This window comes from Dicentrarchus labrax, unplaced genomic scaffold (genome assembly GCF_905237075.1).
Source record: "Dicentrarchus labrax unplaced genomic scaffold, dlabrax2021, whole genome shotgun sequence".
Taxonomy (NCBI): domain Eukaryota; kingdom Metazoa; phylum Chordata; class Actinopteri; family Moronidae; genus Dicentrarchus; species Dicentrarchus labrax.
In genome coordinates, this window is record NW_026136704.1 from 15,568,631 (window position 1) to 15,640,719 (window position 72,089).

At 39.2% G+C, this 72,089-nt stretch overlaps 3 protein-coding genes and 2 long non-coding RNA genes across 6 annotated transcripts in view; 2 read left to right on the forward strand and 3 right to left on the reverse strand.

The window, feature by feature from the left end:
- Positions 1–440: 440 nt before the first annotated feature.
- Positions 441–10,913, forward strand: zbtb38 (zinc finger and BTB domain containing 38). 2 transcript variants are annotated; one of them, XM_051399527.1, is made up of 2 exons: positions 441–574; positions 6,570–10,913. In XM_051399527.1, the coding sequence occupies exon 2, from the start codon at positions 6,570–6,572 to the stop codon at positions 10,215–10,217; it is 3,648 nt and encodes a 1,215-aa protein (XP_051255487.1). In that variant the 5' UTR covers positions 441–574; the 3' UTR covers positions 10,218–10,913. The 2 variants fall into 2 exon arrangements, with proteins under 2 accessions (XP_051255487.1, XP_051255486.1); XM_051399526.1 differs by lacking the exon at positions 441–574 and adding an exon at positions 3,513–3,739.
- On the reverse strand, positions 568–17,286 carry LOC127363076 (uncharacterized). The gene is made up of 3 exons (XR_007884661.1): positions 17,038–17,286; positions 12,082–12,166; positions 568–3,520 (listed from the first exon to the last, which is right to left on the reverse strand). It is a non-coding gene; the product is annotated as an uncharacterized LOC127363076 (long non-coding RNA).
- Positions 14,827–15,860, reverse strand: LOC127363075 (uncharacterized). The gene is made up of 2 exons (XR_007884660.1): positions 15,342–15,860; positions 14,827–15,221 (listed from the first exon to the last, which is right to left on the reverse strand). It is a non-coding gene; the product is annotated as an uncharacterized LOC127363075 (long non-coding RNA).
- rasa2 (RAS p21 protein activator 2) lies at positions 16,246–44,707 on the forward strand. Its single transcript, XM_051399528.1, has 23 exons — positions 16,246–16,387; positions 19,419–19,542; positions 24,503–24,606; positions 24,697–24,791; positions 27,010–27,086; positions 29,696–29,779; positions 30,172–30,244; positions 30,442–30,518; positions 31,064–31,165; positions 33,388–33,541; positions 33,818–33,966; positions 34,950–35,064; positions 35,582–35,656; positions 35,784–35,907; positions 36,269–36,375; positions 36,490–36,573; positions 36,816–36,967; positions 37,617–37,723; positions 38,368–38,450; positions 38,976–39,184; positions 40,100–40,203; positions 41,085–41,265; positions 41,394–44,707. The coding sequence occupies exons 1-23, from the start codon at positions 16,330–16,332 to the stop codon at positions 41,422–41,424; spliced, it is 2,469 nt and encodes an 822-aa protein (XP_051255488.1). The 5' UTR covers positions 16,246–16,329; the 3' UTR covers positions 41,425–44,707.
- An 8,841-nt stretch (positions 44,708–53,548) lies between these two features.
- The window catches only part of LOC127362419 (transmembrane protein 255B), a 23,591-nt gene continuing 5,050 nt past the window's right edge, over positions 53,549–72,089 (reverse strand). The window contains exons 3-9 of the mRNA XM_051398091.1: positions 71,399–71,461; positions 67,450–67,539; positions 63,387–63,467; positions 63,107–63,192; positions 62,834–62,993; positions 56,723–56,827; positions 53,549–54,319 (exon numbers count right to left, since the gene is read on the reverse strand). Coding sequence (XP_051254051.1) covers positions 54,260–54,319; positions 56,723–56,827; positions 62,834–62,993; positions 63,107–63,192; positions 63,387–63,467; positions 67,450–67,539; positions 71,399–71,461 — 645 coding nt within the window. The 3' untranslated portion in view covers positions 53,549–54,259. The remainder of the gene's footprint in view (positions 54,320–56,722; positions 56,828–62,833; positions 62,994–63,106; positions 63,193–63,386; positions 63,468–67,449; positions 67,540–71,398; positions 71,462–72,089) is intronic.

The window sequence follows — 72,089 nt, forward strand, 5'->3', positions numbered from 1 at the left end:
ATCTGACATGACTGCATACAGCCCTGACTGGTAGGTACTATGGCCTATTATTAGCCTCTGAACACTGGATACCGCCTTCTCAGCTGAGTCTGGTCTAGGAGGAAAAATATTCATTACGTAACAATAAAGGAGCTGTCTCCCGACCCACTTCCTGAATACCACAGCGGCAACTAGGCCTCAAACTGAGGCAGAGCGGAAGCTTCATCCATTTGTTTGCTGTCGCAGTGTTTAACAGCGGCAGTTGTTTTCCTGCTTATCCCTTGCCTCCACACATTCACCACACGCCACCCCTCCTTCTCAGCTCCTCTTTGTGGGTCAGTGATGCAGCGGGCGTGACGCAGCAGTGGCAACAGCCTCCAGAAGGCAACTATACAGAGAAGGGACAAGGAACCTCTGCCAGAACCAAAGTCCAAAGGCAACATCCAGACAGCAGTGACGAGGGAAGGTGGTAGAGGCCTAATCTAGGCCAAGTGGAGAGCCGGGGCCGGGTAGTCACTCTCCTTTCCTCATCCTAAACAAACACCAGAGAGACATCCACAGCGACAGAGAAGACCTTCTGCACAGAAACATTTTGGTAGGCAACTCAAAGTATGAGTGCTTGTTAAGTCAGCAGCATAAGTGCACCAACGGATGAGTGTCTTTATATGCTAAGAGTGTGAATGTTTTGAGAATGAATATGAGGCCTACTCAGCCGTGCACTGCGGTCTGTGCCTCCCTGTGTCTCACAGGCCGCAGCTGAGCTTACCGAGCATCAGAGGCACAGAGGCCTGTAAACTTTGTCCTGTGGTTTTGAACACATCCTAAATGTGATATTGAGTGTGGGTGGCAAGGTGCTATATGAAGTGCTTTAATTAAGGGCAGTGAATTCATCTATTGGCGGGTAAGATCTTCTTAAAGGGCCTGTGTGTAGGAGTCAGTGGCATCTAGTGGTGAAGTTACAGATTGTCGCCATTTGAATACAGCTCAGCCGTCCAAGCATGTAGGAGAAACTATGGTGGCCACGAAACTCAAGAAAAACACGAAAGGTGCTATCTAGAGCCAGTGTTTGGTTTGTGTGTTTTGGGCTACTGTAGAAAAATAGTGGTTCAACATGGCAGACTCCATGGAAGAGGAAGATGGATGTATAAAGAGAACTGGATACAGCATTAGAGGCTGCAGCATTAAAGCTGCTTCCCGTTGTAAAGAAATTACTTGGATGAATACACACTGCACATGCCACAGTGGCCCATAGAGGATGCACACTAGAGACTTCCACTGTCCGAGCTGGCTTGCTTGCGGTTTGGCCTTCTGTTAGCTAGAATGGGGATGAATAATTTAAATGTTATCAGACTGAATGGATCAAATTCTGTTAGTGAAACGAGTAATTTTGTTGTAATGTTTGAGAAAATGTATCCACCGTTTTACAGCAGCTTCTTTCATAATGTAACCTTATGGGGAAAAATTTTTTTGGGCCAGTGCACATCACGCGACGGACGCCATTGCTGTAATTACACGGTTCGGCCACTATGTCAAATTGGCTTCAAAGCCCAGTGCTCTTTATAGGGGCTTGAAGGGGACCCTCTCCCTCAGTAGATAAAAATGACTCATTTGAAAACACAATGATTCTTATTTTCAAGTGATTATACACTAATAAAAAAAACAAACACCTTTAAAATCAGGATTTATAAAAAGAAGAGTTTCCCAATTCTTAACATAAATAAAATGATTTACAACACTGTAAACTGCGAAGCAAGTTTGCCAGATTATGGAACATATAAAGAATCGCCTAGGCAAATTAAAAATGTTACAATGGTTAAAAGGCTCTGCTATGGTACAATGTTTTTGAGTTAAAAATTATTGCTTTTCCACAGATGCGTTTCAACCATTCATTCAAGATATAGAAGATGTACAGTACGTAATGTCAACAAATGAGTTAGGACTAAAAAAAGATTGAGTTAGATAAAGTTACAAAATAAAATATGTATATTGTCTTTAAATGCTACTCATGGACCGACTCATCCGGATCTTAAGACGTTGGTTGAAAGAAACCCCCAAATATACTGCAGTCAACAAAAGAACTCCTCTTTTTATGTTTAAATATTATGTTCACAAGAAGTTAGGGTCTTATTTTATTGGACTTCCTCTAATGTGTGTCTTTGCTGTGTATTTGAAGAATAGAGTAGTTTTGACTGACAAGAGTCTCTGTAAATCCCAGTCAGCTGTGGTGGTTGCTATATGCTCATCACACTTTAACTTCAGCCAGGCTCCCCCCCTAGTCTTCCAAATTTAGATTTTCTGGCTCCAATTACAGAGGGTATGCAGTGAAGCCACTTTTGTCTTATCGCTTGTATTGTCATCTCTTGTCTGGTTTTTGGTTTGCACACCAACATGGCCCAGTGTGGCGCAAGTTTTCAGGTTTAACTACCTGATACACTGGCTGCTCCCTCGGCTGATGTAGGGGTCTTCAAGAAAGCAGGTCTTGCTGTCAGCATCAAAAATAGATGTGGTTAATTATGTATTCATGAAACCAACATAATGTGATATATCGAACACAGAAAATGAAACAGATGTCAGCCAGTATGAGGAGAAGACCCACACAGTCATATGACTATACTGAGTTGTGTAAATAAAAGAGCTGCTTCCGTCCTCAGAGGCTAGCGAGAGTCTCACAGTGCCATGTTGGGTTCAGCTTCCTCCCCTCCCCCTCGTCTGCAGTGCTGACGCATCTGCTGCTTTTGCATCAATCAGCAGCCTCTATATAGGTATACCGAGAGTCCCCGCTGATAGCAGGACTCTCTTTCCCCCCCATAGCCTTGCATTCAGTTGCACGCTCACTGCAATTGTGAGAAAAAGCATCGATGAACATGTGTCCTGCGACTGCTGTGATGCAAAATAAGACAGCAGTAACTGCCATCTTCTCTCTGGTTCTGCATTACCTAACCACAGGGACTGCGTAAGCACCGACGAAGGGCTTTGGTGTTAATATTGCTGCACAGACAGAGACTGTGTGCGCAAGCATGAAAACAGATGGTGTAGCGTTATGCATTCAAAGTGCATGTTGTTTCTATGACAGTTAATTCTGTTCCATTCATAAGACATTTTCCCTTATGGTCAACACTGGTGCAGGATCAGGATGGAGCTGGTGTGGTGCTGAGGAGATTTAATACGCCATTTGTTGCACCCCTCACTCTACGCTGCTACCAGCAATGCAGCTGAGCGTTTTCTCTGGCTGTAGCATCGAGTACAGAGCTGGTGTGTGATGTAGCACCCAGCATCTCTCCGCTCTCTCTACAGCTCTCTGCCATGCTTAATAAAAGTTGTCGTTTCCTGCTCAGTGGCTCCAGAACGAACGCTTCAGTTGCCCAGTTAGCACAAAGGCAGATCCGTACTCCGGTTTAGCTACAAGCTGTATAACTGTGAGGAACTGTGATTATATAGCTGTACTAGGACAGAAGAGGGACAGCCAGAGGAGGGCAGGGCAGATCTAGCCCAGGACCTGGGCTGCATGGATAGAGGCGAAGGATGCTGAAGCTGGAGTCATCTGCACACAGAGAGGGAGGGAGAGGAAGAAAGACGTCAGAAAAGCTCTGCTTCTGACAACACCACTGTTCAGCGACCATCATAGAAAAAAAACTACTTTCGCCTTGCTCTCACGAAACTGTTTTTCATGTATAGTTGGGTATATTGAGGGCTGTAGAAAAGGGATACTGCATGACACTGTTTCCTGTTCGCCCTGCATCATTTTCTCTGAATTACTAAGGTACGTTTTTGCATGGTTTCCCTCAAATTTATAACCTGTTTATTGCGGAAGTGCACTTTGCAGAGGTGCGTGAAGTGGCTTTTGCTTTGACATTTCGCTCTTTGTTTGACAAGACTGTCTATATGCTACAGTGTAAATTCTTGGTTTGTGGTTTGGTATGTGGGGATTTTTACTTTACAGGTTGAGATGTAAAAAATAATTTCACATGAGCTTTGAAGGTAAACTAAAGGTTGGGTGTGGCAAAATCATAAGCACTGATGACAAATTCAAAATTTCCGCTCAGCATGTGGTGGCAATAAACCACAACAATTGGTATAATTTGTGAAAAATGAGTGTGGTGAAGTGAAATAGCAACAGAAAACATTCAACTGTTTCAGAACAAACTGAGAAATTAGTATAAAAGCAGTGCCACATCACTTGCCGTTATCAGATGAGAAAGTCCTTTGGGTAGCATTTCTGCTGCAGACAAAGACACACAGACCAGTACACATAGACAAAGTATATTCAAGCAGAGACAAAGGAAAACCTCAATTGCTCTGTAGACTGCTGTGTGTTGCAGGTTCTCAGAGAGGGCAGGATGTTTGTGGGAGATAGGGGACCGAATACCCGGACAGCTAATACAGTCACTTGCCATCCAGCTGAATCCCAATAAGTGCTGCGCCATAGCATGTTGCCATGACAACGGAGGCCTGTCTAAGATAGAAGGCAGGTGGCTGGTTGTGTTTTCAGGAGTCTGAGAGGCTTTAAAGAACGGCGGCCATATTGTATTTGTTGCACGAAACAGAAAATTGAATATGAGTTTATCAAACCTCTTTGGAGTAAACAAAGTGTCCTGTAAATGTATTACCTTTAAGGTGAAAAAATGTCAATACATTTCCAATTGGTGCGTAATGCAGAGGACAAAAATAAGCAAAACATAAAACAAAATTAGATATCCAATGGTTAATTTAATATAATTTAATATAATTTGTTACACTATTGTAACTATTGTTACAATCTAATTTGCACAGACTAAATCTCACAGGGATCACGAGAAATTAAAACTCTTCTCCTCTTGTTTTTACACTAAGTAAGTACAGAGAACAAAGAACAAGTTTACAACTGAGAGACACTAAATATAGCCGCGTTGCCTCAAGGGTAGCAGATAGCTAAAGAGAACCCCCTCATGCTATACTGCACAGTCACTGTATGACTAAATACGTAAATGAGGATAAAAATAACAATAATGTTAAGTTCTGACTTCTCTCTGAGCTTAAGTTGGATATTTAAATAATGTTGATGCAGGTGTGATGATTCATCACTGACAGGAACAAGCTGAGTGTGTCTTAGCAGGTACAGTCAGCACGCTATGTGAGAAATGCTTAATGAGTCGGTATAGACTCAAACCACACTGACTCTGATATCAGTAGGCCACAATTAGGACATCATGCCGAGTGATACATCCTTCTTTCAAAGTGAGAATGAAGGAACTTTAACTTCCTCTAAGAGTTGCAGATTGAAGATAATTAATAGTTTATAGCCTGTGTGTAACAACTGGAAGACTAAGATGTGTATATAAGATCAATTGTTATAGAATATTACTAGCAAGTCAGCTACTTAGAGAGATTGTTACCGATTGTTACGTTTCTACTTTTCATAGCAGGGATTGTTGTATTTCTGTAAATCAATGACCTTTCCTGGTAGCCATTAAGCTCATGATGCATTAATTAACTGTACCCTGTTGTTAGAGTTGACAAAATGTATGTGAGACAAGTGAAAAGGTGCCTCTTTAATGCCGACTGACAGAAAACTGACGAAGGGACCATATGAGTCATCAGTGCGTAACTGTCTGCGTGTCATTTTCACATTAACCTATGCCTTAGGAATAATATGTCAGGACAACTGAACCAGACCTAGTGCAGAACTGTATCATTCTGAATGGATTACCACTAAAATTGAATTATAATGCAAGTAATAATAACAAAGAATAATCCATGACAGCATATTTTACCAGTTGCATACTGTGGTTTTCTCATGACTGTTTTGGGATTAGTTGATACCCTACTTAGGTTGTTCATGACAAGAATATTCCATGTATAAAAAAACAAGTTAATCTGCAGAGAAAACCAGCAATGGAACAGAAAGGAAATTATTGGACAGACAAAGAGTTGTTGCATATAGGAAGTAATTAAGAACGTCATACATTAGGTGACTATATCCAATACTTTTTGAATCAGAGACAACATTTTTTACACATATTAAGTATGGTCTAATTACTAAAGAATAATTCTCACAGTATTTCTAAATTGCATGATACTCTCACCTGGGTGTTTTCTGATGCAATCCTTGACAGTAGTATCAATAGGCCTTTCATTCATTTCATTTTCTGATAGCTAGCATTTGAAACATTACCTTTTTCCCATTATTCAACCATTGCCCCACATTCTAGCAGCCTTTACAAGAGATTAAAGACCTCCTCTACACAAGAGGGAAAAAAAGATAAATGGGGGAAGGGAGAGACTTAAGCTAGTAGTGTCTATACTCAGTATGTGACCCATTCATTAAGGTTTAAACTTTATGCATAACTCTATATTTTTAATCATGGATGATGGATGATGGATGAAACAGGATGGAGATTATGATAATTACACTCACCAGAACTGTTGTCTAGATTGTTGGCACTAGGGCTCATCTGTCAGGACATTACTGCCATCTAGTGTTAAAACACTAGAAGAGCACAAACATTTTCAAAAACAAAATGTACACACATATTCTGGATCTTTTTAACAAAATCAAAACCATCAGATCCACCATTCTGTAATAATCTGATGTCATTATTTCTTTCTTTTAGATGACTGTGGTGTCCCCATGCACTCAGAACCTGATGGATAGTGCTCACCCTCACACTGTGCTTAACAAACTCAATGAGCAGCGTGCACAAGGCCTCTTCTGTGATGTTACCATTGTGGTGGAGGATGTTAAGTTTCGGGCCCACAAGAACATCCTGGCAGCCTGCAGCGGGTACTTCAAGAACGCTCTGACAACTCCTGAGACAGTGAGCTCTAGCCAAGTGCTGGAGCTGATGGACCTGAAGTCTGAGGTGTTTGCCAGTATTCTCAACTACATCTACTGCTCAAAAGTGACATTACCCGGTACAGAGGACACAGGGGGGCTAGTGGCTGCTGGAAAAAGGCTTGGAATTCCTTTTTTAGAGAAGCTTGCAGAACAAGAGAGGCAGGACGAATGTGTTAAATCCACAGATTCCAGCACAGTTCCATTGTCTAAAAAAACAAAGAAGGAAGCTCCCAGGCCTGAGGAGATTGACAGTGCCAAAGGCCCACGCATCACCAATGCCTTTTCGATCACTGAAGTGTGTCATGGGAACAATCTTTTCACCCCTCTGGTTCAAACTGATGGGGAGAGGCAGTCGCCAGATGTGGGACAGCTCCCATCAAGTTGCCCCACAAACTCCTGCCTCAATGGGAACAATGAGACAACCCAAGCCCTCTCAGAGCACTCGTATGCAGTAAGCAAATCTACTGAAGGCAAAGATAACAGTCAATGGGACAACAAGAAGGTCTGTAAGCCAGCAATATCACAGCCAAAGCAACTCATATACAGGAATGCAGGGCCACTTAAAAAGCGCCACAGGCTCCGAGGCCCTTTGGGTAGAAGTATACTTCCAACACCAGCTGAACCACAAACAGATAAACCAAATGCAATAACCCCCACATTAGCTGATGCTGTTTCTGCAGCACCTGTTGCAGTCATGACACCACCGCCGCTTTTTTCAGAGGCAGAAACAGAAAAAAGTACAGACCCAGTGCTGCCCATAGCTGCTGACAGCGTTCAAATGGAATTAGGTCCACCAACACTTTCCCCTCACACAGAGGACAGCATTTCAATCTACGGGTGCGAGCACTGTCCAGAGATATTCACAAATAAAGCTCTTCTCACCATTCACTCAGAAGTACATAAAAAGCGTTTTGTCAGTCATTTGTTTTGCAAGTTTTGTCACAGAAAGTTTATCCACCTCAAACGGCTGCGCAACCATGAGCAGGTCTGTCCCAAAGCTGTAAGAGCCCCCCCTGAACTAGATACTACTGACATATCAACTAAAGGGGTGGACCTCCATTCAGATGGCTTGCCGATCATGGAGAACACCATGACACAGCTTCCCCCTGCTGACCTCTCCACCCCTTGCACCCCAGAGCCCCTTCAAGTGGATGAATCAGAGCCTCCACAGGAAGAGAGGGTAGTGCGGCCGGGGGGCAGTCAGAGGAGATACAACTGCAGTGTGTGTAAACGGGTTTATGTCACCCTATCCAGTCTGAAGCGGCATGAAAATGTACATTCCTGGCAGAGAGCTTATCCCTGTCATTATTGTAATAAAGTGTTTGCCTTGGCAGAGTACCGTACTAAGCATGAAATCTGGCACACAGGTGAACGCCGCTATCAGTGCATTTTCTGCCTGGAGACATTCATGACATATTATATCTTAAAGAACCATCAGAAGTCTTTTCACGGCATTGATCCCAATCTAGTTGTTAAGAAAAAATCTGCCAATGGTGGACTGAAAGCCAGTGTTTATCCAATCAAACTCTACAGGCTTCTGCCAATGAAGTTTAGAAAGAGACAATACAAGACGTACAGTGAGACATATTCAGAGAGTGTTGAAAGAGGTGAGCAAGCTCCACTAGACAGCAACTCTCTTATCCCTCCATTGGACGAAAATGGTCTGATCAGCCACCCTGATTCATTCCCCCGGACATTCATGGCAACGACAAAGATGGTGGCCCCTGTCATGCCTCGCATCAATTTTGACAAGCCATGTGACCAAGATATTGACCAAAGTATGAACAGTGAATTGGAAATTCAGAGAGGCGCAGGACAAGAGGGTGAGAATAGAGATTCACCTTTCATTAACTACAACAGTACCTTCTCTTTGCAACCTGATAATCCTCTAGTACTAAGTAACTCAGAGCACATCAGTCATGTGCCATTCTTAAACTCTTTGAACACTGTTAAAAAGTTAGGTGAGCTATCAGCTTCTGCAAAAAGAGTTGAGGATATGACCAAGGAGTTACTTCAGTCGAGCAACGAGAATCTGGTTCGCGATAAAATGGTGGGGGCCAAGACAGAAACATATATTGCCAAACCTGCATGCCCAGGTCCATCCGCGGATGGTGCTGCCATGCCGCTCTGTCAGATAACAGTGAAAATAGGCAATGAAGCCATCATCCGCCGCCAAATCAAAGGATCAAAGCTCTTCCCCAGAAAGAAAAGGAGAATCAGAGAACTGAGTGAGACGGAGAGCCCGAGTCAGTGCCCTCCAAGGGAAAACTCAGAGAGCCCCAGACTCCGCCTCAGACCAGAAGTCACTGCTGCCACAGAGCCAGAGACGTATGATGATCCCAATGACTGTGACACAGCTGACATGCTTTGGCGACCCTACTATTCTTACAAAGCTAAAAAGAAAAGGAAGAAGCTGCGATTCAAGCACAGAAAAGCTCTGCTTCACCATTATCCTGAAACATCCGCAGAGAGAACTGCAGCCAGTGAATCCCACCTTGATAAAAGCAGTTGGCTGATAGAAGAGAGCATCTCAGGTGGTAGTGGAGAGCTGAAACGTAGTCTTAGCAGGAACTCCAGCCCGAGGGCAACCTACAACTGTGACATCTGTGACAGCTCTTTTATCACTGAGACAGGTCTGAAAGCTCATGTTATTGGTTCCCACCCATGTTTCTGCCGGACCTGTGGTAAACAAGGTCCCCCCGGTGAGGTACCTGCCGGTGGTGACTACATCTGCAACAGCTGTATGGAAAATGGCACCTGCTTTGATAATACACCCCGGAGCCCCAACCTGGAGAAGAAGTATCGCTGCTCCTTCTGTCCCCAGCGTTTTCTCTACCTTGCCACCAAGAGAAGCCACGAGAAAAAACACCAGGAGACAAATGAGGAGGGGTATAATTATGACAACTTCACACCATGTTCTAAATACTCAGCACGCCTGATTGAAGACCATAAACAAGACACCATCAAAACAGAAGACAATGACAATCAAGGGGGGCCTGGCATAAAAAATGAAAGGCTGGAAGGAGGACCTTTTTCCATTGATAAAATGAAGCCTAAAATTGAGGACACAAGTGACTTCATGTCTTTGACAACCTACCAGGACATGTCGTTTTCCAGCATTAAAACTCCATTATCACCCTGCATTGACCCGTTGCTTTCTCTCACACCGACGAAGGTGAAACATAAAATGGCGAAAAAAAGGAACAATGCACAGCATACTATGCATCTCATTCCAAAAAAACAAGCTCGTGACAGAGACAGCGACAAAAACAAGGATATTTTGATGGGGCAAAAAACAACCAGTCATAATGACCGTGAGAAGTCCTTTAAACTGTTTAGGAGAAATGACTCTGAAACTAAAGGAACCCACATTTCTATACACAAGCCAGATAAATGGGTGTGCAAAGAGGAGCCATTTTTTTAAAGATCTCTGAGAACTGGCCAACAAGAGAAAGTGAATGAAGCCACTGCTCTGGCAAGGAATCGTAAGAGTTGTAATGTTGTTTTTACAGCTGAACTCAATAAAATGTTTTTGAATGGACAACACTGAACATCTAAGGATCTAATGTCAGTGTAGGTTGTTTCTTCCCTCCTAAACTCAACAACTGAGTGATTTTTCACCTTTGTAGAGGATATTTTTTGGATAATATGAGACCTTCTGACACAGACTGTACTTTGCTCATCGTCTATGCATATATGGCAGACTCAGTGACATGACTGTAACCTCAGCCTAATTCATGAATGTTGGTAACGTTTCTTCAAACGATGTGCAATTTCAGAACAGGGGTTAGGATGTGTCGGACAACTGAAAAGCTGCCTAGTGTGGTTGCATCTTCACATTTTAAAATATGTCTGGGGAAAACTATACGAATTTTACAACTGTCACATTTCTGAATTTCCTGTTCAATTAACTGACCATGGTGAGTTGCACTTTATTGTTAGACTATGCTAATCCGTTGGTTTCATACTTTGATATTTAAATTTTAATTCTAAGCACCAATGATATAATTCTAATTTATAATTAACATGTGGCACCATTGAGATTAAAGTTACTACTTTTGTGTGTTTATGTATAAAACATGTAAAACTATTTAAATAAATGTGACATTCTACACAGCTACATCCTGTTCTCCTTTAGCCTCGTTAGAGATACGGTAAATGCAATGATCAGTGACCACACTGACCTACATATCAGACTGACTGAGCACACTTACTGATTTTCTGATACTGATGATAAGGCAACAGTTACAGAAACCCTGAATGACATGCAATTAAAACGTGGAGATTTTTTAAAGAGATTTAAACACTAATATTGGTACAAATCCTGTTCCACAGCAACAGTTTCCTAAATATAAAGCCACATGGTGGTTATCTGCTCCTTCTGGGACCTGCAGCCCATCTGAGAAGTTTATTCCCTCGTTCTTCCACACAAACTGCATCTGTCTTTAGAGTTGGGCCTCAAGACACAATTTCCAGATGTGTTTAAATTCCTCGCTCCTTTCTAAGACTGTTCTTGTGATGTAGCAGATGTATCATACATTTTAGGTATATGGTGATGCTCAATACAGTGATTATGCCATAGAGGCAACGTTTTCCCCCATATCCCAATGCAATCTGTCATTTAATAGAGGATCATTACCTTTTAAAAACATTGATAGCAACAATTCATTTAAACTATTCCAGATGTGAGCAGCATTAGATTTTCATTTTTCATTATAATCTGTAAGCATAGCTGATGGCAGTAAGTAAGTAGTAAAGACTAGTTGCACTAATGTAAAGTAAAATCTGCATATGGTAGTAGTATTATAGAGGAACATATGCTTGCAAATCACTTCAATGCTCACTATATCGTACAATAGCCACTATTGTATTTTAATGAAATATGAGATATAAATACAACATAGACTTGATATGATGATCATTAGTTCTATATATTCTTCTGTGTTATAAAACATTTCATAATATCTTTATGAAGTTTTGGTTTAATTCAATAAATTTGACTTATATGGCCAAAGGCATTATATATGTCATGTTAATAGTCTTAATGTCGCACATTTTTGACAGTAAACAGCAGATAATTGTGTGACATACTCTGCAGTTTAAAAGTGGCCATATACATCTGAGTTTATGTTAAGTCCATGACAAATCAATAACAAGGTAAAGCATCTAGATTACATATTACCAGTATATAAGTGTTGTGAACTAGTGTGTGCAACGTGTTAACTTGAGACTAAGATAATACATAGACATTGGTTTTAAAAGTTGGTTATAAAAGTTATAATCCATACCTGACAGCCCTTTCAGCCTCCCTGCTACTAACAGCGATGACGATCAGACGTGGGATTTTCACCCAACCAAAGGCATCAACATCACCTTGAAAGAGAGGAAGAGAGCACAGGATGTCAGTCCTACCACACAAGGAGGTATTGGAATGGAAATTTTAAGACTAAGATGAATACATTATCTTTATATTGGGAAAAAAAATATTTAGATTTACAGTATATTTCAATGAAATGAACAACCACAATGATCAGAAACGCCCATAGTGAGTATCACATTAGCTAATGTCCAATGAATTATCCTGCTAAAAGCTGTAACCCAAGTAAGACAATTATCTATAATTATCTGTGTAAATGACAAAAAAACATAACAGAATGTTCTTTACACAAACATGTATGAAAAGGCCTGTCAATTATGTAACATGACACCACAGCTATTATTAAAGTGCTGATTTTTACTATGTAGTTTGTGAGGTGGTTCAATTTCTTACTCTGGTTGAAATCACAACCATTAGTCTGCACAAATAATAGACCGACTGGCTACCATGTATGAATCAGTATATGTTAACAGACACTTTAACAGGGTCGCTCAACATTTAAATATGACTTGCGTACATTTTTTCCTGATTAATTAAAGGGGACATATTAGGCAAAATGCACTTCTTTAGTGTTTGTACACACATATTTGGGTATTTGGGTGGCCTACCAACCCAGAAAGTGCGAAGAAAATCAACTCAGTCCTTTTTTTGTGTGCTGCCTGTGTCAGAAGACCTGAGCTCCAATGTGCCGTTCAGATTTTGCTCCCCTTCCTACGTAAGAAGCTGATTTATTTGCATAGCACCACCTCCCCGCTGACTAACCACCTCCCAGGGAGAAGAGCTGTCTTTGCCACAGTCCGCCATGTTTGCCCTGCAAACTGCAGGAATATATTCATTTAGTAAGGCTGTGTAACTTTGATCAGCACCGAGAAGCTGTACGTGACTAATATAAACCGTTAGCGTTAATTTCTACTGACTGCCACCGTCAGCTCACGTAGCATTAGCTTTGTCTTCATACTGAAGCCCCTCCAGTGTGTGTTTGTTGCTGCTGTATGTAAGTTCACTTGATAAATGAGCACTGGAGTTAACAATAGAGCTACGGTGAGAGAAACAGACAGACTGCAGGAATTAATTTGTTTGGTAAGATTGTGTAACTTCGATTAGCACAAAGCAGCTGTAACTCACTAGGCTGTGTGTGTGATCCATTGACAGTATGTATAATGGACACAGCTTGAAAAGTGACGCCAACGCGGAAGTATCTTAAAACCTGCATTCTACATAAATTCCAGCAGGGGGCGCTCCACTGGCTGCAATAACAGATAACCATTCACTCTAATGGAGAATGAGCCGACTTGACACTTCATTTATGAGCTCAGTACAGTTTCCTGATGAGTTTATGGTCTCAGTCGATAGTTTCACATTTTCTTCAATACATTATGATGTTCAATTAGTAAATTATGGTCCAATTTAGAGAAAAATAGACAATAAAGTCACATATGCTTTTAGACAGGGCTACCTTTTGACTGACAAGTCACTAACAGTGAGTCTGTCCAGCGCACAAAACTCGGATCAAACTATGAAACTAGGCAACTATGAAGCAAGATTCTGTTACTGCGAGGCCTATTTCTTGCTTTAAAATCATTTCAGAAACATATTTTAGTGTACTGTTATGAGAGAAGTAGTCAAACTGCAGGAATTAATTAGTTTAGAAAGATTGTGTAACTTTGATTATGACACAGCAGCTGTGGTTGCTCGCTAGGCTGGTTGTGGAGTCAAACCGCGACTAATTAAACTTTTCTGATCATTATTACTATTACTATTATTATTACTGACAATATAAGTGCAATTCCAGTGTAACATCTTCTACTCATATCATCTCCTATTGTGTTATAAACAACACAGAGGCTCACTGCTGAATATCTGTTTTTGCACCAGTGGGAACTTGGTTTTTCACAACATAAGTTACAGTTATAGTAAAGATCCTGTGTAATCCGTTTCTTCATTAATAATTGATGAAATGTGTAGCTGCTGCCATTAACTACACATTTGAGATAAAGTTGGTTACCTTACACTGTTTCAACAACACATCACAACAGTTAGCTGCAACCAGAGACACTGCTTTATTATTTTATAACTTAGGACTACTTTGAGCCACAATAAGCTGTTGCATCCTTGAGTAGTTAGTTGTACTTGTACTGTATTATATTATACTGTATATTATATGCTGTCTTACAAGTAACACTGAATCTGCCATGTTTTACAGGTGACCTGAGTGACCTGATGAAGCTCAGGTGTTCCTGGACCCATCAGAGGACAGAGACAGCTGCAGCATCAGGACAGTCTGGGTATCCAAAGGAAGACACATCAAGATGAACACTGACTGCAGAGCTCCACTACCAGCTCACACTTCAGTATTCTAGAAACCAAAAACCTTGATGGAGGACATGATTTGCAGTTAAAGTTATGGATTTGCTACTTGCACCATAATTTATACTTCTATGTAACTGGAATTTGAATGAAACATGAATAAAGTAGTTTTTGGTCATAAATTCAGTAATAACTATGGATTTAGATAAATAACATGTTTTTTACTGAGGTTTTTTGAAAAACCTATTTGATTTCCTGCATGTAAACGGGTTGAAAACCTGGTCCATGTAACATCTATCAATATGAAAATGTGAAATAGACAATAAATGAACATAAGCAACACAACACATTTCTGTTTCACAGTCCGACTTTATTATAATGTTGACAGATAAATGACATAATATATAATATAAATGATACAATAACATAAATGATAAAATATTCAGTATATATGCAGTATTTTAAAAGGGGTTAAAACATAATTGCAGCTTTTACAAATATTTGATAAACATTACACTATTACTCTGATTACTTTGGTACATTTACTGGGTGTTTCTTCACTAGAAACAATTCCTTGACTAATGTATTGTCTGTTTCATATGGTAACAGCCCCACATCTGGGTAATTACTCTTTACATAATATACTATGCTACATTAACAACAATAACACGTTACCTCTTTAGCTCCTCACAACAAATATGTTTAACTTCACTGGGCTGTGTAGACTGTAGGTCACTGCTGTACCTGTAAAGACAAGCATAAAACACAGTGTTGGTTCTCATAGTTAAGGTATAAACACTAACATTATGTGATAGAGATTAATATATATAAATATATAACAATAATTCATATAGCAGTATTTACCTGAGGAAAACGTCACAGAAAGCTGTAATCCTGATTGTTGATGTTGTTCCTTTCTCTGTGATTTCAGGTCAGACTCCGGCTCTAACATGTCCACTGGTGAAGTTGTTGGTTTCGAAGCAGTAATTGAATTAATATTGAGGTAGAAATGCAGATAAACTCAGCAGCAGTGAGGAGCTGTCTGCCAAAACACCAGCGACGCTGAGGCGGAAGTGGGAGGGCCGGAGCGTCATCAGCGTCATAATGCTGACCAATCAGAGCAGACTGGGCTTTTCAGGGGAGGGGGGTCTTAAAGAGACAGGAGCTCAACCGGAGCGTTTCAGACACCAAAATAATGAGTTTTTTGAACATTAAAAACACAAAACACATTCTAGTAGACCGACAGAATAAAACGATGAACCTAAAAATAAGCATAACATGTCTCCTTTAATGTTTTCAAGCCTTGCGACACTTCTCTTTACAGGATGTTTCAAAGCGACAGTGTTGTTAAGCAGTCCTCCACTCACACTGCACAGGTCCTACATTACAGCCCGTGTTCAGAGCAACACATAACTCATTCACACCGCAGGGACGGATCTCAATCTGCCTCACACACGCGTGTCATGTAACGTGCTGCTTCCCGGAAAGGGTTAACTTTAAGGCACAGGTGAGGCTGAGCTAGCGACGGTAGCCTCCACAAGTGAAAGTATCAGTCCTCCGCTAACGCTGCCGTTGCGTAATAAGCAAACAGCACACCGAGAGGGAGGGAGACCTTAAATCCTCTTAAAAACCTCCTACCAGATCCAGATTGAAGTGTGAGCCCGAAGCAAAAGGCGCTTGACTTTTGAGGAAGCTTGATGTGTCTCCAAACGTTTTAGGGCACCAGTGTGTACGGGACCTGACGTGACGCGGCAGTGGGCCTGGCTTTTCCTCCACTGTGCCTGCATTCATAAACGGATATGATAACCGAGCATTGAACGCACCGGAGCCGCGACAACAGTCAGCTCTGACCATGGCGGAAGAGGACGACGCGAGGGTTCGGATTTTACAGAGTCTGCGGGGGAAAATATGTAAGTTTATCACTGGCGAGCCGGTGTTTTCTGTCTCTCACAGAGGAGTTTGGGGGTGGAGGGGGAGAGAGAGAGAGAGAGAGAGAGAGAGAGAGTGTGTGTGAGAAAGAGAGAGAGAGAAAGAGAGAGAGAGAGAGAGAGGTCGGTAGAAAGAAGCGAGGAGAGGCGAGAGGGGAAGCCGGAGGGGCGCGGCGTGCTATCAACAGAGAGGAGGCAGCAGCCAGTTCATCTGGTCGGGCTGCTGCCTAACGTCAAGTTAGCACAGCATGCTAACAGCGGCTACTACCTTGTTGTGGTTGATTTCACGCCTCGAGCTGCCGCCGGCCGTGCTGCTCCAGTGGATTGTGTTTAATGTGTGTTATAAATTAAGTCTGTATCAAAATGCGGGCGTTTAGTGTGGACTGGCTGCCCTGTAAGCTGAGTTAAGTTAAGGTTGGTGGTAAAGTAGGGAAGGGGGGGCTAGCTACTACCAACCAGTCTCCAGTCCATCGCCAACTAACCCCCCATTCACTTATAATGTTACTCACTGCAGGACAGACAGGTGATTTAGCTCATGTTAAGATTATAATAACATCCTTTTCAGCGACAATAAGCTTAAACGCAACGCATAACAAATGGCGTCTCAAAACAGCAAAGTAATGGTCACTCACCCTCATGAGTTTAATGTTAGCTTCTCAAGTCCAAGCATTGCACAACAGTGCTGTGTTGATTGATAGGTGACCAACCTGACGAGCTGAGTCCAAGTCTGAACACAGTTTCTCTCAGCAGGTCTTTTTTTTTTTTTTTTGCAAACTGGAGGAAACCTGTACATGCAATGATCATGTCTCATCAAGTGCATGTGCATTACATTGTTCATTAAAGTCGATCAATGGGAATGAGTTAGATTATTTGGTAATGCAGGCAAGATGACTATTCTGCAAGCAGATTGTTCCAGTGGAGTGATTTATAATATTACAATAATCATACATTTAGTAAGAGTCCAAATCAGAAACACTGGCTTTAAAGTCAAATACCTGACAAGCCAGTTTCCTCATCCTCATTCTCATGCTGGGCTGGTTCAGTGGAGTACCTACCCACTGTGGAGCTGTTTCAATGTGTAAATGTAGTTTTAGCCAAATTACTCAAATTCAAGATGTGTCTGGCTGCCTCCTGCCGTCCTGCCGAGATTCAAACTACACTAGCAGTTCTCGTTATGCCCTTTTTACTAATAGATAACAAGGTGTCACATATGAGGCAGGAGATTTGTATATTCTCAGTTTTAACACACATCCATTAGTCTGCACTCACTGCTCTCTGTGTTGGCGTTTGAGGTAATTGATTATGGTTAGGATTAAATTTGCCCCAGTGGCTTTGCTTCATCTCTGTGGGGAAAGTAAAATTCACTGCGGTCAATCTTTAAATGAGTTGGCACGAGATGAGTTTTTCTTTTAATGATGAAATTGATTTTTGTTATGTTTGTATGTTTGACGCAACATTAGTTTTAACATACGCTTTTGAGACATTTTTATTGTTTCAAAAGTAGGTGTAGACCATGTCATGACCAACTGTAAACGTTGTTTAACTATGTGTTTACTGAAAGGGGAGTATAGGCTAACTAGTATATAATGCTTGTATGCATAGGCACACAATAGGAAGACAACAGTTTCACTACTATGAATTAATGAGAAAACGGTAAGCAGAACAAAATAGAGGAACTGTAATGGCATGTAACTCACTTTGCAGTCTTACGAAACTCCATTCTTCCTCGTTCACACTTTGTCCTTTTTCCTTTAGCCTACATCAATGGAGGTGACGTTCTGTGAAGATGTGTTCTTATAGCAGTTTTCACATGGCCAGTGTACTTTGATATCTCCCCTTGTCTGCCTCGTTGTCCGAATAAAACCAGTGAATAGGTCAGCTGTTCAAATGACAAAGCAGTCTTCAGCTGTAAGACAGGTACAGTTTACTCTCTGACCTTCAGGTTATGGTTTTCACAAGGAGTCGTGCTTCTGTTTTAGTGGCAATGTGACTGAAGAGATGGCAGTGGGGTCGGTTGGCCAAAGTGTACTGTATGTATTTGTGTCTGTGTGCATATGTGCTTGTGTGCTCTACTCCCACCAGGTCATCCCTGTTCAAGCTTAGTGGCAACTTTGCTGTTTTCGCTGGCCGTTCCTAAGATTAGCACATACACCATTATTAATAGCTTGTTAAAAAGCTGATCCCACTGGTGGCTTTTCTTAATTAGGTGTTCACCTAAGCTTAGGTTACCTATCCAAAGCTAGAGGACCAATTTAGACTTCTGTCTTTGCCCTTCTAATCCACCGGTGTAAATCTGACTCATTGTGAAGTTATTGATAGTGCTGTGTTTGAGTAACGGCTGTTTTGCTCTCCTGAAGATCCTGGTTTTAACTTATCTGGCTTTGATTTGGTAATTGGCTATGTATGTGTTACACAAAACCCCATGCCATGTAATCTGGGTCTGCCTGCCATGTAATGCAAGCGTCTGTGTTACAAAGGTGTTTTGTTATTTGTGAATCAGCGCTGTACCGTCAGCATTGGTTATGCTGAGGAAGTCAATGTTTCATGTTTTTAACCACATAGGAGCCTCAAGTCTGCTTCAGCTACATCCGCTCTGCAGCTTACCCTTCACTGCCAGAGCCCCAATATGAACATGAGGATGTTGATTTGTAAAAGCAAGATTTAAAAGTGTAGTGTGTATGTTTGCACAAACATATTCTTAGATTGATTTTAGTGAAATTAACCCTTTCTTTTATTTAAGGACTCCCCCCGATTGAGATTAAAAGAAGGAACTTACTCATTGAAATGCATTCTATATAATATATTTATTATTTTTTATTGTAGTTGTCAGGCTTTAGGACTGCCACTTTAGTTCACTTCTCAGTGAGATTAATATTTATAACTGTAGACTAGAAGTAGATAGTTTTTGTAATTAACTTATAATAATTACTTAATTTTTCCTTTTACTTGAGAATAACCATTGTTGTTTGACGCCAGACGAGATAGTAATCATGTTCTTCTCTCTGTGCCGCAGGTGAAGCTAAGAACCTAGGACCAGTCTCAGGTCCAAATCGGCAAAGGGATCTCTGCACCTTTTGCACCATAAGTCTGGATCAGGAGGAGGTGTTCCGCACCAAAGTGTTTGACAAAAGCGTCAGGTAAGCCGGTTAATGGATATTGTACATTTCCATGTTGATTACATTCCTTATTCCCTTATTTTAGTTTATAGCTGTTAGTGTACTTTGCTGTGTTCATTATGTTAACATCACAGTAAACTCTGGCTTACACTTTAATTACATTTCATACCAAGTTACACAAAATGCAACTGGACTACTTACTTGACTCTGCAGTCTCAGGAAAGGTTTATATTTTTATTTGAATGTACCATATCAAGCATATTCTTGGCTCTTTGCTCTGATGTAGAGAACGGGCTAGCTGTCTTCTTATTCGCAGTGTTTAATTATATTGCACATATCATTTCTCTCATGGAATTGGTGGGGTGGTAGTATTTGGCAAACTATGCATTGTCACAAACTAAGAGCAGTTTAAAAAGGCTTGTATAAAATAGTAGAGGTCATAGAAAGTGTGAAACTACCGGCAGTAATATAGTGTTGATGCACCTGCAGTAATCCAGATAAACAGGTCCATGTCACCAGTTGTGTCATTGAATGTTATGAGTCGTATCAAAATATTCAATGGTTAGTTTCCCGGAAAGTGTGATACTTAAAGCGGCCCAAAGGAAGAAACCATTAAGCTGAGGAGAAATGATTGCAGTTGTGTACACACATTTCAGCATCTTGGGTTTTTTTTTTTATCATATGCACACATTGCACACCTCATCTGTAGCGAGTAGTGTTGGCTATACAAGAAATCCAAACATATCTGTTTATGAGCAGGTGAAGGTTTCGGGTTCAGTGTCTTATTTGTGTCATTTCCTCCTCAGAGTTAATTTTTGAACTAGTAGTGAACCTTTTGTAAGTTATTGGATGTGTAGCTTAGAATCAGGTCAATCAAGAAAAAATGTTAAACCTTCACAGCTTTACAAATACAAGGATTTGCTCCCATTCTCTAAATATAGTGTATAATGTATTGAATGCCAAGTTTCTGACGGCTCATCTTTTGGAACTTAGAGGACATTTATCATTTTCTTGACACATTACTTTGCTCGATTTACTGAATAACTGATAGATCGTTTAGATAGTTTTATTCTGTTTATTTAGAATGATGTAAATAAGTTAAGGAGGGCTAGAAAAGAGTCACTGCGACTGTCCATTTAATGTAACTTGTATCTGCTAATGCAATAGCTGTTCAACTACCATGGTTGCTTAAATTAATACAAAGATAATATATAAGTTTCAGAAACAACATTAAGAACAGGAAAAATGTTATGAAGTTATGCTTACATGGCTTGATTATCCCCACTTTAATAATTTTCTTATTATGAATGCTTTTGAGCATAGTGTAAGACACAGCTTACTCAATTTAAAATACAGAATGATATGGCCTAGAGCGTTTAGAGACATTACTGTGGGCTGCTGTTATTCTTCATATAATTCACAGTTTGTTTTTTTAGAATCAAAGTCAAAACAAAGCAGAAACACAAATTAAATAATCTGTTGAGGAAATCTCTCATGTGGAAACAGTTATACTGAACTCTGGACCATTTATGTTGGTTACAAGCCGGTCATGTGGGAAATGTCCAGTTTGAAATTCAGTCATTTGATAACATCTTACGACCTGTGAACGTGTGACTCAGAGCTGTATTTGTGCAGGGGACCATTTTAGCTGGGAAACGTTAAGTGATTCAGAATGAAATTTGCTATTTTACCAATAGCCACATGTTCACAAGCAATAAAGAGAAAAGTGTGGGAGATGGGCACACCAGGAAACCTTTCAGGTTTCTGTCTACATCATTGCACATCTCACTGTAAACACGGGCCTGCCTTCTCTAGGTATTTCACAACAGCTCTTTTTATTTTTTTCTCTCCTGATTTCGGTGCTGTTCAAAAAGATTTTGCAGTCTCTGAGGAAGTGTGTCCTCCCACGCTCTCCCCTGTCTTTCTCTCTGTGTTAGTCTCAACTACCTTAGCCTCTGTTTAGCACATCTTAATAATCTCTCAAATGTGGCCCACTGTTTTTTTTTTTTTTTTTTTATTTAATGGTGCTTGACCTCATGCCTGTTGTATGGGCTCCTGTTTCTAATGGTTTAAAGGCTGTATGGAAGCTCTAATTGCAGCAAATCCCTTGATTAAAGCAGGCATGGTCACACAGTTGTAGTCAAGTGGCTCTACCTTGCATTCTCACATTATATAGAAGCTAGGATGACAACAGAAGGGAAGGTAATGTAGTGGGTGTGTGTTTGAGTGTGCACAGCATAAGGAGGTTACGAGTGCATAATTCCATGTGATGTTGAGGAGGATGTGTGGGTGTACACTGGATGTGTTGGCCAAACCCAGTGCGGAAGTGTCAGGCAAGATATTTCACCATCCAAGATGCATAAATTGTAGAGGAAGGCATCCGTGTAAGGATTGAAGAGCTTTAGGACCAGGTCCTCTCGATGCTCGTAGTGAATATTTATACAGATATCACTGTTTACAAGGCTAACTTCCAGGTCCTGATTCCATTTTTAAAAACTGATAAATCATTATGTCACATGACCCATAAACTCCAGTAATGTTTGACAGGCAAACACAGGTTAGGTTATTTTATACACCAAGCAAGTGTCTTCCAGGTTGTTTAAATGCCAGCTGCCAATTAATTAATTTGATGCTACATTCTTCTTTTCCCCAAATGAACAGACCTCCAACCTTTTGTAAACTTTAGATGACTTGTAAGAAGAATTCAAAAGACAGGTTGCAGGTTTACTTGAACATATGAACAGGTAATCCAGCACAGCTGTCTAAGTACTGTTCAGTCTGTTTGGGACAGGTGGTCCATGTGCAGGCAGCACGTACATTGAGGTAGTGCTTAACCTACAATCAGCTATGTCAGATCAAGCTGTCTAGCTTGCGGTCTTGGTCATGAGGTAGTTATGCTGGCAGGATGCTTGGGCCCTCTGTGTTTGTGCCAGCTCCTACAGGGCAGTCAGTCCTCTCATGAACAGAAGAGATCTAACCACTTAGCTGCTAGCCTACATTATACAGCATTGTAGCACATCATGCTTAATGATTGGAGATTTCATGTTCTTCCCCAGTGTCTAAATGGGTTTTTTTCCAGGTGCTCAGATTTAATCCGAAATACGAGTTGAAAGATATACTGGTTTGGTGGATCAAACTTTTAAATTTGCCCATAGGTGTGAATGTGAGTCTGAATGTGTTTTTTGTCTACACCTGTCCAGGGTGTACCTGGCATCTCACTAGGCCTGGATGATATTGCTGAACAAAATATTCTATATTAAATAGAACTAAATATTAAAAAAATAAAAAAAATAAATATATAAAAATATATAAATATATATATATATATATATATATATATATATAATATATATATATATATATATATAATATTGATGCGTATCCTGATTTGGCTAATGTTTCTAATTAGCCTTTAATCAAATTGATATTTAATGCAATGTTATACTATGAATTGCATCAGATGGAACTCACTCACACACACACACACACACACACACACACACACACACACGTAAAACAAAAGTCTCAATAATGAATTATTGTCCTTAAAATCATTAATTTGTAAAAAGATGATGTATTACCACATGATTCCACTGAGTCCATATATGACACTGCACAGTGTTCGTAGGTATAGCAGATAGATGGATGTTTATTATTCTATGTGTGTTTACTGGTTTCTAATGTAAATGTTAAGGTTGCCAGTAGAATAAAGGATTTTCTCAGTAGATGGTTTTTCCTTGGTTTCTTATAGCTGTATTATCTGCCTGTTGTACAAATAGCACTTTATCAACACTTTAGTGTCCAGATATTATTATTTTTTTTTTTGTCTTATTTTGTATTTTCACATTAAATTTGGTTCAGGAACATAACACAAAATGGACATCACAGATAATTGTTACAGGGCATGTACACTGTTTTGACTGCATATTGAAAAAGGTTTTGGAGCAAATGGATGGCAAAAGTGACACACAACATAGCAAGAACATTCCCCACAACCCTGATGAGTCATAAGGGCACCCTGTGTTGTCCACCTTCTGCTCAGTCAGTTCATTTCCCAGAAAATTCACAAATCCTGTGTGGATCATAGTTCTGCTCAAATATGATAGCGTTATTACATTTATTTATTAATCTTTTATATTTTATCATGATCTGTATCGTTGTTAGAATTGATGATGTAGCAGTACATACACACGAGGAATTTTATTTGGTGATCACATGATTTTGCTGTACAGAATTAGATCAGGTGGACGGCAAGGATGTAGTTTAGGAAACTGTAAATATATAAAGTAGACAAAGTGACTAACTGTTTGCAACTTGCAACAACACTCTATACCAGTGGTTTTCAAACTGGGGTGTAGGGGGACACAGAGGCCCTTGAGTGGGTTGTAAGTGGGTCCAAAGGAGGAATAGTATATTTTAGTTTTTCAGCACAGTTTTTGGAAGTTGGAAAAACAAGGAAAGAAATGGGGTTGGCAGTTTTGAGTGATTATAAGTTATAGTGATCCTAGTTTGATCGTTGAATGGCTTTGAACACTTTTATATTTATATTTGCCAGTAGTCAAGAGCCAACTTGTAAAGCTAAAGTTAAAACTGTGTGTTTAGGATTTTTACTGTTGCAATTTTTTCCCACTTTGTTATAAGTGAATAAGATTTTCAGACTCAATAAAAGACTAAAAAGTGTTGATTTTATTTTTATTTTTTACTGTAGTATTTATGACACATAGACATTTGAAGTGGTAGACTACACTCCCCCAAAAATTTGTCTTTTAAATCGTATAACACTACAGTCAAGAATCAAGCGTCAGCCTTCACTAATCATTAAGTAAGCCTACGCGTATGTGTCCCGGTACGAATAAGGCAATCGGGCCATAGCCACTAATCTGGTCACACATTACACCACTTACTGCACTCTTTCTCACTCACATCTTTTTCCCCAGAGGATGCAGCCTTTGCTAATTTAAACCTCTGCCTTTATTTACAGCCCTTTCTACGGAGAGGACTTCTACTTTGAGATCCCACGTCCGTTTCAGTGTTTATCCTTCTATGTTTATGCCAAGATCGTTTTCCAAAGGGAGCTATCTGTTGGTAAGTTGCATTAAATAAGGCATTTACGCAAGTATATTTTCTCATCTGAATGGATGAGTTGAAGTTAAAGGTGTGTGTGTGTCTCCACAGGCAAGGTGTCAATCCGGAAGGATGACCTGTGTAAATACAGTGGGAAGGAGCACTGGTTTAGCCTTCACCCAGTAGATCCTAACTCAGAAGTCCAGGTAATTTAAAAGTTCAATGTTTTAAATGACGATTCACAAATACGCGATACATTTAATGCCCTTTGTTTTTTTTCAAATGATCTCTCTTCCTGATTTTACATGCTTGGAACTTGCCACTGACGTTTTTGATAATGACACTGCACCACTCCTTTCGGGCTCGGGGGATGCATGCTTTCACAACTCACAGCACCCCAACATAACTAGCAGGAAATTCACTTGCACGTAGTCTCACATTTGCATACAGATAAGGTCATTTCCATGTCAAAGTGAGGTTTATTAGTCTCTGTCCAAGCTGGTGTCTTTTTACAGTTTGAAAACTTGTGACACGCTCAACGCTGTTCACCGATTGGCTGCTACTGTAAACCCCCATCGAGTATCGCAGCAGTCTGACCGCAGGAAATGAAATCTAATACAGAAGACCTGTGGTCGGCATGTTTTTTGGCTTTTGGCAACCTTCTGCACATTATGAACACTTCAGTGTGTATTTTGAGTGGGAATTGTTTGATCACTGTTATGAACGTCGTTATTTAAATTTTCACTTAAACAAACAAATCTGGGCTTTAACATATTGTTTCAAAAGACTGGATGAAATTCATGAAGCATTTGTCACCAACTCGTTTCTATCTTTCTTATCATTGAATGTAACTGGTCTGACTGCATACAAGATGGTTACTCAGAATTTGCATGCTGCCTGAATCCATGTAGTCATTGTTTTATACAACCAGTATGTCAACCTGACCAAAGCCCAAGCCCATATTCTGAGGAAGTCGATACTCTGTGGGGTTTGCAAGGTTGACAACTACTACCACTGAATTTTCTATAAATTATTAAAATGACAGATTTTATTTTAAAATTTTAAAAAAAATTGGTTGTAGCTGATTAATGTAGTTAGCTTGGCGCTGTAGCATTCACTAATGATACTATAGCTATAGTCTTGAATTACGAGGTGGTTTTGGTCCACTGTCGGTCTTATGTGAATCTGTCTTTTGTTTTATTTTCTGCCTTTCAGCATTTAATTGATAATTGTTCAGAGGTGCAGTTCTGTCTTCTATCCCAAATAGGGCATGTATGTGGGTTGTTCTATTTCAGCTGTACATATCATTGATCAGATCAGTTTTTATGGTCTGGTTGCATTGGGTGAAACTACAGCACACCACCACTTCTGTTCTGCTGTAGCTAACGTGTTGACTCTAGCTGCCATTAGCCCACGCCAGGCTATTCTGGGTATGTGCTGCTACACTGATTCACTCACAAGTAGACACTTTCAACTGCAAAGTTACATCAGTGAGTGATGGAGGTGTTATTGCAATGCCTCTCTGGCGTGTTTTGTAGTTAAACAGGAGGTTGTGTATGTACCCTGTGTGCGGCGTTAGCTCATATTCCAGTGAACCTGCTTAGCTAATAAAGACAACTGCAATGGCAGGACAAACGATTCACACTTGTTTTTGTTTTTAGAGGGCATATTCATTACCTGTAGGGAGGATGGGTACATGTAATGTAGGTGGTAATTTGCTGATGATATTGGCTCATTTGGATCCTTGCAGTAGTGGATTATATTGGCTTAAAGGCCTATCTTGCATCAGAAAGAACTACTTGCTATCTCAGCCAAGTGCTGAATTGCAGAGACAGAGTGCAAGTGTGTGGGTGTTTTGTTTAGCTTTCTCTCCCTTGCTCTCTCTCTATCTCCCTTTCTCTCTCTCTCTCTCTCTCTCTCTCTCTCTGACACTTCCGAAGGCGAGACCGGCAGCCTTCACCACATCCGACCCCGTAAAGATCCTTTTGAGTGATGACAAAATTCACAGCTGCTGTGGCTCTTGTCACACACGGTTCCTCCATTAACCTAAAATGAGATGAAGCATGATGTGAAGCTTAGCCACAGGTCTAGGACTGGGTCTAGAGAATAAAAAGATAGCAGTATGAGAAATGACTGTAAGAGAAACAAGCAAACGTTTCAAACAAAATGCAATGAAAATAGTTTATATAGTTTTATATGGGTATAAAGAATATCTGGGTTAATGATTTGTTAAAGGAACCACATTTGACGTGTTCATTTTCTCACAAGCGCACACTGCATCCCACATTTAATCTTATTTTACAACCCAGGCATTAACTTAGGACTTGAAACTTTTTACTTGTTCCCTGGTGTAAGAATGAGATCTCATGACTTGAGTAATTTGTAACTTCTCACCGGTCACTCTCCTCTCCTCATGTTCAACAGGGTAAGGTTCACTTGGAGATGCGATTGAATGAAGTGATCACAGAGAACGGCTCAGTTGGTCAACACTTAGTAGTCCGGTGAGTACCAAGATTCCCTTTTATTCCGGTCAAATGAGCTCTTAATCCAGTGGGTTGTCAGGGAATTTGAAATCAAGGTAGAAATTTAAAAGCTGAGAATTGCACCAAATAATTGCTTCGACTTTAAGAAAAAAGTTTGCAAGTGTTTTACATTGGTATGCATTTATTCACATGTATCTTACATATACATACATAAAAAAACACACACAGAAAGCATCGGCTACACATTGTGTAAACCTCCTACAAAGATAGACTGAGCCTGCAATAACATAATGAAAATGGGAAATTAAAGAGGCAAAATGTTCTATATTGTTTGAACCCTTGTCTTGTGTGTCAACTATATAAAACATATAATATAATATAATATACTGGATAATCAGGAATAACAGAAATAAATACAGAATTGTGCAGGAAACTGACATTTATTAATCCAGTTTTTAAGTTTCTGATACTCTTTTCTTTGGGTTTGTGTGGTTTCAGTCTTTGTCTACAATATTCCCCAAACAAACAAAGTGTGTATTGTAGCTTTGTTTCTCAGCCAATAACAACAGCTCTGCCAGTCAAAGTATTTTCAGTTGTGTACATTTCCTAAGTGATTGTAGGCATGAGTTTAAAACAACTAAGAAATGCACTATTTGTGTTTTGCCTACTACTGTATCCAAACTGGACATCTCTAATAGTTCAGACAGAGGTATATGAGAAAGAAACCAGAAAGAAATAAGTTAAAGAAGGGCAAATCTACACACTGTTAGTGTCCCAAATGTCTAGGATCCCATCTCAATATGTGTCCATTGAGGAGATGGGGCACATAGAGAGGCGCATTTGTTGATGGGTTTAAAAGAAAATCATGTTAATGTTCTCTCACTTTGCTTACTAACTTGGAGTTTGTTCAATAAAAGGAGGTGCTCATTGAAGCATTAAGAGCACATAAAGTGCACACACAAGTATATGCATGAGTGTGTCAGACCTCATGCTGTTTACGCGTGTTGTTTTGCATCCCCCATTCATACTTGGAGAGCAGGGTAATGAGGAGGAAGTGATGGCATCTGAGCAGGAAGCCTGCACTTCTCACACTGCAACCGCTGTGGTTTTCTGCTGCCGTCATTCACTGTGTAACTCAGATTGTTGGCTTAAACTGTCAACCTGCTCCCTGTCAGCCCTCATTGTATATACATGGATGATGAACACTTCAGGCTCCCCAACATCAGCATGACCGGACAAGATAGCAAAGTTGAAATCAGAGGTGTAGAGCTTATCATTTGCACTCTTCTAGTCATCCTGTTAACGTGTGATTAGTCACCAGAGATTGTCAAAGTAAAGCAAGATGGGGTTGAGTTATGAAAGAGATACAAAGGAGACTAGGGAATATTGTCATGACACCCTGGAAGATGATACATAAACATCCTGACATTTGCTCTGCTTGGCTTGTCCCTCTGGCTTCACTTAGTGATGGGCTGAATTCATTCTTATTCTCTGGTGACCCCTGCTTAGCAGCCACATCCTGTTTAGGGTGCCTACAGTGTCTGTTTGTTGTCACTTGAAACACCTGTGAAAAAAGCAGTGGTCCCTGTGTGACACGAGCCAAACATGAGGGCAAAGCACCAGTTTATCTGAGCATGGAGCTGTTTTATATTTTTGACAGTCTAATGATGACTCCATGTCTGCTTTAAGAATTGAGGACTTGGCAGCAATGTTGTTTTTAAATGGTGATCTGGATAATTGATGCCAGATTAAGCAAGCATGAGAACTGATGAAATAAAATTAAACGTGGAAAAAAAATTTGAATTGCATCCAGTCCAACAATATGTTAGCCGTCTGTGTCCGGTGTCATTTCCAGGCATCATCATCAAACAAATACAGCACTATGTATGAATCAATGCTGTATCAATAATTAGAAATGGCCATTATAATGTGTGTATGCGTGTATAATGTTAGCTTTATACAGTAATTATTTTCAGCAGCGTTGGTGGTGTGGAAAGTATTGTTTTGTATTATGATATTATGATGGGCTATTATGAGACTTTTTGAGCTAATTTGTTTTAATTTTATTATTTGGTTGGAGTTGATGCCCACCACATTTGTCACACTGATTGATTACTTGTTCTGTAGGGTGACATGTATTCTTTTACCTCAGGGCATGTCAACACAAAAGTTTGTAAGATTGTGTCTGGTTTTAAAAGTTATAAATGTAGTTGGCATTGGGAAACATTCATTGTTTCAGAAATATTTTTTCAAAATAACTCCATAATTGTCCTTTTTTAAGTAAACCCCTGTTGTCTTTATTCAGTGTCGTAAAAATGCAGACCACAGAGGGTTAATAGCAAAAACATTTCCACTCAGGCATCTGTTGAACCAACAAAAAATTATTTACCATCAATGCTCTCAAGACAGAGTTGAAAGCTAATCCCTCCCAAGGTCTAAGTCACTTTTAAAGTCTGTCCATTCATAATTGCTTGAAATATTACAAGTCTTGCTTATCTTGACAGGACTATTTAAAAGGGTGGACTGCTGCTTATCTGCAACGATGTAAAGAAAAAAATATTTGTGACTAGTACGTACAACTGATAATGATAAATGAACCCTCCCTATGTCTCTGTGACCTCCTCTAGGATAATAGAGTGCCAAGGACTACCTTTGATCAGTGGGCAGAACTGTGACCCCTATGCCACCGTGTCACTTGTTGGACCTGCCAGGTAACCCTTTCAATGCCACACATGTCCCACACAACAACATACACATATATCTTTGAATGTTTTAAGTATAGAAGTGTTGTTTGCTGCTTTTAACTTTTAAATCGAGATTCTAGCAGTTTCCTTAAATAAACATTACAGTTTAAGTTCAAAGACAAAACACCGGAGGAAATGGAAGTAAAAACTAAACTGTAAAATGAGACCCATCAGTTTTACTTGTAGAAAAAAATTACCGGTCATTGGTAAACGTCACAAATATTATGTCATCCTGTATGACCTGTGAATGTGTCCTGTACTGATTTCTTGCCCCTGATCTCAGCTAGTGTCAAACTAATATCTGCCAATACTAGTTTTTAAAATGTGTGTATCAGAGTTTCTGTAATGTATCTCCTCAGGTCTGACCAAAAGAAAACAAAAGTAAAGAAGAAAACCAGCAACCCTCATTTTGAAGAGACCTTCTTCTTTGAGGTAAATTCTGCAACACACACTTGACGACTACTACTACTACTACTACTGCTACTACTGCTACTACTACTACAACACGCTGTCTAGTCACATCATAGGTTTCAATTGGTCTATTGGTCGCAGCACTGTTAAATTACTTGATAAAACCAGCTACTTGTATAAGTTGACTTGTAAATAAGCCTCGACATGTCCATCCTCAGGTCACACGGTCCAGCAGCTACTCTAAAAAGTCTAATTTCCAAGTGGAGGAGGAGGACATTGAAAAACTTGAGATCAAGTAAGTTGTTTTTTTCTCTCTGTCATCTGTTTGTTTCACTTTCTGCCCCCCTTCCCTTTCTCTCTCCCTCTCTCCCCCTCAGTTCCCCTCAATAGTCTTGTCAGAAGAAAAATGATTTCTTAACAACTTCAGGACAAAAAAAGTGAATTTAGATCTGGTGTGTTCTGACTGCTGATAGAAAGCCTTGGTTTCTGGTTAAGGATATGTGGGGCTTCCGTCACAGTGGACTCATAGCTCACTGGGTAAGACTAGACAGATTCAAAGGTAAACACTCATGCATGGTTTTGAGGTTTTGGATTTGAGGTGGTGTTATTGCACGGGTATTGTATTGGCTTCATGCACCAAGCAGGTAAGCACCACCCAGTAGTGACATTTATTTTGTCCCTTTTTTTTTTTTTTTTGCCAAATTAGAATTGGGTGGTTTATGTGTTTGTGCTGAACACACACAGCAACAACAAATGTGTCTTACTTGATGGACATGCAGTTTAATAATGTACATTAATGGATGAAATACTTGTTTCTGTTTCCATCCTCTACCTTTGCAGAGTTGATTTGTGGAACAATGAGAATCTGGCTCAGGATGTGTTTCTGGGGGAGACGCGGGTCCCTGTCAAGATCCTGCGAAATGACCACATCCACAAAGCCTGGTGAGGACAGAACTAAATGTTTACTCTTCACTAGAAATGTGGACAGGACATTTCTTTATGATGCATTGTAGTTTTTTCCTTTTTCTTTTTTGTTTGCTGTGTCACACCACCTCTCTCTGAGTCATAACTCAGTCAAGTTGAAACACAGACATTGTACACACGCTGCTACAATCTGCTAAACTCACTCTTTACTGTGGCGGTGGATCTCCGGTGTCCACCGAAGATAAACATCCACAAATCCATTTAAAAATAAAAAAAGGTGTTTCTTACAGCTCCAGATCTTGGGTCTTATCCATTAGATTCAATGAGCTTTTCATGTACTGCCACGGCTGAAAATGAATAGGCCCATTTTAGATTTCCAGGGAAGATAATAGAAGACTAGAAGACCTGTGCAGCATACATACATCCGCCCTGGCTCGTGTTTATGAACCACAGATCAGATTTTCTGTGGGGGTATTTTAAAACAAATACTTATAAGTTCAAACATGGATAGCCTGTCTCTCTGGTAGAGCTTATTTGACTGTGGAAACATAACATATCCCTGACAAAGACTGAGGTGTTTGTTTCTAAATAAATGTATTGGATTGTTTGCATTAAACAAAACCAAGCCAGACACTGCTATCCTGACATCACGGCCCAGTCACCTTCCTCTTAACCAGATCAGATCTTTTACGCTTTAGAGGTGGAGCTTATCGCTTTGGAAGTCTTTCTGTTTTAGGAACGCCTTCCTGTTTATCCATTAGGACAACTTGAACTGTCATTACAAGGTGATTTGAAATATCTTCCTAGATTTCTCAGTGTTCAGTGGTTTTTCCATTGTGTGGGTGTTTCCTAGCTTTGCGTCAGTGTAGGTGATGTGGGATTATGCCAGATAGCAATCTGTTGGTACATGAGGGCTGTGAGTTGAGAGCGTGGGTGGCTTTTTGCATGGTGGCAGTACCTCATGTCCTATGTTTATGCTGGAAACGGTCCATTTTGCACACATAAAAACTGCTCGGTGTCATGAAATCAGCACAGGTGATCTGTTGATCAGCGAGCGTCTCTGCCTGTGTACCATGATTACAGATCAACAAGCGTATGGACAATCCTACAGTATGTAGCTGCAGCTTTTGAAACACTGCAGTTCAATTCTGCATTTAATCATTTTGTGTTTTGCTCCACCTGTTGGCTTTTACAGAGATGTACATGCTGCAGAAATATGAGCAATATTCTCTTAAACTACGTAACAATTCATTTGATTTTAAGTGGAAGTCATCCAGCCCACCAGAATTGTTAAAACCACAGGGAAAATCAGAAGCTAATGGCAAAGACAGCTGTTTGATTTATAGTATACAGGTTAGCATTAGCTTTATTGAGTAGTACTTTAAACTCCCTTTATGAGGAGTTTGCGCAGCTTTCATGTTGGTAATGCTTAAGAGCAACAGTAGCTACAGTAAAAAATTCTCTGGGTGTATTAATGTATCCCTAACAGCCTGTAGAATTATACATTGGACACTATTGTATTTTAACACATAACTGATCACTTAGTTGATGTACTATTTGGTTGTGTGTTCTGTTTTATCAGTTCACAAGTAGTTTTCATGCTTGTTAAACCGCAAACGATTTCTTTCTAAAGGCAGCATTGTTAGTTAGAAAACAGTGAACTTCCGTCCCCTGTCTTCACAGAAACGCTGACATTTACATATTACTATTTACAGTGTCGTATATCTCTCATTCACTGACTCATAAGGTGCTTATGTATCTTTTGTGGTGTTGTTTAACAGCTTCAAAGCACTGTACCAAGAAACTATTGTCCCGTCAGCATGTTCAGCTGTTGTTTTTAGGTTCAGAAAGGTCGTTTTATGTTCGACCCATCCTATATTTAGGCAAGATGTTGTATGATGTAAAAACACACTAAAGGTCATTATTAAATCAAAATTTTGACCAAAGAACTTTTTTTTTCCCAGTCCAATAAATTGTCTTTTTTGGCTGTAATTGACACAGTTGGTCTCTGACGTGTTGAACAGGTGGTTTTAGGTCAGCAGGCTCAACCATCCCATCAGCCTCTATTTTCTTAAGGCGAAGTAATGAACTTAGTGAAATTATTTAGTTGATTATTTGGCCTGTGTGTAATTTTAAGTAGGTTGATTTAAGAGAGAGGTTAATCATAACATTGAAAAGTGTTTGTTTTTCCACACATAGCAGCTCACAAATATGGTGTCTTTCTTCCTGTGGACTCACAGGTATCTCCTCCAGCCTAAAGGGAACGGCAGCAAGTCCAAGTCTGATGATTTGGGATCTTTGCGTTTAAAGCTGACCTACATAGAAGACACGGTGCTGCCATCTGCCTGCTACACACCACTCTGCAACCTGCTGCTCAAATCCCCTGATGTGAAGGTAAGACAGTAGCTCAAGTTACAGTAAATCCTAAGATGGAGGGAAAACATGTAAAAGAATGTACATTGACACAGTTACAGAATCAATGTACACTGACGCCTTTCTGGGGCTCATTTAGGAGCCAAATGCCCTTAATATAGCATTTATGGTGGTGTAGCTTTCCTTTGTGTTATCCGTTCACATTTTTTAAAATTGTATTGAAATATGATCATGGAATTAGTCAGTCTAATATATTTTCCTTCTCCATTTCTTCCAATGCCTCTCTGCCTCCTTCAGCCCATCTCGGCGTCCGCAGCACACATCTTGGGGGATATCTGCAGAGAGCGATATGAGGCTGTTCTGCCCATGGTTCGACTGCTGCTCCACCACAATCGCTTTGTGCCTTTTGTCTCTGCTGTGGCAGCGCTAGAGCTGGACAACACTCAGTGAGTACTCGCATGTATACCTACAGTATGTAGATGCGTGGACACGTGCATACAGATAAATGTCATGGCCCACACTGTTACTTCTCCTTGGCTTTAAAGTTAAGTTCCTTTTTTTGACAACCTTGGTGTTATTTTTGCCATCGTTCTTTGTGGCTATGATAATGTAACCAGTTGAAACAGGAAGCAGCTCTGAAATAGAATAGACATCTAAAGGAGCATGTGGGTCATTTTCAAGTTTCCTTTATTTTCACTTTGATCATTTTAAAGCTCTCTAACAATATCACTGCATCCATTTAACTAAAAAAAAAAGGGGTCGCCAGAATCATCAAGCCTTTTTGGTTTTAAGCAATTTATTCATGTCTGTGAAGAAAACTATATGACACTTTTTAAAGTTTGGATTATTATTCTAGATACTAATTTCTCATAAGATAAGGGCACACCTATACTCACAGAGCCTTCACTCTCTATTATCCTTTAATAAAACAACCAAAGAGATAAGTGTGTATGACACAGAGACAGAGAATTGTATAAAAAGTTCCTTAAAATATCAGGAGAACTCATCTCTGATGCAATATTTACAGTTTTACACAATCCTTGGGTGATTAAAATTTGCATTCATATAGTTTATCATTTCAATTATGTCATATAGTCAGGGGTCATAGTTACTCAATGATAGAAAAGGTTGGGAAGCACTGCTCTAAAACTAGGACGGTGCATAAAATGTCATACCCAGATGCTGAAATTGAAGAAGGAACGATGACCATAACTACAAAAATACAACCCAACTCATAAAAAAAGTTGTTTTTTTCCCCTTTTTAAAAACTTTACAGGACTGTCAAACCTCTTAGATGCTAAAACACAATGAGTGCTTTAATGAAGATTATCTCAGTTGGTCCAAAATAATTACAGAAACAACTGTGAACTGTGATCTTTTGTCCAGAAAAGTGGTTTTAATGTCTGTTGGAATATTTCTGTCCATTCAGGGAGGCTAACACTATATTCCGTGGCAACTCACTGGCAACACGCTGCATTGATGACATGATGAAGATTGTGGGAAAGAATTACCTGGCGGTTACCCTGAAGCCTGTAATAGATGAGGTATGACCAACAAGGAGACACACACACACACACACACACACACACACACACACACACACACACACACACACACACACACACAGTATAGATGCCAGAATGGGCATGAGTCACTGAGGTCAGTATGGGAATGGAAAACTTTGAAACAGCTGCCTTTCCACTACAAACAAGCAGATGTACAGATGCAATTGGTAGGTTTGAAGTTCTTACAGGATGAGTTGGTTGAAAACCTCTTTCAGTAATAAATTCTCTAAATGGATTGCATTAATGAGCTGTTTAAATTAAAGTTGTACATTTCTGACTTTTCAGTGGGTTTTTCTACTGGTCTACTCGCATCTGCATAATGTGCCATTTTGTATTCTTCATCATCTTCATATTTTGTCTTTTATCTGTGACTCCGTATTGCTGTTTATTAAATTACTTATTGAATATTAATTCATTGACATGTCTGTGGGGGGGAAAGCAAAGATAATACATTAAGCCTGACCCTAATTGTTTTTGTCCTTTTAATCTTCCATAGATTTGTGAATCCAACAAAACATGTGAGATAGACCCCATAAAACTAAAGGAAGGTGACAACGTGGAGGTCAACAAGGTAAATGCACTTGTCTCTCCTCATTTCAAACCTCCACTGTATCATTTCATCGGCCTTTACCTTCAAGATACTTGGTGTCCTCTCTATGTCAAATAAATGTAAACTAATGTTTTTGTTACCTTTGCAGGAAAACCTTCAGGGTTATGTCCAGAAAGTCTTTTCCTCCATCACCCAGTCCAGTTCCAGCTGTCCCCCACTTATGTGTGATGTCTTCAGGTCACTGAGACACTTGGCCTGCAAACGTTTCCCAGGTAAATGCCAGAGGCTGTATTAAAGGCTATGGTCTCATTTTTGCAGCCACTTAGTCAGAGAAAGGCTTTTACTACAGCTCTATATCCGTAGCTTGGTTTATATTAGTTGGTTTAATCTGTTAAAGATTAGTTTAATCTTTAACACATTAAATATAAGAGCTTTTACAGTGTGTTAATGGGTTTATATTCATGTCGACCACCAGGTGGAGCCAAATCTTGAGTTTCATCTTACAGTAGTTATATTCTGCCCACACCCTGTCTGTACATACATACTGTATGCTTTGTAAGACTTGCTAATCGGTTAAATGAGTTTGTTTTTGGAAGCCAGACTCAGTTGTTAGCATCTTCTTTCTCTCCACAGCTGACCCACATGTTCAATACTCAGCCGTTAGCAGCTTTGTGTTCCTGCGGTTCTTTGCAGTTGCTGTTCTTTCTCCGCACTCATTCCAGCTCCGTTCCCACCATCCTGTAAGTGCACGGGTCTGGCACCGTAACTCACCATTCAACAAATATTCTGGAGAGCAAATTGACATGTGGCCTGTACAGTACATTGTCGTCATTGTACGTTTTCTTTAATTCTAGGATCCTGAGATTTCTCGCACACTCACACTCATCTCAAAAACAATCCAGACCCTGGGCAGCTGGGGTAGTTTGTCAAAAAAACTGGTAAGATTAACAGCAAACATGAGAAATAGCTAGTTAAAGCAAAGTAAGAGGAGTCATTACTTATTGATAAAAGCATTTGTGAGACTGATGGAACTGTAGTCTGGGCTGAATCGAGAATACGTTTAGAGGAATACTGTAAAGTGTTACGTATAGTATAGCGTATGTATTGTGTAATTGTCATTAAACATGATCAAATGCAGCGTTTTAAACCATTTTGTTTATATCTTTTCTCTCTTTTGTAGTCTAGTTTTAAAGAAACCTACATGTATGACTTCTTCAAATCATTCCAAGAAGAAAAGTGTATCGAAAAAGTTAAAAAGTTTCTCGATGAGATCTCCTCTAATGTCAGCAAGGAGTCCAGTGGGCTGGAGGACGCAGTGGTTCTCAAGGAGGGGTGAGTGTTCATCATGAGCCTGGATAGGATCATTATACTGATGGCTGTTGCTTCTTTTACCACGCTACCCTACAAACCTTGAGCAGTCTGTCCAGAAAAAATGTCATATATTTAATGTAGAGTAGACCTACTTATTTATTCAAAGAATTAATAGTCGCTGACATTAGTAACCAAGGCTAAAGAAAGCTTCAGATACTTACCTGCTGGGAGGAAGTTAAAGTAATCAGAGAAGTATAGTCTCCCTAGAAATCACTTCTTTAGAGATCTACAAGTTAGTATTTTTTTATTAGCAATAAATCCCCCCCAGCTCCCTAACCGGCCCGAGACTACGCCTTTGGATAGTTTTCTAACACCTAAGCTAAAGTGGAAAAGCATGTTTTATCTTTTTATGGTGAGATAATGTACACGTGGTTCCTCTCTAGACTCTGTAAGGGAGGAAAACACAGAAGAGCTCTGGACAAAATATTTGATATTATGATTAGATTTATATTTCGATGTAACTGGAGCCTTGTTTCAGTATAAAAACCCTTTTTGAAAACAGAAAAAGGCTGAATAAAACATAATTAAATTGTACTGGTCTGGTTATTTGCTTACTTCCTGTGAAACATGGTTTATATTTTGAACCTCCATCTTGTGTGTGTCCTTACAGGGAGGTACAGAAACGTGGCCAAGGGAGAAAACGCCTTGGCAAGAAAAACTTTAAAAAGCGATGGCTCAGAGTGACCAACAGGGAGCTCTCCTACCACAAACATAAAGGTGAGACCAGTTTCTCTCATCTCATACTCCAGCCATCACAGTTTCACCCCAAACATGCAGCATTAAACCAACAGGAGATGGCACAGGCTATGCTACATTTTTAACCACCAGATGTCACCAAAGACTTTTCCAATCCTACATATAGTGGAGGTGCCAGTTTATTGGTTGGATTTATTTGCTAAAAGTTAAGATGTTAACAATGTTGTGTTGTAAATTAATATTAAAAACAGAAATTATTATTATTATTATTATTAATGGAAAGCCAGCATATGTATAAAATACTGTGTATTGGACTTCTTCTCTACTTGCACATGTGACTGGACAGATGTACGGACTATTTCATCCAAAGAAATACAGTACGGTGGTCACAAGTTAATAGATATATTCATTAATAGGATATTAAATTGCTTTTATATTGTGTGACCTATGAGACACATTTGATAGTTTGGAGCACACTGATAGTCTAAGTGGATGTCTTTTAGAAATTGCCATAAAAATACAATGCCTTAATTCACTTACAGCCTCTTATATTGTCTAATTTTACAGGGGGCACATTGTTCAAAACAAACAGCTTATATATTACATAAGTTGTCACTGTGTATTTTTCTTAACATATTTTTGAAAGAATGCCTTCTGCTTTCCAGGAAAAGAGGCCCTCTGTATCATCAATGTCAAAAATATCCAGGCGGTGGAGAAACTGGATGAAAGTGCCTTTAACCGCAAAAATGTAAGCCAGTTCCCCTCAGACACCCAATCATCACTTCTAAAGTATGGCCCCTGTGTAATACAAACGTTGTCCTAGAGCCAGTTGAAACAAACAAATGATGATTTATTGTGTTTGGTAGTCTCATGAGGATATGCTGACTGTCCAGTTAAAATCCAGTGTAAATGCTTTGGATGTCAGTTTGGAAGTTGTTTGCCACTCCTCTGTGCTCCTCATGTGCCTGGAAAATCTTGAACACTTGCAGCCTGAAGCATTTCGGACATGAACGAGTATCGGAAATGACACATTTGAACAAAATATCCTGGAAATTATCAGCTTTTAATGTGAATCATAGTAAATCTCAGTTTGTTACAGTTGAAATGTTACAGGAATCACATATGTAAGGGCTGCTCTCATTGTAAGCATAGATACACCTGTTTTGTTAAAAACTGTAGGATGTTGAAAGTGCCCTGGAAACGACCTGGAAATTGATAAGCAGTAACACTGCTGTGCCTTGGCTCTTAAACAGCTCCGCTTCTCTTGTGTCAGATGTTTCAGGTGGTCCACTCTGAGAAGCCTCTGTATGTGCAAGCAGGAAACTGTGTAGAAGCCAGTGAGTGGTTGGAGGTCCTGGGCCAGGTCAGTCGCTGCAATGAGGGACGCCTGGCCACCTTCCATCCGTCAAATTACACCAGTGGAGCCTGGCAGTGCTGCAGAAGCCAGAGTAACAACGCTCCGGGCTGTAAGCCCTGCACAAGGTGAGTCTTTGCCCACATCACCACCACCAGGACCAGGAATTTATCATCTATGAAGTAGTTTTGCATTGTTGCTGCTGTTTTGTGGGTCATGTGTTGCAGATCACAATAAGCACTTAATAAAATTGCTCACTGCTGCTTTGAAACACTGCCAGTAGTGGTAACTTTGACCAACCATGTAGACCAGAGCTGAGAGTCATGAAAACGGGCACAGTGTCTAGAATGAGTAGATTTTGAGAATCTCTCTAAAATGGCATTACGTTTGAAACATTTGACAAATAGCCCATAACTATTGTAGCAACTTGTCCAGGAAGCTTTGTAGGAACTAAACCACACTTTATTTGATAATTGTTTGAGTGGAAGTATGTACTAAAGCAGAAAATGTTCAGCAGACCCTCATTACTGTAGAGGCAGGCTTCGGCCTTTCTGTGTTTTTGTTTTTTCGACCTACTTTTCCACCTCAGCGTGGCTTCTTCCCAAAATCCCTTCTAATATAACACAGTTTTACAGCAGCAAATAACATAAACTTCCTTTCAAAAAATGTCTCAGCAAAACCACTGATGCCATTTTCAACTAAAATAAATCATCAGTTTAAAAAGAAACCTAAAGAATTTGTGGATGGCTTTGCTTTTTTACTGTAGCTGTTTTCACTTTAATGCAGAATCTGAAAAGATCCCTTTTAATCTGTCCAGTCACTGTTCACCCTGCAGGTTAAAGGTTTGATGTTTACTTTAACTGTCTCTGTGTTTCCTACTTGTGTTTGTTGTTGTTGTTATTTATTTAATACATAGAGCTTACAGAAAATACATGCAGAGCTCAGTTGGATTGCTGTTTTATCTTTAACAAACTAAAATATTACATCCTCCTTCTCTCTCTGCCTTTGACACCTCGTTATACTTATGTTCTGTCCTGTTTCAGCGTCGTGGTGGCCAACCTGCAGCTGGACATAGACTGTGACCGGGAAACAGAGAGAATATTCTCCCTCCTCTCCTCAAATGACACCAAGCTCCAGAACATGGAGGGTCAGTGTTCGTACATGAGATAGTCTGTTTATTAGAGCGTGCAGGATTTGATGATTACACTGGTTGCCAAATGTCACAGAAACTCCCTCACAGCTCTGGTGGCGTCTTGGAGAATGACATCATTGTGTGAGCTCAAGACCCGTGATAGTGATTTATGTACGCCTATGTGTTAATGTATCTGTTTTTGTCGTTTCGATAATTCGCATGATAGCAATTAAGGAAGTGACTGAGTTAAATGTGATGACTTCAGTTTTAAGGGTGTTTGTGGTTATATAGCCAAATATCACAAATCGTTAATCTCAAGGGGGTTTAAATCAGCATGGTAGAATTGCATTATAGACAATCAGGTAAATAGTGAAGGACTACTTGCTCTTTTTATACATAGTTGTCTTATTATGGAACAACACAGCATAAAACAGTGGAATAAGACTTTTTCCCCCCTTCTTTTTTTTTTTTTTTTTTTTTTTTTTTTTTTTTTTTAACCCTTCCCTGGTTGAAAAACAACCCAATTTTTTTTTTTTTTTTTTTTTCCCCCATTGTTCCCTTTTTTTTTTTTTTTTTTTTTCTTTTTTTAAAACCCCCTTTTTTTTTTGGGTTGGGGGAAGGAATTTCCTTTTTGGGGCCAAAAAAAAAAAATAAAAATGGTTGACTTTAAGAAATTGATTATAAGATGAAGCCTGTGCTTGTGAGAAGTTGTCAGACAGAGTTTGTCAGAGACATTAATTTGTAGATCTGAATCTTAACTAATCCAAGATGGGAATATGTCTACATTACAGACCCGGCTTATGTTAACTTGTCCAATGTCCATAAAGCCTTCACTGTTCATCTGCTGTTAACACTTTCTGAGCTGCACTGTATAACGATGTGTTTCCTCTCCATAGATGCATGTGCCAGTATGGCAGTGTACCAGGGCCCCCAGCGGGAGCAGGAGGACTACTCAAAATTCACCATTCAGGAACCCAAAGAGACCTTTCAGACACTCAAACAGCTCCGAAACGTCATGGAGGAACTTCAGAGGCAGCACAATATCAGGAGCGACAACACGGCACAGTATGGGAGCCTGTAAGTCTGGAATGCTATCACTTTATGTTACATCTATACTGTAACACACATGCACACGTTATTACTGCTGCAATAGACATTACTGCTCCTACTCACAGAAAGATAAGCTACCTTTCATTCTGTTTCAGGGACAACCCGATCGTAGGGAAAACCTCCTAACCAGGGCAGGGCGGTGTGGCCTGAAGCAGCCATACCAGCAGGTGTCCGTACACAACAGAGAGCCTAAACACGGTCCTAAAGGAGCCCTGGTAGTTGTCCCAGCAAGCAAACCCGCTGTGTGTCAAGGTGAAGAACGAACTATACACCCTGACCTCCAGACATCAAGAGTCCACTACAGCAGTGACAGCCTAAGAATGGGAACCAGAAGGAGCTTTACCTGGATCTCTCCTCGGTCCTCGAAATGAACAAACCCTTAGGTGCTGTCGTTTTGTTTGGCACCTCATATCCTCCTCCTCCTCCTCCTCCTCCTCCTCCCCCCTCTCTCTGCATTGCAGGTCCCTATAGACTCTTTTCCTTGTCTTAATTTATGTCCTATTTTACGTCTACAGCTGTGTGGAAAAGGCATCATTAGATGGTGTGTGAATAGGCTGCTAATTTTTTTTATTCACCTGGTTTTATATCAACAGCTGTGATGATGCTCTCCTAATCTTTTAAGGTTTTGCTCTGACACTTGTCTTGAGTTGATTGATAATCATCTTTCTGGAGGTTCGTCCTCTATTTGTGCCCCTTTTATCTTTCTCTACTCCTTTTTAGTGTCCTTCCTCTTCTGAACAAATGTGTATATATTTTCAGAGGACAGTTGAATAGATGAAACCGATCTGCCTTACTTTGATGGATGTTTCGTTCACATTAAATGCTGAGGGAATAATAATGCAGAAGCACTTTAAATATTTGGAGCACTCCAAATGGAAAATGATTAGATACTTGGTATCAGCTTTCCCCATTTTGATCAGTTACATGATCTCGAGTACATCTATGTGTAATTCCTGTACAATAACATTTATAGCCTGTAGATTTTAAGATATTTTTCTCGACCAAAGACAATTTCATAGGTTTGACTTGAAAAAAATAATTAATGTATTTTGAATACAAATGTTTTAAAAATGGAGATATATATGGTTTCTGTTCATGTTTTTGCTAACATATCCTTTTACTTTTTAGTGACTTAAGGCAAGCAGACTGCATGCGTTCAGTTTAAAGACCTGATAGCACATGATTGTGGTGTAGAGTTGTATTTCCCTGTGATTGTGAATCGTATTGGTACGGTATACATCAGATCTGTGCTGTCACGTTGAGAGCATCACAACATATCTTTAGTGGCTTATGTAACAAACGATGTAGAGGAATCAATCGGAATAATAAATTATCCCTGTCATCCCTAAATTAGCCCAGACAATCGTGGCAACCAACAAACACATTCTGTCCCTTTCTTCTTTTACTTTTCACTCCGCAGCTCCAGCTGTTGTACTTTTGGAGGTTTTAGAGAATTTGTTTGATATGTGGCACTGTGCGGCTTAAAAGTTGAAAAGTTAGTGTTCTTCAGCTGTGAGTCACAGCACTCCACCGCCCGAACAGTCAATACAAGTCTGTGTAGTAAACAAGTTTAAAAAGTGGATACATTGATGATGAGAATACACATTAACACAGTCCTGATATCCTGACACGTTTTAATCCAAATCATATCAGAGCTACATCTGATCAATACAGTAATGGAAAATTAGCTATCAATAAATTCTTTTCAGAAGTTTTCAGAGCCCAAATGATGTCTTAAAATTGCTTAAGATTTGTGATTTTTGATCTGTTCGTATTCAGTTTATTATATGAAATCCTTAAACTTTTAATCTCCAACCAGCAAATTCTCGGTCCACTTATCGATAAATCAACAAATCACTTTTACGCTGGATAAAACTGTTGATCAGTCAGACTTTTTCAACCCTTGTTTTGTCTTTTTGTTTTCCATTCTTTGCCCGTTTGAACAATGAAGTGTTGAAAAGATACAAAAGAAACTTGAATTTAAGTTGACAATTAATGCTGATAATACAGGGTTAACCGTGTATTTTTCTTTGCTTGTTGTTGTTTTCAGAAGTTTTGTCTTTGGTCCGTCATATATTTCTAACATGCATGTCTTGTGTATTTAACAATATATTTTTCTAGGAAAATGTTTTTGTATCTTTTTTTTTTTTTTTATGTGTTTCTATACTGGTACGGTACCTTGTTCTTCGTCTGCAGTGCTTCTCTGAGGCTGTCCGCTTTTTGTTTTTGTCCCAGAGTGGTCCCTTTACTGACTGTGTGTGGTTCTAGCTGCTGCCAAACCTCCACTTGTTGATAGCTTACCGCAGTGTTACTGAAGTGAATATTGTGTGTACAGTAATGTCCCACGAGCTGCAGCTGGCACTGACTATGTTCACATGCAGGCTGTAAGTGAATGAACTGCCTAATCAGAGCCAAAATACAACTGTAAAATGGTTGATTTTTTTTAAGAAATTGATCTTTGGATGAACTTTGCCTATGCTTGTGAAAAACTGGACCAAATTTCAACATTAATATGTGGATCTGAATCTTACTAATCACAGCATAAAGTTATTTTTTTTGTATACTGTAAAAGCTTGCATGTCAACTCCATTGCTAGTTTTAATAAGGGCCAGTAAACTAGCGGTTAATGTCCTCTGGTAGTGTGCTCATTTTCGTATGAAAGTGAACATGTTTTGGGTCTTAATTTCCATTCATTCGGTCACTGAATAATGCTGTTTATCTGCTTTTAATAAGGGAATGTTCCACCATTTTGTTTTTCCGTGTCTGCACATTGTCCTAAAATATAAACAGTCCTTGTCAGGATGGAGATGAGATGCATGTGGGGAAACGCATGCAGTGGCCTGCTAGTAGTTGAAGCGTATTAGCACAACAATCTTCTTGACTCTGATGTGTTGGACTGCGGCCAATTTCATGTGATCATTTTACCAAACCGAAAGGGACATGATGATATTTGCTTTGAACTGTTCTATGAATAACATCAATCTAGGTAGTATGCGACTTGCACATGTGATGTGTGTTTCTAAGCACTTATTATCCACAGAAAGGAGAAATTCCAGATTTATGCAAGAAGAGAAATTGATTTCTGGGTCTGTCAAATCAACAATAATATCTAAATACTTTTCAAATACAGGCATTAAAATTGCCAAACTCTTTTTGTCCTGCCAATGATCTGTTCTGTAAGAGAGAAACAATCATAGGATGTTTTTTCTGAGATCTAAAAGCTTCTTCCTGTCTAGCGCACAGTCAATAGTTGCAGACAGCGGAGGGCAACTCACTTCTTCTGAATGTCTCCATACTGCTCGAGTACAATGTCTGTTTTTTTTTTATACACATTAAATATTTTATTTTCCATACATGGTCTTTTCTGTGTCCATTTGAAACAATTTACAATAAACACTTTGCCAACGTGTCTCCTCTGTGTGGAGTATCTGTGCTTCCATTGAAAAGCCAAATATCAAGAATTGACTCCAGGATATTTGAGGTTTTTTTAATTTAATATTTCATGTGAGAGGCTTTATTAAAGCCTCAGTGTGATACTCAGCTGTACAATGATGTAGTTAATTGTTAAAATTATCTCTTGAGTGCTTACATAAAGCTGATTTTAAAAAAAACAACAACCTTTATCCAGTATAACGGTTTACATTTGTTACAAAGAACAAAGCACAGAATGAAAGAGATCTGGAAACAATCAAAGATCTACCCAAAAGTCTTTAATCATGCTCAAATGAAATAAATTGTGATCGGTAATAACACCGCCTTCACTGATTTCTAGACCTTTATATGGCTTTGAATTTGGATTTTGCTCATATTAACCCCTTTCATCACTGCTTTGCTCCTGGAAAAAAGGCCAAAAAAATGCATATGACTTAAAGATGTATAAATGACCCTTTACAATCCTTTACTTTTCTTCAGGCACCCAGCTGCTTTAAAATAAACCTACTGCACTTCAAAGCAAGAAGCCAGGCCTAGAGTACGTACATGTGATACATAATATGTAGGAAGTTTAAAGAGGTTTAATTGAAATTCAATAACCAGCTGTGAAAATATTGCCCCATGGTCTTCAAACCCTTTAAACTTTGTGTGGAATTATTGCATTAATTGTACCAAGAGGCAGTTCAACTTTATTAATGTGCTTGTTTATTTGATTCAGTCAGAATTAAACCTATGAGATATAATTCTTATAGGCAGTAGCAGTTAGAGTAAGAAACATTCATCCAGGGTTTTGTTCCAAGTTTTGGATCTAGTGCAGATTTCATTACTTCGTGTATTATAGTTTTAGAAAAAAGTGATGTGTTGGTTTGATTCTTCCAAACTCTGAACCCATAATGCCCCACTGGTGTGTGTACATGGTGTTTGTTAGTTCCTGATGAGCAGCTGGCAGCCTCTCCCATCAGTGTATGAATGTGTGTGTGAACGTGACATTTCGTGTACAACTAAGGTGCTACATAAGTTCAGTCCAATTTCTTTTTGTCCAAACTATTGACCTGCTTTGTTCACATGGCCATTAAAACATAAAATGTGATCCTTTCTTTAATCCTCAAACTGACTGACAGAGGTTTTACACTTAACACCACAGCAGGAGAGAGCGTGAGGTTTGTTGTCGTTGGATGTGGTGGCGACCCTTCAGGTAGGTGACGGTGGATCCCCCACAGTTTGTTTGACATCTGTTGAAGTCTATAGATGGATGGCAACCTCCAGCATCCACAGCGAGGCAACGCTCACCTTATTTCTATCTATTTTCATTATTTATTTAGTTTAATCCAGTTGATCCAATGAATTTTTTTCTCTCCTTCTCATAGTCTCGACTTTTACGCCTTTTGCAGTTTACTTTCAATATCTTTTCTGTGGTGCTACACAAATACTGCTGCCTTGACTTCAGGAAGCTACCTAGTTGAGGTCCCACCCTGTCAGCAAGAAGTGGACAGCATCTCTGTCAGCAGCACAGTGCTGTCCCACCGCCGACCCCTCACTCTCAGCTTCTATGAGAAGAAAAACACTCCAACAGCGATCAGTGAGGATCTTTCTTCCTACATGATATTCCTGTCTCCAGGGGCGTATATATTTAATGTGCATTCAGGTCTAAGCCCCGACCTCTGTAGCAGGGTCTGCCCCCCCCCCCAGGTCTCCATCATCTGCTCTCTCTTTTCTGAAAACTCTTTACCTATAGTAAAATGGATGAGTTGTTTTAGTTTGAGTACATTCCGGAGCCGCACTGTTACGTAGTTAAGTTATACAACATGAAATAATAAGGAAATCATTTTTTATTGTCATTTTTATTTATTTACATTAAGTATGATGTGTATAAGTATGGCCCACTAGCTAAACAATCATAATGAAGAGAAATGTACACAGTAAAAATCAACAAAAAAAAATTTCTCCTGTGGAAAAATCCCAAAAGATTTGAGTTATGTTTTTCCACCTAAAGCGCAACACACATTTCTCTTTTTAAACCCCTGACACAATGACCTGCTGATGCCTGTCTGACGTTAGGAGATGCTAGTATGACAATTTTGTATATTTGGACCAAGCTGGCTATCTGTTTCCCCCTGTTTCCAGTCTTTATGCTAAGCTAAGCTAACCAGCTGCTGGCTATAGCTTCATATTTACTGCATGTTTATGAGACTCATCAAACTCTCTGTCAGAACATAAAACATTTCCCAAAATGTCAAATTATCGCTTTAACTCCTCAATGCTCCATGAATGTCTGCAAGATCTGGTGAGCCGACATGATGAAACTGAAGAAAGAGGAGTTACAAAACACAAAAGATACAATAAATAATAAAGATGAAAGACGTCACAGATGATGTAGAGTGATCAGAGCACATCTGGACTTACTGAATGGCATGTATTAGTAGACTTTGCTCACTCTAGCACACTGTGTGGTGCATTACATCATTCCTCCTCTAATTATTAATTCAGTATTTGAGTCTGTTTACAAGTGATGCAGTTTACAGTTTATACTAACATGTTTCTGCCTCAGATGACATGAACAATCACTATTAGGAGGTGTTTATTTTTTTTTAAGTGCCACTATTATTGGACTTGTACTTTAACCTCGGCTTTGTCCTCATTAGTCAATGTCAGCATTAATATATGTGGCAACACTCGGGCCCACAACTGTCTTCACTTCTAATAGGGGGAATACAGTTTTGAAAGTCTCTGTGATGGGAAAATATTTGTCTTATAAGGGTCAAACTTATACCACAGCATGAGATGTCTTCCTGTTACAAGAGTACAAAGCTACGCCTGTGAAGGAAAACAGACACTCAAAAATCTTTATTAAACCCAATAAAAGTTTAATGCAGAATACACAAATACTGAGACATGCTGATTTTTTATCCCTGCAGCCTGTGTTCATCTGTACCGCGTACTGATGGACATACTTCTACTACTTGTGAATGAACTTCCTGTCCCCTGTTCCCTGCTGACATGACGGGCAAGTCACCAAAAAACAATCCACTTTTTTTACCTCTTACCTATAGAAGTGTGTAACTATGCACAGGGTTCTAGTTAAAATCACAATCTAGCGTTGTGGGAGTCTCACAAACAGGTAAAGCTGAGGTGGAGATAAAAAAAAAAAACGACTATCCTAACAGGTGCACCTTCTGTGACAGAGAGAGACTTCACCGCTCATTACTTGGTTCAACAGTTTCACACACACACACACACACACACACACACACACACACACACACACACACACACAGAATCAGTTTTGATCAGAAATCCTGGTTATTGTTCAAATTGTAGATAATTGTACTTGCTCTCTTTTGCACACATGCCAGTTTGCTTGAATGAATGATAAATTCAAATCTGTTGTTAACAACAAACCAGACATGACTGGTGAACATTGTGTTACTTTCTGATTAAAAGCTCACTGAGACAAAGACACAATCACATTGTTATAACTGACAGTACCGGTATGTAGGCCTGAACTTATACTGAACTGAACAGCTCCAACCAGCTACAGACTGCAGACAGTCACAGCTTTATGAATAGCGGCGCCATTTTGATTATCCCGTCCCATGACTCGAGTCTTTGAGTCTACAAATATTTAAACAGAATGCAACGAATCTTTTGAAATCAGCTAATCGGTCCGTTCTGGGCTACCGTAGAAACATGGCCATTCAACGTGGTGGACATTCATATATACAGTCAATGGGTGGATTACAAAACACAATAACTCCTATATTCATCTGATTAAACACAAATATTCCATTTCAGCCAATAGATCCTCCTGAATATTACACATTTTAAATCATATCTTTGTTTTTTTCCCTTCTAGCTGATCAATGTGCAACTACTAGCAGAGATGGCATTTGTCTGACCCTCAGTGGTGCCCTGCTGCTGCTCTGTGACTTAATCATTTTTGGGCATTGCCACAGTGGTCTGGAAACATCACAGTCTGCACATCTACAGTAAAACCACAAGCATATTTTGACTTCAATACTATCCTGTCTGACCCTCTTTGTTCTACAGGACTGCTGTGTCAGTCAATTTAGAGAGAAATGTGCTTAATCTGAGATCACTGGTTTTTACTTTTCTTTTACTGGAAGTCAGTTGAGACCAGGTGAATATAGACAACTGGTCCAAGCCTATATTGGAAACTGTTTCGCCCCTTTTCTGTGGTCTGTTATCACCATCAAAACCAAATTTTATTGTCACATGTAGCAGATATGAAATCTTGTGACTGTTCCCTGATTCTCTGCTCCTTTGGGCTCCTTAGTTTATACGATCACTGTGGGATCATTGCTGAGATTTAAAGATTATAGCCAATTCCTGTGCAGGTTTTACGAATGCATTTACTTTATTTGGTGACTGACATATGGTACTGGGTCCAAAGACTGATGTGGTGTTTAAATCTTCCATGCACACGAGAGATAAGAATTTTTTCTGTCCATGCACACGAGTGGTTTAAATATTTACAGTTCAGATAATTCATAAATTCCCTTACACACTATTAAATGGGACCTTATAACAGAACCTATTTCACACCAGAAACACTCCATAGGATAACTGAATCAGTCTCCTTTGGGAAAAATTGGGAAGAACCAAACTTTGTAACAGTGCTCTGCTTGTTTACAGCCATTTACTTTAGTGTTGTTTTAGTGAAGAAGGGGGCCTTTTGGGCTCAGCTGGCCCAGGGTCTACTGAAGCAGCAGTTAGGTCTTTGATGGTTGCTGAAGCAATCATCCGGGTGTCGCAGGAGTTCGGGGAGGACTTTCTCATCTGATTAAGATGACGTTTTCCAGGCATTTCCAACCGGTAGGAGACCCCGGGGCAGAGCCAGAACAACACACTGGAGAGATTATATATATCAACCAGACTGAACAGACCACACTGAGACCCTCTACAGGAAAGGACAGAACAGGCTGTTCTTTCTGAGGAGGCTCAGGTCCTTCAATGTGTGCACTCAGCTACTACGGATTTTCTACCAGTCTGTAGTGGCCAGTGCCCTCTTCTTTGCTGTGGTGTGCTGGGGAGAAGGCATCGGGACTAGGGGTGTCATCAAGCTGAGCAAGCTGGCGAGGAAGGTCAGCTCAGTGGTGGGGATGGAGCTGGACAGTGTGGAGGCTGTGACTGAGCAGAGGATGAAAGGGAAGCTGAAAGCCATCACGGACAACCCCTCTCATCCTCTGTACACTGGGCTCAGGCAGCTCAGGAGCACTTTCAGCCATCCGACTCCACAACGCCATAGCACCCAGTACCTCCAACCCCGGCTGACTAAGACTGGTTTTAAATTCAACCAAACTTATATTATTTATCTTAAATTGCACATGTACAGTTTAGTTTTTTATCCAAGCTGTTTAAGCTATTTTTAATTGCACACCATTGTACTTGTGTGTGCTTATTGCTTATAGTGTATATACTTTTATATACTTGTTATAGATTTATATTTCTATTATATTTTTTTATATTCTTATCTGTGATGAGATTGTACTTGTACACTGCACTCTATATTCCCCAATGCTGCTGTGTGTAACTTGAACCCAAACCTGACCCCGGATAAACAACAAAAAATGGATAGTTTTAGTGCAGGTTTACGAATATATATATCAACAACCATTCTCAGTTTGAATGTGTATGAATGTGACTTTGGTGATCCCTGACTTTTCCTCTAGTGCCACCAACAAGTTGTCCTTGTGGTTTTGAGTGAAATGTCAAAACAACTATTGGACAGACTGATAAAATTGGGTACACACATTCAGGTTTTCATCAAGTGCCATCAGTTTAAGAGCTAATAAGCACATGTTAACTTGCTAACTACGATGGTAAACATTAAAGCCGACTTGCTAAACATCAGATTGTTGTCATTTTGAGCATGTTAGCATGCTGACATTAGCATTAAGCTCAAAGCACCACTGTGCTCTGCAGGCCTATCTTTACAATTTTAAGGAAAAAGCATTAAAGCAGCATTTTGAATATAAAAAGAATGTTTTCTTTGTTTAATATATTTTTAAAGGACCTGAATAGGATTTAATGGCACCTAGCAGTGAAGTTTCAGATTGCAGCTAAACGAACGCCGCTCGTGTTTGTATTTGACGACCTGGGAATGAGAACAGGCTGTCTGTAAGTGTGTAGGAGAAGCTACATTGACCACATGGTGGTTCAACGTAGCAGACTCAATGGGAGGCGACCTGCAGCGTCTGCAGATAAAAACGGTTCATTATAAATTAACAAAAACACATCAATTCCTATATTCAGGCGATTATTCACTAATGAAAACAGAACTCTGAATTCCATTTCAACCCAATGATCCTCCTAAATGTTACACACTTGACCTTTAAGTACTCTTGATTGCAGACTCATTCCTACTTTAATGAATTCATGTAAAGTTATTCATGTTTTGCTTGATACATTCTGACAATTTTCCTGAAGCCATGAATCTTTGAATGGAAGTCAGGACCTCAGTCTGAAAGTGTTTTACAGAAGAAAAGTACCCTGTACTTTCCCACAGAGCTGGCACACTGTCAGTCCTTCTTGTTTTTTCCCCAACATCTTGTTGCCAGACCTAACCTCACACTCTTCAGGGTTTGCCATGCACTGCTGTGTGCTTCCACATAAACATGAAATTAATTGTACCACAAAAAAATGCATCAAACAAACAGGTGTGTATATTTTTTTCTTGCATTAGCCGAATAATGAAGCTTTGTTTTCCTGCCCAGAGTTGTATAAAGATGTTCTGGTGTATATTGGTTTATATCATGTTTACACATCACTGCATTACAATGTTACAGTGGGATGAAGGAGCCAATTTAATTTAAATGTAATCAGTTGAGGCTGTTAATGTTACTTTGAGTTAAAGTCAACCGATGTACATTACATGGATTCAGACTAAGTCAAAATTTCTAAGTGGTATCATTGTAAATATAAAAGGTGAATTTCAGTATGATTTTGTTTTCATATCAAACTGAAAATGTCAAAATGTTCAACAAGAGGGACCACATGTATGATGACTTAAAGTCCAATTTGTTTTGATAATTCATTTATTACATACATTTTTGTTCAGTGATTAATCCCTTGTAATGTACAAAAGAATGTTGTAATGTATTTACAGTAAATCACATGTTTGAGGGGGCCTCATAGGACATAAATCAAACTCACACACACAGATGATACCACATAAACATGCCAGTGAAACCTCACAAAAACCTAATATTTATTACTTCATTTAGCTGTGTGAGAACGCAACTGTGGTAGAAATTTATTGGATATGACGGAAAGTTTAATTTGTGTATTGACATGGTCAGTTAAGTCAAGAGGCCTCTTCATGTGGCATGCGTTAAACAAGGAGGCTTTGTATGTCTGGTGGTGAATTTAAGGTGGGGTCCACACTCCCTTGATGATACTGAATGAGAAACTATTTTACTCCAGTCCATATATGGGGCTTTTTTCACATTTTTATTCGAGACTGTTCTTTCTGTTTGAGAGCATGACTTACTGATTTGATGTTCAGATTTCCCCTCAAAACTCTGCCACTCAGATATTCTGCTCAAACTGGATGCTTGCACTCAGATATATTGTTGCTTGCACAGATTTCCTCTAGCGGTTCTCCTCACAAGCTGCTTCTGTCTCTCAGATTTATCCTCTTCTCTTGGATTTGCAATTATCCTGTCACACAAACAGAATGCCAGATGTAGTATTGACCAATGAAATGATCCCTGCCTCGTTGCAGGCACAAATGCTTTACTTCTTAGAGCACCATTGTAAAAAAAAAACTTACTTGAGGTTCTTGACTTTAGCGGTCCATGTTGGACAACAATTCGCAAGGCTCCCTCTTCTGGGTCATTAAGGTGATGCACACAGACGAGAGGCTCACATAGCTATTACAGTAAAAGAGTACGGGCACTGATATTACCCATCCCTTTATTCAAAAAGTTGTAAAGAAAGCAAAAAAAATACATATAATAAAGCCTTGGAGGGCAGGAGGGGATGAACCCGGATAAAAGGTAACATAAATTCCCATAAGGGACACTATAAGTAAAAAAATTCATCAGCCAATAATACACCTGGCTTTGTTTTGGTTGGGGAATTCTGACTGGGTCGTTGCCCAAAAAATCAGAGAGCAGAGGAGACATTTGAGAGCAGACCTTTCATGAGCGCACAGCCTGAGTATGAAGAGAAGGGCTGAAGCTGCAGGAAATCTGTGGAAGCATCAATATGTCAAGCATTTAATTTGATAACCTGACGCAGCCAGATATTTTCTTGCTCTCACAAAAGTCATCATTGGAAACTGTTTGTAAAATGACACTTTCATAAAATACTTGGCAGGTGATTGGATGAACCATCTGTTTATAACAGGCAAACTTCAGCCAATCCAATCAATAAAGCTTCTTTCAATCAAGAAATACTCTCCACACCTGATGTAACTGATGCTATAGTTGCAACTGATGTTGTCACTCCTAAACCAAACCTGTAGCTGCCAGTAGTTCCTCATCAGACGCTGATCGGTCACAAGCACGTAGCTTGAAGCCTGGCAAGACGGATCCTAGTGATGTTGTGAATCCTCGAAGGGTAAACAGAGAGCAGAATTAGAGCGAACCGGAGTAAAGGCTTATTTGAGGGCGAGGGCAGGGTTTTAAGAGAAAGCATTATAAAATCTTCATCAAAATCAATGAATCATGTTCTCAAACCGAAAGACCACGCTTTTGAACAAAGATAGGAAAAAAATGCCAGTACACCAAGATCTTCTCTGATATCAGATTTGTGTTGTAATGAACTTTTATATTCAAGGAAGGACAACTGAGGCTAATCGAGTTATTCTTTTATTCAAAATCAGCCAATGATATTTTAAATGATACATGTTGTGTATGTTCAGGTTTTAACTCTTGTGTATGATTTCACTGATGTTTATGAATGTTTGAGTTGTAGCCTATGCGCCCTATACATGCAGTTGACCTTTTTATATTACAAAACGTTTTATTTACAAACATTTTACAACTTAAGACCTTTATGTTTTCGATACAGTAAAACATGTTATAGTAAATGTAGCAGGAAGTACTTTCCATGAAACTTCCTGTGTCCATTTGATGGATTTTTACAAAACAAAATGTTTATATTTCTGCTTAATATTCAGACCAGCATATTTTTCTTTTAGTTGTACCTGTTGTACGTCCTCCCGTCCTCACAACATCAACAACAATAAAGCATCTGTTAGCCGTGTTTACACAGCAAAGAGGGGAAGGAGAAAATGAGGCAGCAAAAGTACATAATGCAGTGCATGAGGCACAGTTATCGAAAATGTCAGGAAGGAAAGAGAGAGAGAGAGAGAGCGAGAGAGAAAGGTTGTATCTCTTTTTGTTCTTTCTACATTTGCATTTTGGTCATTTTCTGGGGAAACCTATAGTTCCTCATAAGCACCTGGTTGTGCTCAGGCAGAGAGGCTGTGGTCTCAGTGAGGCAGCAGGCTGGTCAGCGGGGCGAACGGAGGAGGGTTGGACTTAATGTGGGGATTTGATGATTAAGAAAAACTCTGTGTGGCAGCTGTCGTTCCTGCTGGGGGGAAATACATCGAGGCTTCCTGTATGAGCAGGACAGGATAAAGGGAAGAGAGACAAAAGAAACGATTGAAACAAAGAAAGAAGTTGACCACATACTTCAACAAATGTGTGATCTCACAATGATTTCCAATATTCTGATGAAACTTTGCCAATAATCAAACCAATCACATCTCACTTTTTTTGTCAAACTGCTGTTTTGGATCAAGAATAAATGTTCACACTCTACCTTTGATTGGTTTCTACAGAACTGAATTCCAGTAAACAGCCTCGTTGAGCATAAGAAAAATTGGTTTATTGTTCTGGGTGCTAAGATTTATTGCACAGATCAAACCAGTTCTGCCACAACCAGATCAGTCAATCAAATGTGGGTGGTCAAGTGTGGACACCTAAACAGTCTTTTTCCACAATTTCTGAATTAAAGGCACCCTGTAGTTGAAAACAATTGAAATGTATTTATACAACTGGTAAATAACTCAAGAGGTTCAGTCCAACCTTTATGCACTCTTTGATGTGAGATGAGGTTCAGGCCATGCAGTCATAATGATAACAAAACAGATATGCTTGTGGGTAACTGGTTCTGCCTGATAGCTTAAGAGCCAGTGGTGGAACAAGTTTACATCTTAGTGTTGAGTTTGCTTCCTGGGAACACTGAAATAAATACATCATAGTTCAGGTGCCTTATCTGAGGTGACATGTTCACTTTTTCATAAAAGCCTGTAACTGGATAGAGCCATTGTATTGTGGCCATTTTACTTTCTGCCACAACCAAATAGTGTATCATTATATACATGCATCATATCTCCTGAACCAACCATGGTAACACAGAAAATGTATTGACATTTGATGGTGAAACGGTGTTACAATTATACCATAAATTGTCCAGGTGAATAGTTAATAGTGACGTTGTGAGAATGATATTATAGTAAATGGGAAAAAGAAAAAGTTAATCTGACTGAACCACACAACAATAACTTGTGATTTCAGCCATTACAGCAAGGATTTTTGTGTCGGGTAATGTAAATTAGTTACGGACATTCAGTTTAGTTTCTAGTTTGCCAATCCAGTGAGGGAATGGTGGACTCTACCACTATAAAAAAAAAAGCTTAAAGAGAGTTAATTACTGGATGTAAATATGCTTAATGACTGAAAAAAAGTGTAAAAGTATCAAAAATGGTGTTTCTGAAAAGGATTAAGGATTAAAATGTTTATGTTTTTTAAGCCTGCATTATTTATGTCAGCTTGTGGCTTCTTTGTGTTCTTCTACCTTTTACGGCTGATCGTGGTACTGCAGGAAAACACTCCAACTCATCCAAACTAGTGGTAAAAAAAAAACTCTGCAAGGTACCTTTTAACTAGAGTTGAAAATATCTGTGCTAAGCTCTGTTTTGAGGTAAATCGAGGACAAACAAAACGTGATTTGTGTTTGGATGAATCAGTATTTCAAATTATGCAAATTAAGTGAATGGGGAAAACCTCTTTCTTTTTGGAGTATGATCCTGGAAACAGTGAGACATTAATGTGATCCTCAGTGAGAACTAAATAATTAGAGGTTTGCTGTGGGTCATGTTCACATCTGAACCAGATGCCAGTGTTTAGTCACATATTTCCACCTGCTTTTAAATTCAAAATTCAAATTGCTAAAAGCCTTTTGTCTGTCTGAATTAAAATGCCTAAAACCAAGTTGTAACTACAGAGAAAATGGATTCTGGGTAGTGATGGTGCATACTAAGTGTTTTAACAAGATTCACATGGAGTTTTTATCCACCCACACAATTGTAAACCAAATAACTGGATGAATGAAACCTTTGATACACCAAAAACAGCACAGACGTCATAAAATATATCACTGCATAACTACTGTATACAACTATAATTGTAGTCATTATATAAATTGTCATTATAATTATCAAGCTAAAAGCAAAAAAAATTAAGTTTAATTTAGTTTAACTTATATGAAACCAAAGTGAATATAATGAAATTACAAAAAATATGGCTAAAACTAATATATGTTTTTATTAAAACAGAAGCAAAACTTCCACTGACAACTTTTATTTTGAAAATAAAAAGTGCCACAAGTTAAGAGAAAGTTAAAAAGGTACAAACCTGATATCTCTTTTTTATGTTTTCACTTTTTATGTTGGTGGAAAGTTTTTATGACTTTGTATTGTTTGTAACAAAGAACATCCATAATCAATAATGAAATAAAATTAGTAAAAAAATAAATTAGTAGGGTACTTCCTGGATATAGACGATGGTCGTCTATCAACAGTTGTTGTCGAGGGTTTTGCTCATGATGGTTTGTCATGATATCTTTTGCTGGTGTGCGTGTGTGTGCGTGTGCGTGTGTGTGTGTGTGTGTGTGTGTGTGTGTGTGTGTGTGTGTGGCGTGTGCTCTTGTGTGTGTGTGTTGACCACATACTTACTGGGTGGAGCTGGTGAACTATGTGTGTGTTGGCATTCATCAGCAGAGGAGCTGTAGGGGAAGATGCTGTGCTCTCAGAGGCCTCGGTCACAGGGCTGTTACTCCTCTGACACAAAACAAAGAGAAACACACACACACACACACACATACACACAATATTATTATTATTGTATTAAGTACAATGTTCTCTGATGTAATGTGCACGCATGAAAAAAGTAAAACAGTCACATTACAAATGATGAGATCCGATTATAAGTCTTAAGCTAGCAACACACTCTGATTAGAAGATTGTTTTGGCCATGATCATGGAAAGTCTGCACAGTTTGTCTTGTTTACATTTCAAATGTCTCATCTCCCAAATGAGCAAAAGGTCAGTTGGACCCATCACAATTAAAACATGTCTTTTATTTATGACTGTAGTCTGAACAAACCTAAATGTGATCCAATAGTTTGGATAACTAAAAAATGAACAGAGGCGACTGTAATCTGCAAAATCAGTTCAGTCACACACTTATGTGACAATTTATAGCAAATAGTTCAACAGTTAGATTTGGCAGCTGTTTGAAGGAGACAAAACACAAATATATAAATGTCTCATGTGAAACAACCCAGTCTTCTGAAGTTTGGCATGAACATCTTGTGTTCATGTAGGACTTCATCGCTCACAGAAGAAACCTGACTGAAACATTTTCAGAACCTTTAAATCAACATAAAAAATGTAAGGAGGATTTGGAGGGAGCTGTAGCAGCAAACTCCACTGGCATATGCGAGTGTATCAGCAGAGTATGAAGTGTCAGTTTCTAATATTATAATGTACACCTGTATGAATATGATTGGACAGTAAAGTCAGCCGATGATAAAGAGCAGTGTAAAGCACGAATCAAGTGTAAATGGTGACATCACCCATTGGTTTATGTGGTACCGTTTTGAAGCCAGAGTTTGGCGTTAAGGCTGTCGCATTGACTCTTGATTTATATTTGACCAGCACTGCCTAGTTTGACAGTTTGATATGAGGTTAATGCGGTGCACTGGATGAACTCGCTGAAAATGACTTGTCAGTCAGAAGATATCCATAAAGCGTACTCTGCTTTATTGTCTATTTTACTCTAAACTGGACCAAAATTGACAAAAAACAAAACAAAAAGAACACCATGCTGTATGGAAGAAGACTTGAAACAAGAGATTGAGACCATAAATGTATTAGGGAACTGTTCACTGAGCTGATAGATTGAGTTAACAGTAGGGTAATCTTTCCATAAGACTCCATACTATCAGACTTTTTTGGGGCATTACACATGTTTTAGGCTCTGCCAAGCTGACTTCACTTCACAGAACCAGAAGCTAACATCCGCAGATCTTCTCCACCAATGTCAAACACACAGCATTTTATAAAGCAGCTAATTAAAAAAAAAACGAAGAAATTAATGTGAACTGTTCATTTTAATCAGTGTGCACTGAACTTTGAGCAAGCTCTTGTTTAGCACGAAGGTGCACAACAGTGGTGAAGAGTGAATGAAACAGCCATTCAGCTAATGCAAGAACAACTCAAGTGCTCTGCCTGTGTGGGAGAAAACTGTGTTAGGGAGGGTAGTAAATATATGGACCTGAGTTAAGGGGTTGTGTTTTATGGCATGGAATGTCCTAATTAGCAGTTGGGTTCAACAGTAGGTCAAAGCAGATAAGGCCATGGAGAGACCTGGACTTGACATTAGTAAAATAAACAGGACAGACAGGGGTGTTCACTGTTTTACGATGTACTGAGATGAATATAAGGGAGAGCATTCTAGAAGTCTAGAGGGAACGTCTATGCTGTGGTCTTCCCTCCATGCTACATGAGTAAAGGAATTGATTTATCACACTGGGTTTGTAATTCTTCAGAGAACTAGCACCTCTCCAGATTATGGAAGAATTTCCCCGACATTTTGGTGACGAGGATGGGATGGACGTGCTACTGATCAACGCCTGGGTCTGGACTGAAGGTAACTCCGGGCAGGGAAAGTTCCACTCCGACAAACGGAGGACAGGATCCCGCCTGATGTCAGACTCAGGTGGTGGACAGTGACCGCTCCATCCATGGGAAAAGTGAGCACAGTCTTGAATCAATTCAAGAGTGAAAAAGCCTAGGTAGACAGTGCATTTTGAGTGGTTGTGCCTGGTCTGTGCGTAACCGAGGGGAACTTGTGTAGGTCCCAGTGTCTGAGTGGTGCTAGGAGCCTGTTTCCATGTAAAACCTATGGTGGTGTTTAGCAGGATCTCATGTAAATGCCAAAGGAGGTATTGGAACGGGGTTTCAGGTGCGGCCGAAACCATTAAAGCAAAGAAAAAGACAGAAAAAAATAAAATAGAAAAGACAATTAAAACAACTAAAATAGAAAATCTGAACTAACACTAACATCCATCTGTTGAATGTGCGACGCTGAATGTTTTCACAGGTGGGTCATGTACACATTATTCTGCAATTATGGGAGTTGCTTCAATTTTTCACGTCCTATTCAGCACACACGTCACTTGGTGCACACAGTTAGTGACGAGAAGTCTAATCGGGTCATTTTAGTGATGCAACACATTCCTCCCTGTAAAAACCTTTGATGAATCGGGGCCTCGGTATTGTTTTGGTCTCCATTTGGGTGGTCTGTCTGCAGCATGCTTGAGGTTAAATCCCAAACTGTTGGAGGCTGCCGATCTATAAATTTTACAAACTGTTAGTTTCCCTGTCATGTATAATCTACTGCCGCCAGATAGGAGGGAAAGAACATAAAACATCTGCAAAACAATTAACGTAAACATATTGACATGACAACTAATCATCTCATAGGTATGAAGCAAATAATAATTTGTCACTCCTACAGCTCTGGAAACTTCTGGGACTCTGATATTAAGAGTCTTACACAGAGGAGTCAGCAATCAACTCAGTACTGAATCATATTAAATTGAATAAAATGAGGAGGAACATTTAAATACATTCCTATTGTTAAAACATTATTATTAATAATATATTAACAACTGATTTAGAGAATTACGGCAGTTCAGGGAGGGATTACATTGTTCCAGAGAGGAGACCTCCTCTGCGATACAATGCAAATCCACTAGTTTTGGCAGCATGCAGTGAAGGAAGATGAGAGCCTGTGTGGTCTGTTGACATGTCTTCCAGATTAGACCCAGCATGAGCTTTTTCATAGACCACAAATAAACTTGTCACACCTGTTAGCAAGACAGCTGAAGCTCTGCGGATCCAGCAGACAAAATGTTTTTCTTGACTCACAGGTTGGTCCATAAAATTAAACATAAAAAAGTCTTCAAATTGTTGTTTTGTAAGAATATATATTCAGGTTTATAAAATATTCACATTTGAAGAAGCTGGAAACAGTAAATATTGTGCTGTTTTAAAAAATATAATGAATTGATTAGCAAAGAACGTTCTTTCTTTCTCTTTCCTCTGTTCTCTTTTTCTAGTAACGAGCAGCGAGCAGAGACAGTGACTTTTGTCTTGGGGCATAGCCTTAAGACACACCTCTACCGTCAAATCTGTTTATTATTAAATTTGGGCACAGACATACCAGATGTTATTTTGACATCAAACACCACATATCTAGGAGAGTGGAAACCAAATTTTGTTTACACTAGTTTGTTCCCCTGTAATGACCTCTATATTCTCCTTTCAAACCTCAAAACCACAGTAATATGATGAGCATGCAAAGCATATTTCAACATATATAATTTAGAAGATTTTATCAAATGGTTTTGGAGTCTTTAGGGAGAGTTTTCTGTCTTTGACTTAGTGTCTGATGTTTTTACAAGCGGAAGCTGCAGGAGGAGGAGTGAAGGAATGCTTTTGATAAACCTTGTTGATGGACTGGTGCTTAGCATCCAGAGACAGTCCTGGGTAACCCTGCTGATACATATTATCAGAGGTGAAAGAGTTCTCCCTCCAGTATCAGGAAAAACTGTTCAAACAGGTACATTAACTGATCTCAATAAGCATTTCTCATTCTCCAGGCTGGAAAGTGAGGGAGACAACTACGTTCAGAAGCAAACTTTAGCATTTTCTGAGTTTTAGGTTTGTCTTGCTGCATAAGGAACTTCATTTTTGCGAGGCAATAAAGGTCCAAACAGAACTGTGGATTGATTTTAAGCTACAAAGTAACCTTGTGTATTTCCAACATTAAACATGTTGGGACCCAGAGCGATAAGCATGAGTTTATTGTGCAGGCAAACCGCTGCCCTGCTGCTACGCTGTTGCAACAAAACAGCATTTGGACAGATGTGGACCTATTACCACTTTAATGTTTCTGATTTGGCAGTGACTGTTTTTCAGCCATCTATCCACAGCATGTGAGTATCCCACGCTTTAATTAAGCAGACAAATTTTCTTTCCATCAAACACAGCATGTGGTCTTGAGACCATCCGTCTGAACGCTGGTATGCTGTGGAAGGAGCACCACGTTTTGCAAATTAGCTGTGGCTACAACTAAAAACCATGTTACGGCTTATCTCTGGTTGCACACTGTGTGTTCCCACCAGAAATGATTTAACCGAGCCTGAACATTCCTACTGCACAGTAATTTATTGTAGCCATTTAACTGATACTCTTTACACCTGATGTCAAATTTGATATCACACCAGGATATAACCAAAGAATGAGACCACACATCCCATTTGAGGGTAAAAAATTTGGTGTTTTAGAATCAGAATCAGAAAAATAAAATACCACCCAACTCAATAACATCTCTGTGAGTTTGAATTACATTCAGTTTGCCTCTGTTTCTCCATCTACTATCTGAGTCGTATTGTTCAGAGATTAAGCTAAGCTCTCTGCTGTCACTTTTTAAATACACAGTGAAATAGGCTGGGACCTACAGCTACCAAATATGTGATTTATAAGTCAACTAAATCACTGACCATGCTATGATATGCAGCCAGAATAGCGTTAAGTAGTTGTTTTATGGATAAATAAATTTGAGTTTCTGTTAAGGGATGCTGTAAATCTGAACATTAGGTCAGACATGAAGGTATTTGGCTTTAAAAGCTGTACAGAATAAAGATTTTGTTGCTGTGTAATCATCTCTGAAATCTCTGTAATGAACTCCAGCCGTCTCCTGAACCCACTGCTTGTCTTTTTACCGTCAGCTGACCATGGAGGGATGATACTAACTGACAGGTCTGGAGACTTGGTTTACGCTGTACCCCGAGCCAGATCCAATCTGTGCACAATGAGTCCCACATTGTGGATGGCATGTGAACAAAAATTTCTGGACATCCCCAAACTTCCCCATTGCTTTTTCTTATCCATTTATCTACACACAGCTTGTGCATGTTGAACAATAATGGCTTCAGTCATGAGGGGTAAGACTTTAACCTGTGGTTGGATGCTATCAGTTTTCACTGGCAGACTTTGTGCTACAGGTCTTACATCAGACTAGGAAAGATGCTTCATAGAAGGCACTGAGTGCAAAAACAAAAGGTAAAGGTAGGTTTGTTTTTTTTAATGAAATATTTGAAAGAACTGTAACTGCAAATTGAATATTAAAGGTGGCATGAGTGGAAGTCGCAAATGTATGTGAACAGATACAGATTCAGTCTTGTTGCCATGAATTTAGGCAATTACGCTTCTGCTCAAGCTTGTTTTGAAGTTTTTCTGCCCCAACAAATCAATGAGAGCAACTTTCAACAAAAAAAATAGAAAAAGTAGTAAAATATCCTTTACACAGATAAAATCGCCTTAAGCCTAAGGTCTAAGGCCTGAGTTACTTACTTTTAATTGAGTTTAAAGAAGTTCTCCACACTTAGACGTGTTTTTTGAGCTGTAAACTAGATTATATGACTGTTCTGTGATGAAACACATCGGTGATGGTGTTAATATTGACATTCTTTCCAAGTTTATGAAAATCAATATTTTGTGGGTTGAAAATGGCTCAACATGCCAAATCACCCTGAACCTTGCAAGCGAATGCAGCCATAGAGTCAAACGTTTGGTAGAGATTTATTTTAAAAAAGGGAGTTAACAGCCTCTAATGAGAGGAGAAAGCAGCCAGAATTGAAGGGTGCAGTTACACTTTAAATGTACCAAATGTACCATTTCGTCAGACTCTGTGTATGTGTACGTGTGTCTTACCAAGTCCTTGATGCTGCCCAGCACCGCTGTGGTAAGGATGCCCGTGAAGAACGCCATGAGGTTCAGGCCAGTGAGCGTCCAAATCAGAATGTACAGAGTGAAAACTTCCTCACAGCTTCGTACTCCAACAAACTCATAGTAGTTGCTGAGGTAGCCTCCACTGCGGATCAAAACAACAGCTACGTTTATTATTTGGATACAATTCTGAAATGATAATTAGGATTTGAAAAACATAATGGGAGATGACATTGTAGGATAATGATGCTGTCTCACTTGGCGCAGTCGTACAGGTCGCAGCAGTAGCAGGTCCCACTTCGTACTGTCATGTTACAAGACTCCTGTGGATTCCAACACGACACCTGAAAAAGGAGAGACAAGTATAAACTGTAGACATACAAAGACGTGTCCTTCTAAAAGAAAATGGGGTTATATCTGATATTCAAATGTAGCAGGACCTGCCCGAGTTTCCCCCCATTGCAACTCAGATTGTAATAACTTCTTCGTCTGTATTAGTCTCAGGACAATATTGTTTCACTTTCTAGGTTTTACTCACAGTGGTGTAGAAATTCTCATAGATGTAGCCGCTGCCGCTGCTGTAATACTGACATCTACCTGCTTCCAGTGGACGCACATCCTGGCAAAAGTTAATATATGAAGAAATGTCATCCACAGGGTTTCATTTCAGAATAAACGGATACATTCTTATTACGAATAAAAACCATAAATAAAATAATAAAATGAACTGACATTTATTACACAAGATGATCCAGATGGCCGTGTCTACAGAATGACTGAAGCACACATTTGAAGTGAGTGAACAGTGTTGAGTTTGGAGTCTGTTTGTGATCAATTTCCAAAAGTCCACTTTTGTCTTAAATTGGTAAAAAGAGGTTCACTTCAGTGGAAATGGTTTCTCTGGTAAAATTCACATAAATCATGTTTGGTTTGAAATACAAAATATGAGGTTTTGTCAGAGAGAGAACAATAAAGTCCTGGACTTTACTTCCATCGTTGTCTGTGGTACGATGTGTGTGGTTTGATTCAGAATAACACTGATGTCGACCTACAAAGTGGAGAAAAACCTTTCCCATCTATTGTACGGTGAAATAAAACACAACACAGGTATTGACACCCTGACGGAGTTTATCTTAATACATTTGCTCCAACGTTTCTTGAAGTCTTCAACTATATGGTAAGTACCATGAAGATTAAACATATAATAATCTATGGTACAAAGAAGAGATAGTAAAAGAGATGTAATCCTTATCTGAATAAGAGAGATGGTGAGATAAGTTAAGATGCTGTGCTTTAACCTCTTGAACATCATAATTCACTACAAAAACAACAATAACTTTAAGAATGTATTCTTAAAGGGAGGCTTGTACTCATACTGCAACATCCTCTCATGTTTCAAATAGGAGCACTGGTGCCATTTATAATTGCAATAAATCCATTTAAGTTTATTTTTTCCCCAGATCACTTTGCTACGCTACACTGCTTGTAATTCTATTTATTACAGGCGTCCTAATAACAGCCCTGACAACGCAATAAAATTCGGTAAAGGAATCCAGAACCATCCTGAACATTTTGTATTTTCAACAAAATATTTTCAAGGACTCAGCTCTGCATCATTCAAGCTCCAGCATCTGTTCTTAATAAAAACAAACATTATGGTGTTAATTGAAATTAAAAGCCATCCCAGCCTGGAAGAATTTTACAGTTTGGTCCAAAAAGATGGTATTTACACTATTGTGACCATTTCAATAATAACAGTTTGTTAGGCCATGTCACCTTGAACTGGTTATTGTAAATGGCTGCTTTACCCATTCTCACACAGCTCTGTTCTGCAGTAAATGTGCCTCCCATATAGGTTTTCAAGCCTGCTGAAATTCATATTGCCTGCTTTAATAAGATTTTCTTTAATACATGCACTCTCCTTTTCTCTCTGTATTATTTTACTGCATTTTCGCTCCTTTCCCCAACGTTTCCCCCTTTGTTTTCATTCTTTTCATGTGTGAGGGGAGGTTGGGGAAATGAAAAATACGAACTGCATACCTTTCCACCAAATCAAACGATGAGTGATTATGAGGCTAACGTCTCGATTGGCCTTGGATGGCTCAGATTAGCCAAAACAAAAAAATGTTTCTGACCAACAGACAGCTGCACAAGTGTTAATAATGGTTAGCAATTACAAAAGAATTATATATACGCACATTTAATTTAAATTTTATCTATAAGCTACTAGTATTCCTTTACTGTTAGGTCCGTTGTTTGTTTTTGAATTTTCTGCTCCCCACACTTACTGATCAGACACACACACACACACACACACACACACACACACACACACACAATCACACACAACACACACACACACACCCTGATGGAAGCAAGCTACCACGCCTGACCATCAGGAGCAATTTGGAGTTTAGTATCTTGCCCAAAGACACTTCGACATGTGGACAGGAGGATGTGGGAATTGAACTGCCAACCCTGTGATCAGTGGAAGAACCCACTAATCAGACGAAGCAAGAAGCAACGCCTAGCACTCATATAACTAACGTCAATAATCAGTAATCAAGTACACATCACAGGAGAAGCCCAAAAAATAATACATATCCTTCAATAGAAACAATTCTACAAATCTGAGAAAGTTGACAAAATTGCTCAAATAAAAAAAAATAAAAAGGAGTCTGAGTAGTATTCAGTCGGTTTGAGGAATAGTTCTATATTTTGGAAAATGTGTTTTCTTGCTGTGAGTTAGATGAGATGAAACGATGATGTATGTGCACTAAATATTAGGCTAGATGCAGCAGCTAGATAGCTTAGCTTAGCATAATGTTCATAATGTAACCCTCATTAACATCACCAATGTTCAGTAGATGGGTGCAAGTGATCTTCTGAGTGGTTTTAATCACCCGCTGCAGAGCCCTCTTGTCCTGAGCACATCCCACGCAACAGGGATGTTATTCTTTATGTGCTGGAGAACCAGTTTGTTAAAGCAGAGCACTTCATCAGAATAGGGGTGAGTGCCACAGGGCGGTAGTCATTTAGACTACATACCACAGGATTCTTAAGTACAGGGACGATGGTGGCTGTCTTTAAGCAGGTGGGAACACTCTCCTGCGACAGTGATGTGTTTAAAATGTCAGTAATGACATCAACTAGCTGAACAGCACATGTTTTTAGTACACAGGCAGGGATGTTATCAGACCCAGCAGCTTTAGTCATCTTCACTCTCAGCAGGAGTTTTCTCACAGCCAGCGGCCGATCCTCTGGAGGAGGAGTCGACTTTAGAGCTGACTCTTTGTTGAGGAGATGAAAGTGAGCATAAAATGTGCCTCGCTCATCTGGTAGCGTGGTCTCACACAAGATGGGGTTGCTGAGGCTTTTGTAGCCTGTGGTGTTCTGAATCATTGAGGTCTCTCTCCAGTCTCTGTCTCCACTTTGCCTCCTCGATGCCAGCTTTCACTCTTGCTGTGGCGGCGCTGTATGCTTCATTGTCGCCTGACCGAAAGGCAGCTTTTTTGGCTCTTGATAGAGCCCTCACCTCTCCATTCATTCAGGCTCCCAGATAAAAACATTTTGTCCCCTCTTTTGGTCCTCTCTACTGTCAGTATCTAAATAAAGCGAAATAAAAAAAACCTAGAGACCAGGACCAGGACCACAAATTGTGGTTTTAGGCGGAGGTTATGTGCTGAATTGTCTCCACTGGTTGCCTGGCAACCTCAAGGTAATTACAAGATGTTTTAAAAAGACAGTGAAGTCAGGTGAATGTTGGCAAAAAGAAGGAAAAACAATCAATACTCATAATAATCAGATTATTCAAATATTTGTGGGTACAAATATAAAAGCAATACGTTCTTGCTGTATGTAAAGGTTAAAGGGATTAGTGAGTGAGCACAAATCAGTGTGCAAGAGTCTGTAGTTTCCTTAAGAACTTAAGTCATAATTGTACTCAATTATGTTTACAATTTAAAATGCAGCAAATGCAAAACACAGTTAATTTAAAGTAGACAAAAACAAGACTATAGTGCAGGTTGTGAATGATTGAGATGTGAATATATTGTTATTATTTTCTGAATAAAGAGGGAGTCTTCCACAATTCATTTCTACATTAAATGTATCTGTTTTAGTTTTAGAGTTTAGTTTTGAAAGAGGAATGCAGCTTTGCTTTTCTAACCTGTTAAATGTTCTTTTAGGGAGGCAGCTCTATATTGAAGCAACATCAATCACATCCAGAGACCGTCTCATCAGATGTCTGGATATATAAAGCCAAACTAGACACTTCTACACTGATGGTGCATCTTAGTCCACATTATGCTTTCACAACTGGCAATTTACTTGGCAAGAACATAAAAAACAAAGCTGGCAAATGATATAAAGACTGAGCTATAATTTGTGGGAACTCTTTTCATGGACACAATTGTGTCAATATTGCCAACAGAGCGAGGTTGGCGCTCGCTGCGAGCCAAGAGGCTGTCCAGGTGGATCAAAGTCAACCAGCACAGTGGTTTATCATTGCTTCATGGTCTACTATTGCTGCTTTGTTTCGTCATACAGTACAATGTTATGTTAAATGTTACAGTATACACACGCAAGTGCAGGTAACTCACCATGTTAAAGACAATACAGACGCCATCAATCAGTAGGCAAACAAAAGACGAGATGATTCCAAAGCTGAGGAATATAATCGCAGCCGTCAGCTGGAGGAGGAGGAAGAAACAAAGTGTAAATGAGAGAATTTCCACATAAAATCTTTAAGATACCAGATATAAAAACTAGTGTTATTTGATTGGAATGACAATTTACTATTACGGCCAAGATCTTTTTCTTTTTTCTTTCCAACAGATGCATGCCAATCACATTTCTATAAGAGCCAAATAGCCAACAGCACATTTAACTTATTTGTCTGATAGGTGTTTCTTCACAAGGCAGCTGGCTCAAAAAACATTTAGTTTATTAACTCTTCAAATGAAGAGAATATTGTTTTCAGTGTGTTTCAATACTTTATTCCATTTGAATACTGAATGATGAAAATATGAACAAATATTATTCAATTTGTCCTGATATTTCCACCTGAATGGGCTTCCTACCTCTCCTGTACAGGTTTTTCTTTACATTTAATTTATGTACTGAATATGTATATTATAATTATTATAGTTATATTTATATATAAAATAGATACGAGTATGTCTTGTACGTGAATGTCACTGAGTACATATGATGTCTTTTTCTTTAGTTTTTAATGGGCAAGCAAATCAAACAAAACAGAATTAAAAAAAGATTCATCATTTTTTATATTAATTTGTATAAGTAATAATGTTCCCACTGACTGCAGGTTAACTGTCATAGACACTGAAGGAAGACAAAGAGGCTGCAGGTTAAACTTTGAAAGAATTTCACTGAAGACCCGATATCAGTCCCAGAACAGAAATATGATAGTCTCATTTGTTTAAACAGTGACTCTTCAACATCATAATATTATTCTTGCCTACTTGAGATCAGACAGAGGAAGATAATTGTGTTAGCACTTATAACCACTGACTGCGCACTGTATCTTCCCATCATTCCTGCTCTTCATTAATCACAATCTCAATTTACCTGGAAAAATGTCATCGGTGAAATAAATTCAATATGAAAAATGAAAAAGTTCTCATCACGAAACTTATCTCACCAGTGAAAAGGATAAAAACTTAATACCAAATCCAAGCAAGACAAACTCGATCCAAGAACTCCAAAAATGGAAGTATTGTCCACAAATGCCCTTATGTCCCTCATGAATAAGATCATTTGCTGTTTCTAACATTTTTGAGATAAACTGGGATTGTTGAGAGCATCCTCTGATAGCACATCAGGTTAGGATGAAGTTAAGCTGCTTGAGGTTTTTTTGTTTGTTTTAAATCTTCATTCCTACGTATCAATTGGATTTTAATCTCTCCCTGTGCACAAGTAAAAATTGTCCTGATGGTATTGATAGGGGGTCACAGAGATCATAACAGAGTCATGTGGAAAAGGTATGTAATACACATCACAACTGCTATATTAGAGCCACAGTTATTTGACCCAGACATGACATCTAATACATGGAAGTAAAGAGCTGATTAACATTTGGGCCAACAGGATTACAGCATTCACTCACATTTACTTCAACAAGGTTCTTTCTTAAACGAATCAAATTACCTAATTCCCTGTTCCCATACTGTTCAACAACAATGCGTTAGCTGATGTACTTTTGTACTTTTGTACAAGTTGTCGGCATGTGTTCTGTCAGTGGTGAGCAGCTAAGAATGACCAGCAGAGGTATGCGTCACAAATTATTCATAAAGGATGAAATAACATTGTGATAAATTGCCTCATCAAGGGTTTGTATTTAGAGAAAGGAATGTGTGTTGAAGGATTGGACGGCAGATTAGCATCTATTTTTTCTATTTATTTCTCCTGCAGTGGTTCACTGTAGCAGCCGTATGGGACGGATATCTTACAGTGAACACTGAGACAAACACACAAACACTCACTATGTTCTACAATGAATATTAGATGTTAGATTGACATATTGGCTCCTTTTTCATAATAGCTGTCATGCATTTGAGAAACTTCTTTAATCAAGAACAAACCATATAATCAAACCCAATTATTTATTGTTTGTTAAGAGTTATTGTCGGTACGCCTGTAAATCTGATCCGCTCTCACACAGTACACAAGTTTACAATAATACAGATTTATCACCTAAAACTCTTCTTGATTTCAAACATAGACAGACAAAAGCAGTCTCTCATTTCTAGCCAGGTACCATTGATATGTCAGCTAAACCGACAACCGTCAGTGGCAGATTACATCAGGTGTGGCTAACGTCCCTGAGCTGGTTGAAAACGCTTTGTGTGCCTAACTTACTAAAAACTGTAAAAGTTTGATGGCTAACAACATAATAAATAAAAGTCAGCTTCCACACCAGTTGATAATCCATAACAGACACAGAAATAACAAACAGCATTGTTTTTGTATTGAAATGTAGAAATAGTTATTCCTAGTGTTATATTATTAAATATGTAAGATCAGATTCTTATTTATTTATATATACACATTTCTCTACTTAGCTATAGAACATAGCTAACATTAGCTTTTAATACTATCCAGCTTGCACACAGTGAGGAAATACTAGGATGAGATAGTCGTGATCAGGGCTTTTTTTTGTAACCCACAAAAGCAATGCAGTAAAGGATCACCAGTAATCCGATTAGATTGAAAGCCCATTTGTCAGACAGTCTGTTAGCCCCAAAAACAAGAGCCCCACTTTTCCAGAAACATTTTTCAAACAAACACAGGACCTTCACTCAGGAGACTGGGGTTCATGTCACATGTTAAACCAAAAGTAAACATTGGGTTATTTTTTATTTTAAGGTACATTATGTGCATCACGTGACTCGCATAATGCAACACAGTTTTTTTAACATAAAACTTGATCTTTTTCTAAACCTAAACCTAACTGTAACCATTTCACAACAATAAACAAATGTCAAAGGGGCTCCCAGGCAGCCCAGTGCATACAGATGTTAAAGGGTGCCATGTGCATCTGTATGAGATATGGTGAAGGCATGACAAAGCACTGCTATTTGATGACCTGGGATGAGAGCAGCCATTTTATTTGAGTGTAACAATAAAAGACTAAATTGGGCCATAACAAATGTCTCAACAGAACAAAAAGAGTAGAGGTCGTGGCATTCAGACTATTTTCTGCATTGAACCACATTTTATTAATGTGAAAATTACCATAGACCAAAACACCACCTCTGCATCGAGCCAACCGTCAAGGCCACGCAGCCTTTTGATGGGAAGAATCGCACTTTTACATTAAAAGAGAAACAGAAAAATGCAGAAAAAGCAGATCTCATCCTTCCTGGATAGGATCCCAAAAGGATAGCTGTCAGAATGTACATGTGTCTAGAGGATTGTAACTCTTTATTTTGGCAGCAGTGGACTAAATTCCTTTTTCACAACAATAAATATGAATTATCTTCTATCATTTCAATGATGCTGAATAAGAAACCAGAAACAACTGTATTAATGACCAAAGCTTTCACACTTTTCACACATAAGATGAATATTCTCTGTCAGTTTGGTAAAAAGCTAAATGATCCTGGTGAGATAGCAAGCTCCAGTCGGAAGCTGCTGGAGTATGGGTAGTTTTGTCCAATTTTGATTAAATTTGCAGGTCTATTTAGGTTTTTTAAGTGGATCGACGTTTTTCTCTGACATTTTAACAGTGTTACGTTAGCTGCGCCCACGGCCCTTGAATCCTGAGTTGTGTGTGTTGCCAGGTTGGACTTACAGATGAATTTACTGCTTTGAGTTAACAAGTGAGTAGTGAATAGGTGAACATGCGTTGAAGAGCAGCACAACTGGTAACTGTGCGGACAAACTGTATCTCTCTTGGCCCATTTACACTCCCTTTTTAGCGAGTCGGGGCTGGGTGTGAACAGACAAACATGAGGAAGAATTATGACAGAGGATGTAGGTGTGTGATTGTGTCAGATGAGAAGATACAAGGAGAGTAAGAGAGTATACCAGCTGTTTGCGGTTTTCTTTCAGGCAGAGTCCCAAAAGTCCCAGGAACGATCCGAGGGTGAGCTGCAGAGAACATGATACAATAAACAAAAGAGAAATATGGTTCATTTTCACAGGAACTGTGACACTGTTATGATTTGGTCCTATTCCAAGTAAAGAAAAGCCAACATTAGTACTTAACAGTTATGAAAAGAGCTCTAGGGGTATAATTTTAAAAGCATACAGTGTGTTTTATGTTACTTGCTGTTGCAAAAGGTGGTTGAAAGATATAAAAATGAATCATGGCTCTGTAACTGCATGACTTGAAGTCTCACCACAGATATATCCAGAAACTTAGGAGAAATTGGACGCTACTGTACTTCCAGAGGACCCATTATGTTTGTCCAGGTTCAAACTTGGAAGAAAAGTTGTCAGCCGAGAGCCTGTCTAAACACTTTGGGAAGTGCTCGCGTGGACTGTCGATCATTAATGTCACAGCCTACCTAAAATTATGTCTGTCTCAAGCAGACGACAGAGGAAGACCACAATTACCCCTTTTGAGGGCCGGTTTGGAGCCACTTCTTTGCTTTACGCCAGGGTTGTATGAGGGGGCACATTGTATGTATTTGTATGTATTTATTAGCTGTTCAGCGAGCTACTAATTTCTCACAGTAATATAATGAACATAAGTTAGATGTTATGAATTAAACAT

What these genes read in the sequence shown, in the direction of transcription:
- zbtb38 (XM_051399527.1), top strand. Translation starts at nt 6,570, where the DNA reads ATGACTGTGGTGTCCCCATGCACTCAGAACCTGATGGATAGTGCTCAC.
- rasa2 (XM_051399528.1), top strand. Translation starts at nt 16,330, where the DNA reads ATGGCGGAAGAGGACGACGCGAGGGTTCGGATTTTACAGAGTCTGCGG. An exon ending in TCACTTGTTGGACCTGCCAG is followed by an intron (nt 29,780 to 30,171) that starts GTAACCCTTTCA and finishes GTATCTCCTCAG; the next exon opens with GTCTGACCAAAAGAAAACAA. An exon ending in ACGGCACAGTATGGGAGCCT is followed by an intron (nt 41,266 to 41,393) that starts GTAAGTCTGGAA and finishes ATTCTGTTTCAG; the next exon opens with GGACAACCCGATCGTAGGGA.